Source organism: Gorilla gorilla, chromosome 13 (genome assembly GCF_029281585.2).
Source record: "Gorilla gorilla gorilla isolate KB3781 chromosome 13, NHGRI_mGorGor1-v2.1_pri, whole genome shotgun sequence".
Taxonomy (NCBI): Eukaryota; Metazoa; Chordata; class Mammalia; order Primates; family Hominidae; genus Gorilla; species Gorilla gorilla.
Genome location: NC_073237.2, coordinates 61,898,043 through 61,959,234, shown reverse-complemented (window position 1 = coordinate 61,959,234; position 61,192 = coordinate 61,898,043). Strand labels below are relative to the sequence as shown.

Below are 61,192 nucleotides of genomic sequence, written 5' to 3'. Positions count from 1 at the left end.
TTGAGATTGGCCATTGCAATCTGATAAATCGAATTTCAATATTGTTTAATAAAAATAATAAACAGTGTGGAATGAAATATGTTGGATATCATGCCCAGAACAGGAGACCATGTTTATTCAAAAGGACAAATCTCTGGTATTGAAGGAAGGTGGCAATATTACAGAGTTGTATTATGAATGGGTCCTTCAGATTTGTTTTGGTTTTTTTTGAGACGGAGTCTCACTCTGTTGCCCAGGCTGGAGTCAGTGGCACGATCTCAGCTCACTGCAACCTCCGTCTCCTGGGTTCAAGCAATTCTCCTGCCTCAGCCTCCTGAGTAGCTGGGACTACAGGTGCATGCCACCACATCTGGCTAATTTTTTTGTATTTTTATTAGAGATGGGGTTTCACCATACTGATCAGGCTGGTCTTGAACTCCTGGCCTAGTGATCCACCTGCCTCAGCCTCCCAAAGTGCTGGGATTACAGGCGTGAGCCACCACGCCCAGCCCCAGTTTTCTTCCATGACTCTTTAAACCTAGAAAGAAAAGAAAATCTAAAATTGTCTTTAAAAAATTCTAGTCACTTAAAAATGCTGCAGTCTAACTCTGTCTTGGCACTTCATAAAGTAAGTGTCAAGCCAGGTTGGATTTATTTAGCTGAATTAGAAACCTGAGGGAGCAGAATTAATTTTTCAATGACAATGGTTGCAGCCCACTCATTGCCTCCCCATATAGAAAAATCTTTCAGACTATTCACAGTTTTCATCAAATGGGGTCACTTTCCCTTCTATGTAGGAAATTCCTTCCAGCCTGTGAAAGATTAAACAAAAGCTTTTTCTGCAGGAACTTTGGAAATTAGAATATAATGTTTTCCTGGGTGTTTATATTGCCCTCGCTGCCAACATATTTCCTGCCTATGGCTGCCAGATTCATCTCTCCAAAACCCACTTTGCAAACATCTTCTTTTTACCATAGAAGCTATCTCAGGTTTCTGAGCAAAGTCGAAGCTCTTGAGCCTGGCATTCAAGGCCTTCCAAATGGCTTTGCTGGTAAATTCGACCAAATATTTAAGAAAGAAATAATACCACTATGACCTAATCTCTCCAGAAAATTGAAGAGAATAGAATCTTTCCCAACTCATTTTAAGAGATCAACGTTATACTGATACCAAAACCAGATCAAGACATTACAAGAAAATAGATCAATATTCCTCATGAGCACAGACGAAAAAATTCTTAACAAAATATTATATTAGCAAATGAAATCCAGCAAGACAGAAAATGGATAATACAACATGACCATATGGGGTTTATCTTAAGGATGCAGGGCTAGTTTAACAATTGAAACCCAATTAATGTAATTTGTGATATTAATAGATTACAAAAGAAACCAAGTGATCATCTCGGTAGGTACAGAAATAGCATTTGACAAAATACAGCATCTATTCCTAATAAAAAAATCTCATATCCGCAAACTAGAAATCGAAGGGTACCCTCCTCAACCTCGCAAAAAGCATTTACAAAATGTTTATAGCTAACATCACACTTAATAGCAAAAGACTGACTGACTGCTCTCACCCTAAGATCAGGAATAAGGCAAGGGTCTTTTCTTTCACCACTTCAATTCACTATTGTATTAGGGATTCTAGTCAATACAATAATACAATAAAAAAGAAATAAAATGCATCCGGATTGAAAGGAAGAAGTAAACTTCCTTTATTCACAAATGACATTATCAACTGTCCAGATAATGTTACAAAATCTATAAAAAAGGTCCTAAACTTAACATGTGTTTAGCAGTTGCAGGATATAAATGCAGGGCACAAATATCAATTGTCTTTCTATAAACTAACAACAATTAGAACATGAAACTTAGCAATACATTTTACGTCATCAAAAATATAAAAACTTGGCCGGGCGCGGTGGCTCACGCCTGTAATCCCAGCACTTTGGGAGGCCGAGGTGGGCAGATCACGAGGTCAGGAGATCGAGACCACGGTGAAACCCCATCTCTACTAAAAATACAAAAAAAAAATTAGCCGGGTGCAGTGGCGGGTGCCTGTAGTCCCAGCTACTCGGGAGGCTGAGGCAGGAGAATGGCGTGAACCCGGGAGGCGGAGCTTGCAGTGAGCCGAGATTGCACCACTGCACTCCAGCCTGGGCGACAGAGCGAGACTCTGTCTCAAAAAAAAAAAAAAAAAAAAAAAACTTTAGGTATAAAGCTGACAAAAGACATGAAGACCTGAACGTAAGAATGTAGCCTATTTTGATAAATGCTACATATGCATTTTAAGAGAATATGAACTCTGCTGTTGTTGGGTGGAGTGTTCTGCAAATGTCAATTAGGTCAAATTAGTTGATAGTGCTGTTCAAATTGTATATATTCTCACAGATTTTCTGTTTTATCAGTTATTGAGAAAGGTATTGAAATCTCTAACTATAAATATGCATTGTCTATTGATTCTTGCAGTTCCATCAGTTTTTGTCCACATATTTAACACTCTACTCAGAAAAGTCCTGTTCTGTTTGGAGACTTCTCAAAGAATTTAAAATAGAATTACCATTGGACCCAGCAATTCCATTTACCCAAAGAAATACAAGTCGTTCTACCATGAAGACACATGCACACCTATGTTCACTGCAGCACTATTCACAATAGCAAAGACGTGGAATCAACCCAGATGGCCACCAAAAGTGGACTGGATAAAGAAAATGCAGTATGTATACACTAAAGAATACTACGCAACTATAAAAAAAATTGAGATCATAGTCTTTGCAGCAACGTGGATGGAGCCGGAGGCCACAATCCTAAGCAAATTAACGCAGGAACAGAAAACCAAATGCCGCATATTCTCACTTATATGTGGGAGTTAAACATTGAGTACACATGAACACAAAGAAGGGAACAATAGACATCGGGGCCTAATTGAGGGTGAAGGATGGGAGAAGGGTGAGGACTGAAAAACAACCTATCAGATATTATTCTGCTTACCTGAGTGACAAAATTATCTGTATACCAAACCCCTACAACACACAATTTCCCCGTGTAACAAACCTGCACAGGTACCCCTTGAACGTAAAATAAAAGTTGGAAAGAAAAAAAAAAAAGAAAAATCCTGGTCAGTACCTGACAATAATAGCTTGTGTGAAAGCGCATGCGCACACTCACACACACGCATGTGAGGGCACCTATCAATCGTTGTCACTTATAAATGCAAATGAAAATATTCCAAATAAAATGCTAGCAAATTAAATTCAAAGATACCATAAAGGGCATAATCCACCATGACCAAGTCATAATTATTGTGCTATGCTAGAAAAATTTAATATTAAGAAATCTAATACGGCACATCAATGGATCAAATAAGACAAACCTTATAATATAAAAAGTCCAAAAGGCATTCTGTAAAATTGAATAAGCAATTTTAAATAAAAGCCCTCTGAAAACCAGGATTACAAAGGCACTTCTTTAAAATGATAAAAATATACAGCACTTTTAAATCAATAGCCACTTTCATACTTAATGATAAAATACACCAGAAGCATTTCTTCTGAGAGCCTCAATAAAACAAAAACGCTGGGTTTGGCTGGGCATGGTGGCTCATGTCTGTAATCCCAGCACTTTGGGAGGCTGAGGCCAGTAGATCACAAGGTCAGGAGATCGAGACCATCCTGGCAAACACAGTGAAACCCCGTCTCTACTAAAAATACAAAAAATTAGCTGGGTGTGGTGGTGGGCACCTGTAGTCCCAGCTACTCGGGAGGCTGAGGCAGGAGAATTGCTTGAACCTGGGAGGCAGAGGTTGCAGTGAGCTGAGATCACACCACTGCACTCCAGCCTGGGTAACAGAGCAAGACTCTGTCTCAAAAAGAAAAAAAAAAATGGGTTTTTTCCCAAAGATATTTGCAACTTGCTCACTTCCATTCTTCATGTTACATGTCCCTACTGGCCTCAGGGCTCCTGAATTTCCTCAGTTCATGCCAGAGGCAGTTGTTGTAGGTTACTCAATAGGGCTTGGTGTCTTAGGGTTTATACCTCAGGGTCATAGGGCTTATACTTCACATCTAATTTGGCCAAATAATTATGGCAAAAGCTTCTGTGAGCCACATAGATTAAATGATGTAGAAAATAAAAAGTCAAAATTATTTGGAAAATAATTTCCTTATAGCTGCATCAAATGGGACAAACTTTTCTTATAACTGTTTGGTCTTATTTTCAGAGTTCTATTTCCTGGCCTGTCTTATTAACACATCCTTTGTGGTACAACTGAAATATCTATAGCAATAGGAATTATACAGTGAGAATATTTTTTGTTTTAATAAAATACTATTATATTATGTATATTTTATAGCCTGCATTTTTTCACTTAGCCATACATTGTGATCATTTTTCTACATAATGTATGTTTGGCTAAATTATTATTGTATAGGTTACATAATATGTCATGATATAGCTCTACCACCATCTACTTAACCTTGTCCCTATTTATAAGCATTTGATTTTGCCTCAGATTTTTCTAAAATTGGGTTTTTAAAGAATATTCCCACCTCCTCCACCCACACAGCAAATAGAAAACTCATTAGATTTTCCTCATAACCCAGATCACTCTCTCTCTTATCTTAATAACCAAGTTTACACTCTGGAAGAAATAAACCAGAACTTTGGATGAAAATAGGGTGGAGCATGCTGGGAGTAAACATTGTCTATTTTCAGAGCCCCAATCTTCTTAATTCCCAGAATATTTCAGCCAGATTTATACGTGCTTCTATGCACACACACGACAGGGGACTAAAGGTTTTGATATGACCAAGAAAAAGGATCTGTAGTTGCCGACGGTCAGAATTCCCTCTAAAAATGGCAAGGTACTGAACAAAACCATGTATAGAGAAAATCACCAGTCAGCAAGCCCTACTCGTGCACACGGTTTTAATCAACATTTTAGTTCCTCACTCTTAAGTGCAAACAGCCAAAAGATCACCCAAATTTTTAAAAAGCCTTCCAACATGAAAGACAGACTAAATTGAACAAGAAAAAACAGCTTCAGAAGAATTCATGTCAATGAAGAAAACAGAAGAAAATGTTTAAAAAATCTCTATAATTCGTAGCTTTGAAACATAAAATACTGCATATATAACAATCGGATTTTATAAAAAAGTAATATTCCAAAAATAAGAAAAATTTTTGAAAGTTAAAAATACTATAACCAAAGATAAACCAGTCAGTAAAATAATTCTAAAATAAAATGGAAAAAAAAATTCCAAAAAGTAGAACAAAAGTCAAAGAAAGAGAAAATAAGAGACAAAATACGTGATAACTAGAGGATCAGTCTAGGAGGCCCAATACTCGAAGACAAAGTTCCAGGAAGAGTTTGGAGAAAATGAGATAAAGAATATCATTGAAGTAATAACATGAGAATTTACTGGAAGAGAAAAAAATGAGTTTTCAGACTGAAAGGACCTCTCCCGCCACCTGACTGTCCAGCACAATAAAACACATATACCCCAAGATACATCACCACAACATTTCAGACAACTGAGAACAAAGTGGAGATCATAAATATTTCCAGAAAGAAAAAACAGGCCACAAATAGATCAGACAACCATATGTCACTAGACTTCTCAACAACACCAGACACTAGAAGAAAATGGAATGGCTTTAATATGCTGAAGAAAGATGAGTTTAACCTAGAATTCTATATCCAATCAAACTATTAATCAAATGAGAGAGGGGTGAAATAAACACATTTTCAGCCATGCATGCTCTCAGAAAGATTTACCAAACCAAGTTAGGTGATTATTTTCAAGAAAATAAAAAGTAAATGTACAAGAAAAATAAAAATACACAAGATTCGTATTTATATTGTTATGAAAAACAAGAATAAGATTTACATTGTTATAAAAATATAAATACAACTATTAATAGTAATCTACGACTCGATTACTATAATAAAAAATTGTGTAATAGAAGGAAAGAGAAGAAGAATATGGAGGCAGAGTTGTGAGGAGTTTTAAGTGAGTAAAATTCTCACGTTTGATAGTAACAGGTCAATTGATAATCTTTAACTCAATAAAAAATAAGATTTACCAGTAAAATTTTATCATTTAGGAAATGAAGTGAAATACTAGCATCAAGGGTAGTAAAAGTTAACAGTACTTGTCTCTGGGTAGCTGGGATCAAGGGTGGGAAACAGGTGAGAGAAGGGACCACAGGTTTTCATTATAATCATTGTAGAACTTTTTAATTTTTAAAACAGTGCCTACATTTTGTTTCTTAAATAACTTCAAAAAGAGCATGAAGCAAGGGCTTTGATGGCATGAACACATAGGGTTGAGGAAGTTCCTTTATGCTTTGGTGTAAGGAAGATAAAATGATATTCCAAGAAACAGGGTGACCTCTGAATTCCACGATGCACTGAGGAACGTGTAGGCTGTGCCAGCAATGCCAGAGGCACATAGAAAGGAATATGCACTCTAGTTTAAATAACTACACAGAAAGTTTTTAAAACATTCACCTGGATCAGAAACTGCTTTCTCTGCCAGAACTCTTGCCTGAGTCCAGCCAGGGAATACCATCTGTCAGATATCTAGGCCTGTGGTATGGTTTCGCTCTGTCCCCACCCAAGACTCATCTTGAACTGTAGCTCCCATAATTCCCACATGTTGTGGGAGGGACCCGGTGGGAGGTAATTGAATCATAGGGGCAGGTCTTTCCTGTGTTGTTCTTCTGATAGTGAATAAGTCTCACGACATCTGATGGTTTTATAAAGGGGAGTTCCCCTGCACACTCTCTCTTTGCCTGCCAGCATGTGAGATGTAACTTTACTCCTCATTCATCTTCCACCATGATTCTGAGGCCTTCCCAGCAATGTGGAATTGTGAGTCCATTAAACCTCTTTTCTTTATAAATTACTCAGGCTCCAGTATGTCTTTATTAGTACCATGAGAACAGACGAATACAGCCTGGATCAGAGAACCAAATTTTGCAAAATGGAAGAAAAAATAATTGAAGAGATGGAAGAGGATGCAGGGAAGACATAGGCATAGGGAAAAGAGTGGGAGAGATCATGAATTAATCATTTATTGCTTGCCTGCCATGTTTCAGGTCACTGTGCTTAAGCATGATACCTCCACAATAACATATATTCTCACATCACAATAATTAGGCATTTCTATTATCTCCATTTTACCAATAAGAAAGCTGGAACTCTGAGGAGTGAACTTGCCTGACCAAAGCCACACCATTAACGAATGGTGGGGCTTGGATTTGAGCCAAGTCTGACGGATGCCAAAGTCTCCTGTGCCATGACAGAGAAAAAGAAACCCAAAGAAACAAGTTTCCCGTGCTTCCTGGGCATATTAAAATGTCAGGTTTGTTGTGTGTTTGCCTTTTAAAATTGTAGGAAAATATGCTTAACATAAAATTGACCATTTTAACCATTTTAGTGTATACAATTCAGCAGCACTAAGTACATTCACAATATTTGCAATTGTCATCACTATTTCCAGAACTTATTCCTCATCCCAAACAGAAACTCTGTACATTAAACAATAACAACTCCCTATTCCGCACTTCCCCAGCTTCTGCTAAATTCTATTTTACTTTCTGACTCTTTGAATTTGTCTAGTCTACTTACCTAATATAAGTGGAATTGTATAATATTTATCCTTTTGTGCCCTGCTTTTGTGTTTGGCTTAATTTGCATGTGGCTTGTTAAGTATAATGTTTTCAAGATTCATCCTTGTAACATGGATCAGAATGTCATTCCTTTCAAAGGCTAAATAATATTCCATTGTATGTATGTAATACAGTTTCTTTATCCATGCATCTGCTGATGGACATTTGGGTTATTTTTACTTTTTGGCTATTGTGAATAATGCTGCTATGAACATTGGTGTACAAATAACCATTCAAATACTTGCTTTCAATTCTATAGTATTTATTTTTAAGCCTCTTGTTCTCCTTTGACATTATCCTCTAAAAGTTACACTTTTTCTCAAACTTTTTCCCAAACCCATTCTTCCACCCCCACTCCATGCTTCAAACATCTTCAGCCCATGAGGAAAAAACAGTGGAAAAGTCTACTTTTCCAGTAGCTCCTTGTACTCTCTGGACCTACTTAATTAATGATCAACACACTTACTCCTTTATTTATTCATCTGACAAATATTTTGAGCACTGCTTTTATGCCAGACACTGTTCCTAGAGCATGGATACTTCAATTAACAAAACAAAGATTTATGCAAAGATCATTAAGTTTACAAATGAAGATCGTTAAGTTTACATTCCACCTGTTGATTTTTCTGACTCAAGTTTATCAGAACATTTCCAAATCACAGGGATATTTTCATAGGACAGAAGAAAAGGAGTCTTAGTCATTCAAGAATGCAAGTTTCAAGTTTGAGTGCACTGATGGAAGAGAAAACATGAACCTTCTGAAAAGATTTGGATCCCTTCAGAAGGATGTGAGTGATTGTTTGACCCTCACTTCCCTGTCCTAGAGAAGAGATGAAAGCAGGAAAGCAAGAGGAGGAGAAAGAAGCAAGAAGATGAAGCAAGAGTCTTGGTTCCAGCATTAGCATAACTTGCTTTGATAAGTCCCATTTCCAGGAGCAAGATATAAGGTGCCTGTATCCTTTCATCATGATGTTTGAAAGTTGAGATTCCCCAGTGGTTTCACTAGATGACTTAGTAGAATGCAGGCACTACATTTTTGCTGAACTCAAAGTCCACTGAGGATTCTAAAGGAAGTTTTGAGTCTCTAACAAGTTGGAAAAGACTTTTGCAACTTTGCTCCATATAAAGGCACAGCCTCCTACATTTTTTTAAGATTAAAAAAGAAAAGAAGTCCTGCCACTATATATAGCACACTGCTGAATCTGCAAACGATTTTATAAAGAGCCATGTCTTTCTTGGCTCTGAAGCCACTTAAAAAGCAACAATGCCATTGCAAACTGGAGCATTAGATTTTCCCCAAAAGGCATCGATTTGGGGCCAGTAACTGACATCAACTCAAAAGCGAATCTTGGATGACTACAGACCCAGCTGGCCTGCTGGTAACACGGTGCAGGGGTTGCTTGACATATTTAGGGCACCAGTTAGAATCTGGCGAGAACCAAACCAGTATACTTTCATTTTTTCCAGGTCAAAATCAAGATTACAAACTGACACTGAAAAGTGATCTTGAAGAAGTGTGCTTCCCTAGTTTGGACAGGAAGAGTCAGAATACAAAGAACTGGTTACATTCAGTGACACATACCAACATTAATCCCGCTACCAAAGCAAACCAGGGCTGCCAGAGTCAGCACATTATGTTCTAATACCCAAACAACTTGACTGGAAATCAACCTCCAGCAAAACAAACCGAAACAGGTTTACCAACATGACACTACCTGAATACATGTATTAGATTTGCTCTTGAGCCCAGGAAGCAGCTGGAACAGAGTTTCCTTGGGTCCCTTTTTTTTCTCTTCTGCCATCTAACATCTCTAAATGTAAATTCTATCTAACCTGATATTTCTGGGACAGTGGTGTTCTTCAGGTTTCCAAGTTAGCATAATGTCCTCAGGCAAGGAAGTTTCAATAAATGATAATTGAAATTAATTTTAAAGCCTGGGTTATCCCCAAGAAAATTTTATAATGAAAATGTTCAACTGACACCTTCCCTTTGGAGGGCCTTAGGACATAAGAAGGAAAAACACAAGCTAAGATATGAAGGAAGGAAGTAGAAAGCTTCCTCAATGAGGTACAAACATGGTATACTGCAAGGTGATCTCAGTTACACTGGAGGAGCCAAGTATGACTTGCTCTTTGGGCCAACCTGTGCATTTAACTAGGGTGACTAACCCACGCACATCCTCTACAACCAGCACCTAATAAACAAGAGGCTCCCAGCCTCTGAGCCCTGGTTATGTAGAGGATCCTGAACCCTCTTTCCCTCCTTGCAATCCTTATTCCTAACTTCCTCCTCTGTTCTTGTGTTTACTTGCTGCCTGACCCATGGGTATCATCCTCTATTCCACCCTCACTCACTTTTGGAGGGGCTTTACTCCTTCTATTGGTCCTTTTGGTACCTAAGCTCAGACTCTCCCTGCTTTAGAACCTATAGCCTATTTTTCCCAGGCAAGCCACTGACTTATAGGTGGGTGCCTCTCAGCTCCATGGGGAAACTTAGGATACACATTCAACGTTCTCCACTCCAGATTATACTATTATAGGTGACCTCCACAGGCACTGACATTAGGATCACTGCGCTAACGTACCACATTAAAGGAAGTAGAGAGCTACATGGGAGAATACATTCTGACCTTGGATTTAGATAACTTGAGTTCCACCCTTAGCTACCTATCTTTTACAGGCTATGTGACCATATTACTTGGTAAATTCAAACTTCACTTCTTAGCACACAAGGTCCTTTACTGTGGGATTCCTGACTTTTTGTTTTTTTTTTAAACTGAGTCTCACTCTGTCGCCAGGCTGGAGTGCAGTATTGCAATCTTGGCTCACTGCAACCTCCACCTCCCGGTTTCAAGTGATTCTCCTGCCTCAGCCTCCCAAGTAGCTGGGACTACAGACGCACGCCACCACACCCAGCTAATTTTTGTATTTTTAGTAGAGACGGGGTTTCACCATGTTGGCCAGGATGGTCTCAATCTTTTGACCTCATGATCCACCCACCTCAGCCTCCCAAAATGCTGGGATTACAGGCATAAGCCACCGTGCCCAGCCCTGACAATTTTTTTTATTTCACCACCACCTATCACTGCCTCCATCACTTCATTCAATTCAGCCATACAGCCCCAGTGATAATTGCTCATGCTCTGGTAAACCCTAGTAGCTTTTGTGGATGTTTTTTCTTCAGCCTTAACTGCACTTCCCCTCACTTCTCCTTGTCCTACTTGTCCTTTGAAACACATCTCAGATGCCATCAGTAGAAAACCTTCTCCATCACTATGCCATCATCATCATCACTATCTCTCACTTCCTCCTCTGGGTTTCTTTTCTGGAATCATTGATGTACACATCTGCTTTCCCCAATGGACTGTAAACTCTTCAGAGTCAGGCACTGTGCTGTATTTTTTTTTTTTTTTTTAGACAGAGTCCCATTCTGTCACCCAGGCTGGAGTACAGTGGAGCAATCTCAGCTCACTGCAAACTCCACCTCCTGGGTTCAAGCAGTTCTCATATCTCAGCCTCCTGAGTAGATGTGATTACAAGCATGAGCCAAAACACATGGCTAATTTTTGTATTTTTTAATAGAGACGAGGTTTCACCATGCTGCCCAGGCTGGTCTCAAATTCCTGGCCTCAAGTGATCCTCCTGCCTCAGCCTCCCAAAGTGCTGGGATTACAGGCTTGAGCCACTGTGTCCAGCCCATATTTGATTTTAACGTCCTGTCCTGAAATATGCCTGGAACAGAGCAGTACTCAATAAATGTCTGTAGAATGAGTAAGTGCTCACCTGCATCCCATGCCTGCTCTTAATCCTCACAAGGTCTGTATTAGTATCTCAGTTGGCAAATGAAGAAACTAAGGCTTATCTTGTACTGGCTAATTATGTGATTTCAGTCACAAAATTAATGAATGACAGAGATGATTTGTGAACTCAGGCTGGCTTGACCCTAAACCCCGTTCTCTTTTCACTACATCAGCCTTCTTCTACTGCATGGAACCAAGCTCAGTAATGAATCTGAAGTATGCAATTAACCTCATGTGGACTTATCCTTCCTATGAAGACTTCTAGACCTTAACAGAATAGAGTACGCCATGTATCACTACCTCCAACCAGTAGCTTTACCATTGATATAGGTCTTCTATTTGTGAAAAGCTATGAGCCCACTTTTGTACTCTGGTAATATAAAATTTCCATCCCGTCAAACCTATAAGAAAGAGAGAAGAAGGGCAAATGAGTGGGGAAGAAAACACAACAGGGAGAAAAGAAAGGATTTATTTATTTAAGATCAAGAAAGCTAAGTCAGTCCATGACTAAGAATGTCACGAGCACATAACTCAGTGGAAAGCCTCCTTTGCTGCAACTGGTAGAACTTGTCAATCAAGGTTCCAAAGACCTTTCCTTTCAATGCAATCACCCAGTTGCTCTGTTTTTCTTTTCTTTTTTTTTTTTTGAGACAGAGTTTCTCTCTGTCACCCAGGCTAGAGTGCAGTGGCTCCATCTCGGCTCACTGCAAGCTCCGCCTCCCGGGTTCACGCCATTCTCCTGCCTCAGCCTCCCCAGTAGCTGGGACTACAGGTGCCCGCCACCGCGCCTGGCTAATTTTTTGTATTTTTAGTAGAAACGGGGTTTCACTATGTTAGCCAGGATGGTCTCGATCTCCTGACCTCGTGATCCACCCACCTCGGCCTCCCAAAGTGCTGGGATTACAGGCTTGAGCCACTGTGCCCAGCCTCTGTTTTTCTATAACAACTTCCTTTGTGTGGCTTTGGACGTCTATTCTTAGAGTTCTGTGGTGCCTTCGATAAGCAAAGATTGCTTTAAAATAAAAGCATCTGAGCAGAGTTTTGGACACCTGTCACCAGAATCTTGGGAAAATTCCATGTAACTAAGAATTAAGTTTGCAGTGTCTTTTAGATGAGTGCTTACCATGATCCACTGCCAAAGTCCAAAATGTGTGTGTGTTTATGTGTGTTTGGGATTGAAATAGAGAGAGATACTGTTTCATACATCTCATCTCTGTCTCACCACAGTATTATCCAGCAATTAACAAATATTGACAAGTCTAATAATAGTTTATCCTTGGCTAATCCTATAATTTGCTCCCATAATACTATAGGCTAATCATGTACAGGCCTGAACTTCTAGCAAGCTTGCCTCAGCACCCAGCTTCCTGCTGTGGGTCGGACACTGAGTAAATACTGAATTGACATTTCTCTATTTTGAAGATACTGACACAGATGTGAGTGCTTTGCCTGTATTTTATTGATTTGGTTATTGATGTCAGTATCTTGCTCTTGCCGTGGATTTCACAAAAAAAAATTGGAATAGATTCCTTTTGTCTGCAACCATAAGAAAAATAAAAGTAAAGAAACTTCTTAACCAAATACAGTGTTACTTTGTTTCAAAGTGGAAATATTCTACTACATCTATCCTCATAAATCATTTTTAAAACAGCCTGGATCTGTAATATTTCTTCACAGTTTATAAAATTTGCAATGGGAATGCCTTTTCTTAAAAAAAAAATACTAGACTCTTCCCTATTTTAGTAAAGTTTTTGCTTCTTAAAATTTTCCATAGCAGGAGAAAGGACAAGAAAAATGCCTCCTTATTTTCTACCCATGAAGCTCCATGTTACAGCCAATGAAGGCTCTTTAATTTTCAACAGCCATCTGCATAAATACTATAAAGGTAATATATTATTAGGATTATTTTGGCTACAAGTAACAAAACAATAAACTTAACCATAAAGAATTTACCATTTCACTTAATAAAAAAATTTAGAAGACAAGCTGCTTCGGTTTTGTTATCTCAGAACTTCTACATGTCACCATGTCACCATGGACTCAGATCCTTTCCATATTTCTGCCCCATCACTCTGGTCTTAGCTTTCCTCAAACTGACTCTCTAATGATTGCAAGATGGCTGAATAGCTTCAGGAGTGAAGTAGACGTGCTTTCTTTCAAGCAATGGGAAGGCTGCTTTCTTCAAGGGGTCCTATCTTATCAGTGAGGAAACTTTTCTAGAGCCCCAGTAGCACTTTTTCCCTAATTGGCCAGAGTTTCTCATTGGCCAGAATTAAATCATGTGACCATGCTCACAACAATCATAAGCAAGAGAAATCAAGCCACTGTAATTGGCTAGTGCCACCTTTTAGCACTAGGTCTGAAGACCATGTCCTCTGCAACTTATGGCAAGGTGGAGGAGGGTAGACATAATTTAGACAGTAACAGAGTTCTGATACAAAGGAGGAAAGAGGAATGACTTTTGAATCAGACAAGAGTCTACGGCAAATGCAAAAAGGAAAGTTTCTGCAATCTGGTCATTTTTTCATCTATTTAACCAATGTTTCCTGTGCTCTCTATGTGCCATACACTATTTGTTTTTGAGATGGGGTCTCACTCTGTTGCTCAGGCTGGAGTGCAGTGGTGAGATCATGGCTCACTGCAGCCCCAAACTCCTGGGCTCAAGCTATCCAGCCAACTCAGCTTCCTGGGTAGCTGGGACTATAGGTGCATGCCATAATGCCTGGCTTTTTTTAAAAAACCTTTTTTTAGAGATGGGAGTCTCACTGTATTGCCCAGGCTGGTCTTGAGCTCCTAGGCTAATGTGATCCTCCCATCTCAACCTCCCAAAGTGCTGGGATTATAGGCATGAGCTACCATGCCCAACCTACCATACTCTATCCTAAGTAGCAGGTCACACCATAACAAGAAAAAGTAGATACTGCCTCTGCTGTCATGGACTTCAGTCTACTGAGCATTTCTTGACTGTTCACATTGTGCATAGTCCCAAAGCTGCAAGGGGGCTTAGAGAGCAAATATCCTAACCCTCTCATTTTTGAGGTAAAGAAACAAGCCTGGAGTGACTAAGTCATTTGCTGGACCTGGATACACCTGATTTTGGATTATCTTCAGTTTGTACTTTTTGGGGCACCTGTTATCCTGGGTACAAAAGCTTTTTATACATGCAAACAGAAATTGTCACATGCCAACTCAAAATATGACTTACTGTAAAACATTTAATGTTTCAAGAGAACTATTTGCTCTATGAAATGATTCATAAGATTCATTTAGACAGTACCTCTATGCCATTAAAATACATTTTCATTTATAAAAATAGTTCATAATCTTTTTGGACATAATCTTGGTGAATCATAAAAATTCAAACTGTATACTTGTATCCTACCTCAAACCCCATCACTCTGTCCTCTCCAGATCTGTGCAGTGCAATCAACCCCTGTGGGTGGTAAGAGAAACTCTGTACCCCTGATGGGTCATTTGGAGCCTTCAGAGTCCTACAAGGGATGGGTCCTACAAGGGATGGGTCCATTGTATACTCTTTTCCTCTCCTTTCTGCACACTGGTAGTAAAGACATGCTTGTACCTACGAATTTTGTCCGCATCCTCTGGGATCCCTATTAATAGGTGATTGCTTAAAAGATTCAAAATCACCCAGAGTTCTGCTGTGATCTGGACATTAAAACTGTAACAGAAGTAGCCAAGTCTCTGGTTAGAAACTTTACTTATATTTGTGCTGAACTGTTAGTTCTGATTACACTTTTTTGAATTTATTCTACAAACAGAATCACAGAGGTGCACAAATGCACATGTACAAGGATGTATGTTGCAACATTACTTACAGAAGGCAGACATCAGAAACAATCTTAGGCCAGGCGCATGGTGGCTCACACCTGTAATCCCAGCACTTTGAGAGGCTGATGCAGGCAGGTCACTTGAGGCCAGGAGATGGAGACCAGCCCGGCCAACATGGCAAAACCTTGTCTCTACTAAAATACGAAAAAATTACCCAGGTGTGGTGACATGTGCCTGTAGTCCCAGCTACTCGGGAGGCTGAGGCAGGGGAATCACTTGAACCTGGGAGCCATAGGTCGCAGTGAGCCGAGATCGTGCTACTGCACTCCAGCTTGGTGACAGAGCAAGGCTCAGTCTAAAACAAAACAAAACAAACAAACAAACAAACAAAAATTAGCTGGGTGTGGTGGCATGCACCTGTGGTTCCAGCTACTTGAGAGGCTAAGGTGTAAGGATCGCTTGAGCCCTGGATGTGTAGGCTGCAGTGAACCGAGACTGCACCACTGCACTCCAACCTGGGCAACAGTGGAAGACTCTGTCTCAAAAAAGAAAGAGATTTTTTTTAAAAAGAGAAAACAACAACAAAAAAGAAACAGCCTTAATGCTCCTCAATATATCATGACACATGCCTGAACATCACATGACCAATAAAACAAAAGAAGTAATTCTATGAACCAACATGGAATGATCACCAAGAAACCTTAATAGAAAAAGCTCAGTGCAGGACAATACATATGACATGGAGCCTGTTTGCAGACAAATTAACAAAGAAACAGAAGAAAAATATAGTATATCTACATGTGCTTGGATATGCAGGGAATGCCTGTAGAACAGCAGTCAGCAAACTGGCCCAAAGGCCAATACCAGCCCACTACCTGTTTTTGTATTTTTAAAATATTTTTAATGGTTGAAAAAAATAAATAGAAGAATAAATTCAAAAGACGAATATAATGGCATGAAATATATGAAATTCAAATGTCAATGTCCATGAAACTTTCCTGGAACACAGACACACTCTTTTTTTTTTTTTTCCAGTGGCAAGTGCCACTCTGCCCTGCTAATTTTTATATTCTTAGTAGAGACAGGGTTTCACCATGTTGGTACAGGCGCCAGCCACCATGTCCGGCCGACACACTCTTCATACTATCCACAAAATAATGGTAGAATTGAATAGTTGTGATGAAAACTTCATGGCCCACTAAGGGTAAAACATTTATTACCTGGGGCTTTACAGAAAAAGTTTATCCACCCCTGGTCGAAAAGAATTTATAGCAACTAACAGCTATAGTTTCCTCTGGGGAAGGGCACTGGCATTTAAAAACAAGAGCAGGAAGAAGACTTAGGTTTTACTTTCTACCATTTTGTGTGTGTGTGTGTGTACATATATGTGCATATATATACATATATACACACATATACATATATATATATATATATATATATTTTTTTTTTTTTTTTGAGACAGAGTCTCCCTTTGTCTCCCAGGAGTGCAGTGGCATGATCTTGGCTCACTGCAACCTCTGCCTCCTGGGTTCAAGTGATTCTCCCTTCAGCCTTCCAAGTAGCTGGGATTACAGGTGCGCACCGCCTGGCATGGCTAATTTTTGTATTTTTAGTGGAGATGGGTTTTCACCATGTTGTTCACGCTGGTCTCTAACTGCTGACCCCAAGTGATCTGCCCACCTCGGCCTCCCAAAGTGCTAGGATTACAGGTGTGAGCCACCACACCCGGCCTGCATCTTGAAAATTAATATGAACATAATTAAAAAGAAAATATAATGAGAAAAATAAAAGAAATACGATTCATACCAAGTATCTGAAAAAACCTTAATGAGAAAAGTGTGTGACTTTATACATAGAAAATAATGAAACATAATAAAGAAGGCTTGAATTAATATAGAGCCATATCTTCCATGAGTAAATATTTGAAAGATGCTAATTTACCTCCTTCCCCCGCCCCAAGAAAAATTCACAGAATGATTTATTCTTAAGTTATAGGAAAGAATAACTGAGCTGAAATATTTAAAATAATTCTAGAAAGCATGGCAGCAGGAGAATCTAGAAAGATAGTGCACTGGTGTCTCCTGCCTTTACTAGACACACAGCTCCTCCTCAGCTTTCTCTCACTCCCCTCAGCCTAGCATCCACTCAGGCAGTGAATTGGCAAAACTGCACACACACGTTACACACATTGCACACCAGTGTGGTGTGTCCACCCTCTGGGCCAAGTGGGAGCCTGGGAGGCAGAGGCAGCAGAAGGTAGTTCCAATGTAAGGATCTGAAGCAGCCAGCTCCTGGAAATAGCTTGATCTCCTGAGATCCCTGAACCTCTGTAGGGAAAGTTGACAAAGTTGACATTGGCCAGTCTCGCCAGGCCCAGAGAAGCTGATGAGGAGCTGTGAGGGTGGACGGAGGGCTGCCCCTGAGGCTGGGAAAGCCACGGAGAAGCTCCCTCTTCCTCCACCCTTCCTCATGCCATGATAGGGAGTTGATGACTTGTCACTGCAGCCCAGCCAGTTCTCAGGGTCAGATCACCACACCTTCTGTTTCTCAGACAATCTCACCCCACCCTCAATCCCAGTTAAGGTATCCTAGCCACTGAACTCCAATGATCAGCAAAGAAAAATAACCAGTTGCTAAGGGGGCTCAACAATCAGAGAGTGGAAAAATAAACAAGGATTAGCTGGTCCCTCATGAAATAAAACTGACTGGAACAGGCAGAGGGCAATGTACTAAAAAAAAAAAAAAAATGAAAAAGTAAACGATAAAAAGAGTATTTAAAGGGATTCAAATTCAGCACATAACAAAAGACTTCTTAGAAAACACGCATTCATTTTTTTTTAAGTCACTAGATGAATTTAAGGAAATGATGATCACTGATGATATTCAAATTCAATGGCCTGGAAGATCAAAAGGATAAAATAAGTAAATCCTCAAGAAAAAAAATACAAAGATCTAGTAATCTTGAGGAAAAACATAAGTACACCCAGGAAACCAGCACTAGAAGAAAAAGAAAAGAAAAAAGTGAAGGATGGAGAAGAAGCAAAAGTTAAAAAAAAACCTTCCCTTAAAAAAAAAAAACTGAGTTTTTAGATTGAAAATGCCTAATAAACTTCAGGCAATATTATTGAAAGAAGGGAGACATTTATCCATATTTTGGCAAAACTCCCAAACTTCAGGCATGAAGAGAAAATCTTGAAAAGTTCTGGGTTGAAAGGACCCAGAAATTATCTTTTTTAAAGAAAAAGATAATTCTATAAACTTGGAAAATCTTCATCCTAATGCTAGTAAAACAGAAATAAAAGAAAATAATTACACATTTCTATCAGAAATATAAGTAAGAAAATGGTAAATGTATGTGAAATTTTATGCAGCCAATATAAACAGTCATTAAAATGATTCTATAGTTACACGGAAAAGCACAGATGTAAGGAAAAACAACACATTATAAAGTAAAATAGCAAATTATAGAATGTTATGCAGTATAATTAAAACTATTTTTAAATGTTCACGAAAAAGATAGAATAAACAAAGATTACAGTAGTTGGGTTAGAGTCGTTAGAGGAATAAGCAAGATAACTATAGTTGGGTTAGTGTTGCTAATGGAATTACAGGTTTTATTCCCTATTTCATACTTTCTATAATGTAATATTTTAGTAACAATTTTTTGAGTTAATAGTTTATATAAAGTTCAGCTTTTGTAAACAAAAAAGGAGTTACATTTTTAATAAGTAACACGAAGAAGTCACAGCTATAACCTGTAAACGATAAAGGGAAGTTCACACATAGCACATACTTTGCAGCTAAGCCAGATGATCCAAGGCTCCAGGATCTATATGCCAAGAGCAAAATCAAAGTTGAAGCTTCATACTGCTTGGGGGAGGGGTTTGCCCTAAGACTTAGATGGTTAAATTATTTATTAGAAGAAATAAGAGAGGTCTCAATTTCCTTATTTGCCTGTATGTTTACACCGATTCAAACCAAAGTTTTAGGGTAAAATCTTGTCTCTCTGAAGGCATTTCCTCCGTTTCATCCATACTTACTCATTAGGCTCCTCAATCTATACAGTGGGAGAAAGAAACACAGCTCCTGATAGTTGGGAGCTGGCTGGCACTAGCAGTTAGGTCTTGGTATTGCTACTATAGAAAACAATGCTAGACAAGGCCATTCTATCACTGAGATAAAGTGAGACAGAAATACATTCACCCCATAGTCATGTCTGAGCACAGACAAAAATAAGGCCACTGTGAAAACTACCAAAATAACCGAATATTTCTCTCAGCTTATGAGAAAGACTATAGCTTCTTAATAATCACAGCTTTAATCGCACTTTATTCTTCCTGCCTTCTCGATAAAAATTCAGATACCCAGTCAGAATTGGCCCAATTCCTGACAGCACCATATCCAGAGCAAACTCATGCTTCCTTGAACTCTCTCCAAAATCATCTAACACTACCTCAGATCCCATAATGTAAACCTCTCACACCTTCTCTCTGTGCCTTCCACCTATGTGTCCCCTTGACATGCAGTCTCCCTCAGTGCAACAGGCCAAGAAAAACCCAACTCAGTTTGACTTCAGGTGCATCCCTGGTGGTCTTTGGCTTTAGAGCACTGTCAAATGGAATCGTATCTTTATTCCTGGCTCTTTTTTTTTTTTTTTTTCTTTTGAGACAGAGTTTCACTCTTTCGCCCAGGCTGGAGTGCAATGGTATGATCTCAGCTCACCACAACCTCCACCCCCCAGGTTCAAGTGGTTCTCCTGCTTCAGCCTCCCAAGTAGCTGGGATTACAGGCATGAACCACCATGCCTAGCTAATTTTTGTATTATTAGTAGAGACAGGGTTTTGCCATGTTGGTCAGGCTGGTCTTGAACTCCTGACCTCAGGGGATCCACCCGCCTCGGCCTCCCAAAGTGCTGGGATTACATGCATGAGCCACCATGGCTAGCCTATTCCTGGCTTTTGTCGCCTTTAACACAAGCAATCAAAACTTACTTGGCAAGCCAGAATTCTATTTGTAGGCTTTTGCCATTGCTAAATTCATTGCTCATTGTTATCCAGTACTGATCGATACTCATTTAAAAGAAGCAATATGATGAACTGCCTGCAGCATACGTAATCCCTTTCTTCCTCTAAGACCTTGAAAATCTAAGGCCTTGGATTAACTGAGGACTTACTGTAGCCTAACTGAATTAAACTTTGGTATAATGCTATGACAGCATTCAAAAAACCTCATCACTTGGCCACTGTGAAGATGCTGAAAATGCCATTCATTACATAAAGCAGTTTTAGAACTCTCAGGAGAAATGTATTTCTTTCGATAATATCAGGAACAGTTTTACTTCTGAGCAATCAGTTTGTTTCCATTTTATATACAGTGTGAATTGTGTAACTGTAAAGTTTCCATTTTTAAGTTGGTTTCTTGAAAAGTGAGCCGAATCTGTAGCAAGATGAGCATGCTCTCCGATGTTTGTTTCATTCCTGGCTCCCTTTAATTTATCTCTGTCCTTGTTTTCCTTTTTCACCATTGCCAAATGTATGTTATCTTGCTTCATTTTATGTACCTGTGTAAGCCTAAATATACCTTTTAAAAAAAATTGGAAAGGCTGTGAAGAAAGAAAACTTAAGCCTGCAGTGGTGTGATACCAATTACAAAGCAGGGTACCTGTCTAGCAGAAGGTGAGAACAATGGAGGAGCAATTAAAATCTGGGCTTTGGGGGCTGGGTGGATAAGGGACCACATCAGGACACTGGAGGAGTGGAACTTAGCAATGTATACAGGAGGTGCAGTGAGCAAGACAGGAAGGAACCTTGTCTGATGGTCCTGTAAAGTTCATACCAGAGAGATAAGCCTTGGAATGCAGAAGAGGAGAGGAAGATTGGAGAAAACCTAGAAAACAAGGAGCAGGAGTCTAGGCTTGATGTAGATCACATCTGTCCTTTCTGTGTGTCTAACAAACACAACTGCCTATGTCCCCACATTCAGGAGTCAGCAATGCAGGTGGCAGAAAGGATACCGTATTAATATAATATGGGGCTGTTATTACAAAGTACCACAGACTGAGTGGCTTACACAGCAGAAATTTATTTCTTCACAGTTCTGCAGGCTAGCAATCCAGAATCAAGGTATCAGCAGAGTTTATTTCTTTTCAGGTCTCTCTCCTTTGTTTGTAGATTGCCGTCTTCTCCCTATGTTTTCATATGTTCTTCCTTCTCTGTGTGTCTGTATCCTAATCTCTTCTTATAAGGATACCAGTCATAGATTGGATTTGGGTTCACCCAAATGACCTCATTTACCTTAATGACTTCTTTAAAGACTATCTCTGCAAATATAGCCACATTCTGAGGGATTAGGGATTAGGACTTCAGCACACGAATTTTGAAGGTACACAGTTCATCCCATGACAGGGACCTGTAGTAGTTTCTGGACAGGGCACAAAGCAGATGGCAGCTAATATCCAATGAGAGTCCACATGGAAAATGCAGTTTGTTTCTGTGAGATGCAGCACCTCCTGATGGAAGGAAGTTGGGAGAAATGAGCATTTTGAAGACACACTTTCCACTTACCTTGGCACCTGAAAATCAACTAGGGCTCATCTTTTCCAAATACCTCTAATCAACGGCAGCAAGGGAGAAGGGTGAACTTTGGGCATAATGAAGATGACAAAAGAATTTTACTGACAATGACTATGATGAAAACTGTGAACAATTTATGATTTTATCCTCAGTACAATGAGTGATAAAGGACAGGCACACAGTGACTCACAATAGCCATGTAATTCCATCATCACTAAGGCACAGGTAAGAACACACACAGTGGGACTGGGAATAGTCTTCTGACCTGACCTTCACTCTCTTCCATAGGAGCCACATTGTCTGGCTGACATGTCCAAATCTCTCCTCTCTGTTCTAGTTACTTAACAGAAGAAGTTCATAGACTTTGCTAACATACCATCTCAATATCTTTAACTGGGAATGCATCAGTTGAATTCTGTAAAAGCAGGCTTTGCTTATTCTCAATATTCCCTGTTTAAAAAAAAAAAGTTGCTGGCTGCTTCTAACATGTTCCCAGTTAAACTCATGCTATCCTGTATGCCGCTGAGCCTCTCTTCCTCTCTAACCTGTTTCAGATTGGTTTCAGCAGCTGTATGTGCTTCATAGAAACAGAATTCTCTCCAAGGAAAAAAAAATCATTTCCAGCAAAATCACCAAACTCCAGCCTGCTATGTGAATGGAAGGAAATGTTACATTCTTTATAACAGGATGAATTACCTCCTGTTGTAAGTCCAGTGAAAAATGAATCATTGGTTAGGAAGAAACATAGGGCCCATGACATTTTCAGTGCTACCTATTATCTTCTTTCCAATAATAACTCCTGATGTTATAGTCACTTCAACATTGAGTTTGCTATAATAGCAAGTAAATTCCCCTCTTGCCTTTACTGCAATCCTTTCAAGTTGACTTTTGCTTTTCTGTGCTACCCCATCCATGCAATGTTTCATGATTGGCTGCTATCCCTGAAGGTTATACCCATTCCAAGTTCAGTTGACTGAGGTTGCCCCAATTATTATTCTAAATGGATCTCTTTTTTTCATAAGATAAAAACATTATTTGAATAAAAGTGGATGTCAGATCCAATTTGAGAAGGCTTAAGCTTGAGAAGGAGAAAATAATTGGAAACTATTGAGTAAAAGGTTGAAAGTAAGAAAATTCTGGTTGTTGCATTCAAGGCAGATGAGTTTAGGAAAGGACTGAGGAGAGGAGGATGGGTTGGGAGGCATTCAGGGCAACCCAATCCTGAGGTGACACTTCAAGGGCTTGAATTCCCCAAAGCTATGAGAAATGAAGGACCCTAGAAACAAGGAATCTTAGAGAGTGGCCACAGTAAAAGGAGAAAAGAAAATAGGTCCGCCAAAAGGACAAGACAAGGGTCACTGGGAAAGATGGCATCACAAAAATTTTGAGGCAGAAAACTTTTAAGACCTTATAGTCCAAACTGCTTTAATGTTATTTAATTTCGTTTATTTATTTTTGAGATGGAGTCTCACTGTGTCACTCAGGCTGCAGTGCAATGGTGCAATCTCAGCTCACTGCAACCTCTGCCTCCCAGGTACAAGCGATTCTCCTGCCTCAGCCTCCCAAGTAGCTGGGATTACAAGTGTGACTCATCACTCCCAGCTAGTTTTTGTATTTTTAGTAGAGATGGGGTTTCACCATGTTGGCCAGGCTGGCCTCAAACCCCTGACCTCAAGTGATCTGCCCTCCTCAGCCTCCTAAAGTGCTGGGATTACAGGCATGAGCCACCACACCTAGCCCCAAACTGCTTTTATTTTAAATGCGAATTCATGCTTCAGAGTTGAATTAAATGTTACAAAATCTTTGGTCCCAAACTCTACAACCCTCTGCTAGGAGGGACATCGGAATACACCAGCAAGGTCATGGAGGATAAGATAGTCTCCACAGAAACTATTTGCCTCCAAATATCTTTCTTTGAACAACCCTGTAACCCGATTAGCTTTCTAGCCTATCCCCATTTTGATACTGATGGGGTGAACAGCTGTGATTTATGTTGCCATTGAAACTGCTCAGCATCACCACCTGTCTCCCTCCACTGAGTTGGTGGCACTGATGTAGTGACACTGCCCTCGTTGGTGGGAACAAACAACTGCCAAAAGTCTGAAGAAATAAAAGTCCATAACTTTGCCCATCCAGAGGAGAATAGGTAAAGCCAGGACACATACTAAAGTATTTTCCCCCGACATTCTCCCTTCATCCCTTACTAAGAAATAAATATCTAGCTTCTGGGTTGACTTTATTTTTTAGAGCCCACTATGTAAGGTCAGATTGGGCAGTGAGTGTTGAAAGATGAAAGCAGGCTGGTGAGCAGGCCGACTAAGGAAGCCCACACCTTAAATTCTAGTCCCACCACTTTCCAGCTGCGCCTCGGGCCATTATTTAACTTCTCTGAGATTGAGTTTCCTCATCTGTACACACACACACACACACACACACACACACACACACACACACACACACACAAAACAAAAAGCCAAGATGATAATGCTTCCTTTGCAAGATGTAAAGAAAAGAATATATAATTTTGACAACATAGGAAATGCTTTAGAAACAGCAGCTTCTACTGCCATTAAGAGAAATCGTATTTCTTGACCATTTTCTTTGTGCCAGGCAATGGCCAAGCACTGTTGACATAAATTTCCTCATTTAATCCCCAGATCTGCTTTATGCAATAGATACTATTAACCTGGTTCAGACAGGTATAGCTATTAGCTCAAAATTAATTGGCTCATATAGGCTGGCCTCAGCTGTCACCCCTAGACCTGTTTTTCTCCAAGGTTTCTTCTAGCAGATGACAAGTTTGTCCATCTTTCAAAGACCCAGGCCGGGACACTTCTCAAAGAACACTGTGATTTCCCTAGACTTGTATGACTTTGCTGTGAACTTGCTGGGTCATGTAAAGTTGTTACTTTGGAGATAGTTTGGTTGCTACACTTATTCAGCTGCACCTCAAAGGGAACTGGATGTGTGTTTACATCAGGTACAGTTATCCTCGCTCTCTGACAAGTGAAATGCTACTTTCAAGTTGTTTTGTTGACAACTCTGAGAGCTCTTTACCCTCGGATCCAGGCAGAATGGGTACCAATATTTTAAGCTACACATTGGTCCATAGATAGATAGGTAGATAGATAATTAGTCAGGCTTGTCCAGATAAAAAGGATCAATTGTGTGTGTGTGTGTGTGTGTGTGTGTGTGTGTGTGTGTGTGTGTGTGTGTACGCGCGCGCGCATACACATATACATATGAATATTTATTACGAGGAATTGGCTCATGTGGTTTTGGCAACCAAGTCCCATGATCTGCTGTCTGCAAGCTAGAGACTCAGGAAAGCCGGTGGTGTAATTCTAGTTGAGTCCAAAGGCCTGAGAAGCCCAGAAGCTGATAGCGTAAATCCCAATCCAAGTTCAAGAGAAGATCGACGTGACAGCTCAAGCAGGCAGGCGGGAAGAAAGACACATTCCTCCTTCCTCTACTATTCAGGCCCTCAATGGATTGGATGATACCCACCCACACTGGGGAGGGCAATTTACTTTACTCAGTCCACTGACTCAAATGCTCACCTCACCTGGAAACGCCCTCACAGATACACCCAGGAGCAATGTTTATTCTAGGCTGCCCTGGTGCAGTCAAGTTGACAGATAATACTAACCATCACAATAGATGTAGAGATAGATGTATGTATAGATAAGGATGTGTGTGTACACACACACATATGTGTGTGCAATCACTGGAACCCTTTATGTTGCACATACACGTGTGTGTGTGTGTGCATGCATGTGTGTATCTGTGTGTCTGTGTCTTTGTTGCTAGTTGAGATTTTTCTTTTTGAAGGCTGGGCGCTGTGGCTTATGCCTATAATTCTAACACTTTGGGAGGCCGAGGCGGGCGGATCACTTGGGCTCAGGAGTTTGAGACCAGCCTGGGCAACATGGTGAAACCCCATCTGTACCAAAAACACAAAAATTATCTGGGCGTGGTGGTGTATGCCTGTGGTCCGAGCTACTTGGGAGACTGAGGTGAGGTGGAAGGATCACTTGAGCCTGGGAGGCAGAAGTTGCAGTGAGCCGAGACACTCCAGCCTGGGCGACAGAGTGAAACCCCATCTAAAAAAAAAAAAAAAAAAGATTTTCCTTTTTCAGCACTAGACTTATAACCTACACTTTGGGATCCTTCCACAAATCAGAAGGTTCCCTGGCCCCTCATAATTTCTTTGCACCACTATTTTTTTTTTTTTTTGAGACGGAGTCTTGCTCTATTGCCCAGGCTGGAGTGCAGTGGCGCCATCTCGGCTCACTGCAAGCTCCGTCTCCTGGGTTCACGCCATTCTCCTGCCTCAGCCTCCCAAGTAGCTGGGACTACAGATGCCGGCCATCACGCCTGGCTAACTTTTTGTATTTTTAGTAGAGACGGAGTTTCACCGTATTAGCCAGGATGGTCTCGATCTCCTGACCTCGTGATCTGCCCGCCTCGGCCTCCCAAAGTGCTGGGATTACAGGCGTGAGCCACCGCGCCCGGACTGCACCACTATTAATATATCCTTGTAATTTCCATCAGAAATGTCTTCCTGAGTTCTATATTCTGAAGCCAACTAGTCATTTCCTATGTATGAAGTTATCTAGCTTTTCTAACCAAAATACAGCTGAGACCTTGCCTCTTCTGCTTGAAATGGAAAAAGAAATTGCAATTAGTGTACTAGATTTACAAAAATAAATTTTAGGCCTAAAGAAGTCAAGTTTTGAACCTTGGCTTCTGGTGTTAGAGCCCTCATTCACATCACCACATTCTGCTGCTTCCCAGTAATGCCAGCTAAGTATCATTAGAAACAATAGTGACCAGAAAGTAGAATAGAGGCTACCAAGGCAGATGAGGTGGGAGTAGTGGGAAATTATCGTTTAATGGGTATAGAGTTTCTGTTTAGGATAATTTAAAATTTTGGAAATAGCAGTAATGATTATACTACATCATGGATATATTTAATGCCACTGCATTGTACAGTTAAAAATGGTTAAATGTTACATTTGTTGTTGTTGTTCAAAAGGTTCAAGCAATTCTCCTGCCTCAGTCTCCTGACTAGCTGGGATTACAAGCACGTACCATCACGCCGCCTAATTTTTGTATTTTTAGTAGAGACGGAGTTTCACCGTGTTGGCCAGGCTGGTCTCCGACTCCTAACCTCAAGAGGTCCACCTGCCTTGACCTCCCAAAGTGCTGGGATTACAGGCATGAGCCACCGCACCTGGCCAAATGTTATGTTATGTTATATATTATGCTTACATTATACGTATTTTACCACAATAAAAAAATACACCAAAAAATAAACAGTAATTACTACTTGTTTTGCAATTCATTTAACTTACTAAAGCCTCCGTTTCTCCATCAGTATAAAGGGTGACAATAACACCTAAGCTCAAAAATTGTTGTGATAATTAAACTCTAATACACCAAAAGCACCTAGCTTGGTATTTTGGGGGTGGTTATACAGCCTATCACCCCTTCATCTGATGGCTTCCATCGGCTCAACCCACTGGCCAGGGGTGGGCTTTCAGCAGCTGTGTTTTAATTTGCCTAATATGGTCTGTATGACTGTACTGTTTGGCACAGAGCCCATTGTGGTGCTCAGCCTACGTTCATTAACTTTCCTTTGCCCAATGCTAATACAACTTGACTACCCCAAATTCAAAAATCAAAACTCCAAAATGTTCCAAAATCTGAAACTGTTTGAGCACTGACATGATGCTCCAAGGAAATACTCATTTCACATTTGGGATTTGCAGATTTGGGATGCTCAACCTGTAAGTATAATGTAAATATTCCAAAATCTGAAAAAAATTCAAAACTCAAAATACTTCTGCTTCTAAGCATTTCAGATAAGGGATACTCAACCTGTATCTCCATTTATTTATACTTACCAGGCTCAGCTAGTGGAGTTGGGCAATGTGTGCGCTAATGGGAAGCTTCTCTGTTATTTAAAAGTGGTAGCACACTATCTGAAAATCCCTAACACTTAATAGGTGCATAATGAATGTTTGTTCAACTAAATTGGATTGAATAGATGATAGACCACAAGGGAACCAGAGAAGAATGAGGATGTACTACTCAGAGACGGTTCTTGATGCACGTATCAGGGACTCTCAATCCATAGGGGATATAAACAGTATTTGTTGTTGATGAGGCAACTATGTTTGTGGTACACTTGATTACATTCCAGATTTAGGCTATTTTTTAAACGCTTTTTTATGTGCAGTTTTACTACCTTGAACAACTGGAGCCAATGGGAAATTGGTGTTTGGGGGATCATCTGTAATGAAGAAAACTGCAGTAATAGGTACAAAAAGCAGATTCAAAGGCCACAAGTTACTTAATCCCCAGCTTAGGTGATGTAAATTAAAATCTGAAAAATGGAAATAGGCATTGATTGGGCTCACCTTTTATTTTTAAGGTTGCATAGATTCTATTATAGGAATGATCATTACAATTATGTAATTTAAGTTACACTGCTTTTAAATTCAGAGCAAGGAACATAAAGCTCTATTCCATAAATATACAACTTCTAGAGGTATACAATAATTTCATTTTATATTTTCATAGGCTAAATGAAGAAGACAGGGTTGAGTGAAAGCAGAAAAGGGAATAATAAGGCAAGAGAGAGAGACAAGAGAAAAACCAGGCAAGGGTAGGTCAGATAGAGGTTCAAGGAAAAGAAGAAACCCACGTAAGGAAGACATAAATAGAAAAAGAAAGAAGTAGACATAGTAGGCATAGAAGGACAACCCAACTGGTTCTGAGGTAAGTGAATGAAACAAATTGGACTTCCTGCAAACCAGGGAATGTGGGAGCAATCATCTGATTGGCCTAGCTTGGGTTAGGTGTCTTCACATGGCCCAATCAGCTACAGTCGTACAGGCCATATTAGGCAAATTAAAACATAGCAGCTGAAAGCCCAACCCTGGCTGGTGGGTTGAGGAGATGGAAGCCATCAGATGAAGGGGTGATAGGCTGTATAACCACCCTGAAAATACCACATATGCCCCATCGTTCCCTGAAACCTTTTAGTTCCCTTCTGGTGAACCAGTCCAGTGGTTCTCATACTGTAGCCAATGCAAAAGTCACCTCAAGGGAATTAACGCACAGTTTCCCAGGCCCCAGGTTCGTTTTTTGTTTTTGTTTTTGAGACAGGCTGGGGTGCAGTGGTGCAATCACAGCTCACTGCAGCCTTGACCTGCTTGGCTCAAGCGATCCTCCTGCCTCAGAAGTGAACAAGAAAGACAGAGACACACAGAAACATGAAGAGCCACTGAGAGACTGATAATGAAGGAGTCAGGCCTACTCTTCCCAATGGTTATGCTACCACTTCTGACACTTGGGTGGAAGAGAGGTGAGAATGAGACAGAACAAGCAGGCCAGAGGTCCTTGAGCAGTGAAGTGGGTCCTAGCCCATCAGTGCAGAATAAACAAGAGAGAGATGACACTTTCAATCATTAATCTTTCCACATATATGGCAAATACGGCCCAAAAACTATTCCAGAGTCAGTTCAACTCACAGCAACTTTCTCTCCTTTGGGAGAAATTAGGAAGAAGTTTAAGAAAAACAGCAGATAGAGCCTTGAAACAAAATTTTTGTAGTACTCCCCGAACACCATGCTACATGTGCTACATGAAGTGAAAAGTGACCTGATGGCATGTAATGATGCTAAAGAGACAGTAAAAAATTAGGTATGGAAGTCTATTCGATGAGGTTAAAAAGCCTAGGCTATATCCTGTAGGTCAGTGCTGCTTGCTATTGTGGTCCATGAGGATGCAAATTTTCTAGCCCCATCCTGGACTGCTAACTCAGAATTTCAGATTTGAGGCTAGGTATGGTGGCTCATGGCTGTAATCCCAGCACTTTGGGAGGCCAAGGAGGGAAGAATGTTTGAGCCCAGGAGTTCAAGGCCAGATGGGCAACATAGCAAGATCCCAACTTCACAAAAATTAAAAAAAAAATTAGCCAGATATAGTGGCACATGCCTGTAGTCCTAGCAACTTGGGAGGCTGAGACAGGAGGATTGCTTGAGCCCAGGAATTCAAGGTTGCCATGAGCTATGATTACACACTGGACTCCAGCCTGGTTGATACTGTGAGACTCCATTTCTAAATTAAAAAAAAAAAAAAAAAGGAATGAAAGAAAGAGAAAAAAAAATCTTTTGTTTTTTAATTTTTAATTTTAATTATTTTTATTCTTGTTGTCCTATGTCACCAGGTAAATGTATCCACCTCATTGGGGAGGTAAGATTTCAGTATTTCTAGGCCCCCTGGGCTTTATACTATCATACTACCATCAAAACCTCACCTTATTTTTGACAGAGGCCATTTCATATGGGGAAAATCCTGGGCCCAAGAATCCATTCCCAACCCTGCCACTTCATGGCCCTGTGTCTTCCTTCCTCCCAAGCCAAGTGAGGATTTCAAACACTGACATCACAGGGCTGTTGTAAGGCTTAAATGAGAAAATAGCTTTGAAAACTGCTTTTGGCAACTATGAGACTTCAGCCCTCTTTGCTAAGCTTCTGTTCTTATCAAAGAGGGCTAAGCCTGGATCTCAGTGTTCAGCACAAAACTTGCTATCTGGGCGCTCTTTCTTGGTTGAGCGCCTATTCTTATCTTGATGACCCTCACCCAAGAAAATGATGTTGAATTTGGAACCCAGAAATTCTCAGCTCCTGTTCAGATTGCTTTCTTCCATGTAGCAATAGTCATTTGTTGTATCTTCATCCCCCAACATAAAATAGGAAAAACTGATCTGTTACTACTTAGCTCAAAATTTATTAACTAAACATCCCTGCCTTCTGGAATCTTATATGGCAAGTGGAATCCAACCATGATGACATCATGTTACCAACTATATAATGAGACCTTCCTACAGCTGACCCATTGATATTAAATAAATACTGGGGTGGACCAGTAGGGATACCACTAATACATCCTCCTGGATTCATAGCCATTTTGCAAAGCACATTTCAACAATCTCCTTTGTTGTCTTCTAGAGCTCCCAAGCCGCTACATTATGCATTGTCACGTAGTACTTTATGAAGTTATATGCACCAATATGTATCCCAGCATCTTTTTTACAGAGCAACATTGAGGCACATCAGCTCAACTAAATAGATTCTCCTATCAAGACTGATTGGTCTCGCAGTAGCTGCCACGCATTGTTAAATCCTTTCATCAGATGAGGAAACTACAAGCAGAGAGGTTAAGCCACTTGTACTTGGTCACACAGTTAATGTCAGAAACCAGAATCCAAATGCACAGGTTTTGTTGGTTAAGAAGTAATCTGTCAAAATAGCAACAAAGTGAGACCTCCATCTTTACAAAAAAATAGAAAAAATGAAAAAATTAGCCAGGTGTAGGGTATGCACCTGTGGTCTCAGCTACTCAGGACGCTGAGGAGAGAGCATCACTTGAGCCTGGGAGGTGGAGGCTGGGGTGAGCCATGATCGTGCCACTGCACTCCAATCTGAATGACAGAGCAAGACTCTGTCTAAAAAAAAATAAGCTGCCAAAACAGGTATATGAACACATCTTTTAATTTATGTTTAATCACAACATCACAGTCAACACACTTACTTGCATTCCTAAGTCACAAGTGTGGCTATGTTCCCCATCTCTCATCAGCTCTTAGGAAACAGTGTATTCCAAAGCCTTCACTAACAACTTGCCTTACATTTCATGACCTCCAAAGATCTTGAAGATAAAACACGTCAAAGGTTATTCCCTTTCTTTCTTGGCATTGTTCAGGCACAGCCTAACCCAGCAGTACTTGCCACCCATAGCACAAAAAAAGCAGATGAACAGAGAACTGAGCACTGAGATTTTATCATGGAAACAGTGTTCTCAAATATCAATCACAGAGCTGTACCTTGGGGGCGTGAATTTGAAAGGATAAGGCAAAAAACCTCCTAAAATCATTCACCTCCGCTCTCATGAAATGGTTGATAAAGAATGGCATTGATTAAAGTGATTTACAACTGGCATGCTGCGATTGTCCTATAAACTATTCTGAAAACTGGTTTTCATGAAAATAGAGAGAAGATAATGGAAAATGGAGGTGAACAGGACCTGGGACAGAAGCATTCCAAAAACCTGGTTAGTCCCCAAAACTCATTAGTCTGATTACCATATGCTTCAGTTCATCCCCATCTTCAAGCCATGAGTCCCATATTTCGTGGTGAATTAGCATCCTCCCAGGAGCTTTTAAAAATGCAGACGATCAGATCCAAAGAATAAGTCTCCTTGAGGAGTGGGCCTAGGAATTGGTATTTAACTTTCACTTATAATTAGTTTATTCCAATGCTGCCAGTCACTCCAGGAACCAACTCTCTCAACGGACAACGACACACAAGGCAATTTATGAGAAGGAAAAAAAAAAGTCCTCTGCAATTTAAATCGGAGTTCCTTGCAGCCTGAAATGCTTCCGGGCGGTCAGAAGGCTGGTCTTCCGCAGCACGGCAGCATGAGCTCCTTAGTACACTTCACCTCTTCTACCAAGTCCCACAAGCCCCTTGTTTATCTTTAACATCTTTTTTGTGTAAGGAAATGCTAATCATTTTGTAGTGTAACATTTCCATTTGTATTCCGGACCATGGAGGAGGCAACACCCTGCTGCCAGACAAACCTATCACTTTCCCATGAAGACACTTGCATACAAAGAAGAGGGTTCCCTTCTTTTTTCTTCTCTTTTTCTTCAGATGTGGGTGCCACAGCTGAGGCTCAAACTCAACAATAAAAGGAGAGAGAGCAATTTAATTCATATCTAATTCCCAAAGCTAAGTTGTTGCTTAAGTAAGCAGAGGCTTCTGGCTGGCTCCTCTTTGTGAAATAGTCATATCAAATAACATTTGCAGAGCACTTTATTTTCCAAATTGTTTTTCTTTTCATTACTATCTCACCTAAGCATCAGAATAACCCAGAGAAGTAGGTATTACTTCCTCCATTTAACCTGAAGAGACTGAGGCTCAGATAAGTTAAATGACCTACCCAAGGTCACACAGAAAGGAAATGAAAAAGACATGATTTGGAGCCAGGTCTTTTGACTTCATGTCTTCTTATGCAATTGTCCTGCCTTTTTAAGGACCTAATAAATATTGCTGAATGAATAAGGGAAGTGGTAGATGGATAGATGGATGATCTCTTATGAAACAGACACAGTGGTAAAAATTCAAATTAACTTTAATATGCACTGTTGGATATAATCAAGGAAGATGTCAAACTTAAATAAAAACTGGAAATGGACTGCCAAACAGAAACCCAAAGTGTGAATTTGCTAGCTGGTCTTACCACGTTAAGACTCTGAAACCACATAGCCTGAGTTTGAATCCCAGATCTACTACTTAATAGCTTTGCAACCCAGAGCAATTACTTAACTGCGTTCTGACTCAGTTTCTTTGTCCACAAAATGAAAGTAATAATAATAAATGTTCTAACATACAGAGTTGGTTGAGGATTTTGAAAATTAAACATATTTAATGGATTGAGAATTGTGCCTGGCACACAATAAGATATCATACATTTCTTTGACATTAATGAAAATAGTTCCTCGTATATAATCTACTCTCAATTGTCTATGTGTGGATTATTCACTAGGTTTTAGGTTTTAGTTGGGGCTGGTTTGGTACCCTTCACACACAGAGATCTATTATCTCAACAGTTAACTGCCCTTGGGAAAAGAGAAGGACATTTGCAGAGCAAGTGCCACGTGCCGGGCACCAGGCCAGATACTTTATACACACCATCTTACTTAATTCTCACACCACCACCACCAAGCAGCTATTATTATCCCCATTTTAGAGATGAAAAAAATCTAAGGCTCAGATTTAAATAAACCCTAGCTGGTAAGTGATGAAGGCAAGATTAAAGTAAGTGTTTCTCTCCCCTGATCTCTTGCTCTTTCAGACTGTCTCTTGTTCAATATGGATATGAATATGATCCTTACTAAATTCAAACTACATTAGCCGCATGCAGTGGTGTGCACCTGTAGTCCAAGCTACTGAGAGGCTGAGGTGGGAGGACTGCTTGAGCCCAGGAGTTCAAGACTGCAGTAAGCTATGATGATGTCACTATACTTAAGCCTGAGTGACAGAGAGAGAGAGAAATCCCAACTCTAAAAAAAAAAATACAAATAAATAAAATTCAAACTACAACTACGTGCCTTCCACACTAATCATGCAATATATCACACCTAGCTCCAGCCCCAGGGGCAAATCATGATGACGTGTAGGAACCACTTCTTGGGGGATCAAAGGGCATAGGAAGATCAACCACTCTGTCAAGCCACCATCAAACCAATGCTTTCCCTCAGCAGCAAAAGTGTGTCCTGTGCTGCAACATCCAAAGTACTGGAATAATAATAGTGTGTACCTTAGAAGGTAGTTGTACTGATTGTAATTAATTGCTCTCACCACACAGCAAGCACCCAATAGCTATTGGCTATAAAAGGCAGTTCAGGACAATGTTTAAGAGCATAAACTTGGGGCTGGTGGCTCACACAATGAACTTGTGGTGGCTCATGCCTGTAATCCCGACACTTTGGGAGGGTAAGACAGGAGAAGTCTAGGAGTTCAAAACCAGCCTGGGCAAAATGGCAGGACTCCATCTCTATGAAAAGAAAAAAAAATAGCCAAGCATGGTAGCATGCCTCTTTAATCCCAGCTACCCAGCAGGCTGAGACAGGAAGATAGTTTGAGCCAGAAAGTCAAAGCTGCAGTGAGCCATGTTCATGGCACTGTACTCCAGCCTGGGCAACAGAGACCCTGTCTAAAAATAAATAAATAAATAAGTGTGAACTTGGAAGCCAGATTGTCTGTATTCAAATCCTGACTATGTCACTTAGTAGTAGGGAGACCCTGGACAAGTTATTTAGTTTTTTTGTGCCACAGTTGCTCAACTATAAATTTAGGATAACAATAGTATACCTGAAAGGGTGTTGTAAGGATTAAATGAGCTAATATAAATGAAGCCATAGAACAGTGCCTGGGGAAAAGTAACTGCTGTATAACTGTTGGTTTTTATTATTAAGAAAATGTGGAGTTGCATTGAAGAAAAATGGGTTGGTGAAATGTGGAAAAGTAGGCATCCACATATATTACTGGTTGGATTTTATATCCATGCAGTGTTTTAGAGGGTGATTTGACAATATCCAGCAATATTTTATTAATAAATGTGTGTGCACCTTCTGATTTGTTAATTCCATACAGAAATATAAACTACAGCAGTATGAGTGTGTGTGTGTGTGTGTGTGTGTGTGTATGCATGTTGACAGAAGCAACCAGGAGTTAGAAAGAACTCCCTTAATCTAATAAGGATATCCATCAGAAACCTATAAGATGGTATTCTTAAATGGAAAAATATTAGAAAATCCCCTTAAAATCAAGAACAGAACAAGGATACTCACTATCATTTTTTCTAGTCGATACTATACCAAAGACTAAGCCATCTGCATGGAGAAGAAAAATAAATAAGGATTGGAGAGAAAGACTCGAAGCTGCCATTAAGTACATAGAAGATGACTGTCTACATAAAACTCAATAGAATCTATTGAAATGTATTATTACTGAAATTAAGAAGAGAGCTAAATAAGGTAACTGGCTAGGAGAATAATGTAAAAACTTTAATTTCTGTAAACCAGAAACAAATAGAAAACATAATTTTTAAAAAGATATATTATTTATATACTAGTCTGTAACAAATTATCCCAAAATTTAGTTTAAATTTTGTTGTTTAAATTAAAACAACATCTCACAGAGTTCAAGCAAGCCTCAGTTCTCTCCATGTGGACCTCTCTGTAGGGCTGCTAGATTATCCTCATGACAAAGCACTGCCTTCTTGCACAAAGGGTGCTCTGAGAAAGAGAAAGAAGAAAGCCAAAACCACAGTACATTTTATGGTGTCATTTTAAAATTACTTCTGCTTTATTTTATTCCTTAGCAGCAGCAAGTCACCAAGTTTATCCCACACCTAACAGGAGGAGAATTAAGCCCCACCTTTTTTTTTTTTTTTTTTTTTTGCCTGCCAGGGACTGAAAGAAGGAAGCACCACCACCTTTTAAAAGGAAGAATTTCAAAGAATGTGTGAACATATTTTAAAACCATCAGGAATGTCATATACAAAACCAGAAAAATTTTAAGTTACTTAGAAATAAATCTAATGAAAGATGTTTAAAACCTTAGAGAGAAAAATTTTAAAACTTTAGTGAAAGACATTAAAGAAGACCTAAATAAATGCAGAGATACATGATAAGTAGTCTTAATAGCAATTATTCCAAATTAATATAATAATTCAATTTAATTCTAATCTAAGGCCCCAACAGATTTTTAAAAAATGTTTGGAACTTGAAAAGTAGATTCTGGGCTGAGTGCAGTGGCTCACACCTGTAATCCCAGTACTTTGGGAGGCTGAGGTGGGCGGATTACTTGAGGCCAGGAATTTGAGACCAGCCTGGCACTATACTAGCCAGTGTGGTGGTATGCACCTGCAGTCCCAGCTACTGGGGAGGCTGAGGTGGAAGGATGACTTGAGCTCAGGAGGCGGAGATTGCAGTGAGCAGGGATTATGCCACTGCACTCCAGCCTTTGTGACAGAGCAAGACTCTGTCTCAAAAAGTAGAAAAGAATAGTAGATTCTAGAGCTTTTATGGAAATAATTCAAAGGTCCAAGAACAGAAAACAAACTCTTGAACAAGAAACAGTACAAGATTGAAGAAAATGACCCACAGATACCAAGACTTCTTATAAAGCTTGGTATCAATGGCTGTTCAAACAGTGTGGGATTGCTTCAGCAATAGACAAACCAAGTAATGGCAAAGAGAGGACCAGACACAGACCAACTATAGAAATTTGATATATGCTAGAAATAATATCGCAAATTACTTGGGGATGAGTATACTATTTAATAAATACTACTCAGATAAGTGGTTACCCATGGAAGTAAAAAGTAAAATTGTATCCATATCTCAGGCCATATTTTCAGATCAATGGATTCCAGATAAATTTTAAACTTAAATGTAATGGAAAATTATAAAAGTTGCCAAAGAAAATAAAAGGATATGTCTTTATGACCTTACGGGAGGGCTTCCTAAGCAGACACAAAAAGTGCTAGCCATAAAAATGATTGATAAATTTAACTGCATATTGGTCAGTATTGTCCTAAAGTTATGAGCAAATTCAAAAGACCAGAAAATGAAATAATCTATGTAAACATTTAAAAAGTAGAGATAAAACTCTAGATTGATGTGATTTTATTTCCAGAAGCCCTAAAAACTCTAGTTAAAAAAGAAAAATGTCTAGAATTAATAAGAAATTTGATAAGATGGCTAAATGCAAGATAAATATGCAATGATAAATAACTTTTCTTTATACTCTCAGTAAGGCCCAAGAAATGGAAACAGGCAGCTAGGCATGGTGGCTCACGCCTGTAATCCCAACGCTTTGGGAGACTGAGGCAGTTAGATCACTTGAGGTCAGGAGTTTGAGACCAGCCTGGCCAACAATGTGAAACCCCCACCTGTATTAAAAATATAAAAACTAGCCAGGCATGGTGGCAGGTGCCTGTAATCCCAGCTGCTTGGGAGGCTGAGGCAGGAGAATCGCTTGAACTCGGGAGGTGGAGGTTGCGGTGAGCTGAGATTGCGCCACTGCACTCCAGCGTGGGCAACAGAGTGAGATCCTGTCTCAAAAGAAAAAAATGGAAATGGGAGATGTTTCATTTACAAGACAAAGTGAGTAAAATATTTCAGGAGAAATTTAACAAGGCAGGCTTAGGACTTTTATAAATAATCTATCGAATCTTGCCAAAAGTCATAAAATAAGATCTGACCAAATGAAAAGACAAACAACTCTGGAAAGTTTCTCTACATTCATATTCAGGTAAAAATTTTAAACAGGGGAATGGTCTTGTTCTATTTGCAGAATAATTTAGAATGCATGTGAGCTGGCATTTGCATTCAGCCATTCAACAAATATTTACCACTTACTAAGTGCCAGCCTCTGGACTACACATAAATAATAATCTAGACTTGGTCTGTGTTCCCAAAAAACCTGATGATTGAGTAATAATGGAAGATAAGGTTTAAAAATCACAAAACATAAGGGCTGATGGAAGAGACCTTATATGTTACCTATACTCATGTCATTATTTCACAGATGTAGAAACTGAGCCCAGAAAGTACATGTGTCTTATTGAAGTTCACATAGCTAGTAGCCGAGCTGGGACTACAACTCAGATCTTGTGACTTCCACAACATATCATTCTGCCTCTCAATTACAATATGAAGCGTTTAAACTATTCTTCTCAGCATAGTCTAATCTAGTACTTAAAGAGATTTTACCGCACAGTTAGGACACACGAGCAGTGGAATCAGGCTGGAGAAAAAAACTAAGCATTGTCATGGTGCACATAGTCTATTAATATTTTGTTAGGCAACAAATAAGGTACATACAAACAAGAGACTACCAGACAGCTATTAAAAAGATAGAAAACTAGACATAGATCTACACGTGGAAAAATGACTGTTACATACCATTCAGTGAATAAAGGTTGTAGAATGTTACATTTATCCATATTTTATAGACGTAAAATTTATATATGTCTAAATACATGGCTGTGATCAGGGAATACTATGCAGCCATGAAAAATGAGTTCATGTCCTTTGCATGGACATGGATGAAGCTGGAAACCATCATCCTCAGCAAACTAACACAGGAACAGAAAACCATACACCGTATGTTCTTACTTATAAGTGGGAGTTGAACAGTGAGAACACATGGACACAGGGAGGGGAACATCATACACCATGGCCTGTCAGGGGGTGGGGGGCCAGGGGAGAGAGTGCATTAGGACAAATACCTAATGCATGTGAGGCTTAAAACCTAGATGAAGGGTTGATAGGTGCAGCAAACCACCATGGCACATGTATACCTATGTAACAAACCTGCACGTTCAGCACATGTATCCCAGAACTTAAAAAGAAAAAATGTGTTAGACATATTAAATATATATGTGTGTGTGTATACATACATGTGTATATGGATAGAGAGAGACAGCAAGACAGAGATCTCTGGATGAATGTTCATGATGATGTAAACAGTACATAGTTATTTTGAGTTACAAGATTTCAGGTGGATTTTATTTTTTCTTTGTACATTTCTCTACTATTAATTTTCTCTTACATTGATCAGGTATCTTTATTAAAGCAAAAAAAATTAAAATACAGGCTGATCTGAATAACTCCAGGTATCAGAAGCATGACCAACCAGTGGGTTGAAACAAATGTTCATATTAGGATGTAGATTGGATAGATTATAGCAGAGCTTAATCATCCAGAAAAGAAATAAGGGAAAGAATTTGTATTTAGGACCAAATGCACCTTTCTAAAATTTACAAATATTCTGGGATTTATCTGTATGTAAGTATGCACCACAATAATACAAGAGATTCAGAGTTTATATTTACACACAAGGTGGCAGTTAGTCTTAGTTGGCGTATCAACAACCAGTCCCAAACATCTACAGCCCCAACCATACTATAAAACAATACTATAAATACTGGGAAGTATAGTAATCACCTTCCTGAACTCCCTTGTAACTCAGATCTGGCCAATCAGAAATAAGTGAAGGTTGCTGGGTAGGGCTTCCTTAAACAATATACATTTAAAAGGGGCCTCTTATTCCTTTTTTTAAATTATTAGTTTGTTGTTCTTGTTTTGTTTTTTGTGGTTTTAGAGACAGGGTCTCACTGTGTCACCTAGGCCAGAGTGCAGTGGTACAGTCATAACCCACTGCAGCCTCAAACTACTGGGCAAAAGTGATCCTTTCATCTCAGTCTCCCAAAGCACTGGGATTATAGGCCTGGGCTACCATGCCTGCCCTATTTTTTATTTTTTTATTTATTTTTAGCAGCCTGAAATATAGACTTAATTCCTAGAGGTCCCAAAGTCATCTTGCAATCATGAGGATCAAAGCTATGTATTAAAGATGGCAAAGCAGAAATATGGAAGGATCCTGGATCCTTGATGACATCCTTAGCACCTCCCACCAGCCCCCGACTGCCAATCTTTGGGCATCTTGTCATAGGAGAGAAATAATGCCTACATGTTGAAGCCATATTTAGTATTCTTTCAGTTACAGGCAGCCTAACATAATCCTAAAAGGTGGATGCAATAAAACGTCCTTAAATTGACTTTGTCTAGTCATAGTTTGCGATGTTCTTATATAAGCAGGAGCTAAAACTGACTTTTGCCAAATTAATTTTAGAAGAAATCAAGAGTGAAATTATGGGGACAAGGAAAATCATTACCTTTCTCAAAAAAAAAAAGCTACTTATTAATCACAAGCCCTTTCGCAGCACCCAGCACAGAGTTACATACTAATAGTTGCTATGTCAATTAGGTAAATAATTTTTATTTATTCCATAAACTCTTTCAGGCAATTACTTGCTAATTTATTTCCAGTTTGATCTTCAGTCCAAAATACTGACTTTTCTCATCGCATTCTCTGAAATCAGCTGCACTGCTTGAAAATTTAATCCACATCAACATAAAAACAATATGACAACAAATTATTTAAATATATTATTTATGCTTTTCAGTGTGTGTAACTCACACACACATTCATCACTTAAGGTCTAACTCTTCTGTTCTGACTTTATGAGTAGCCCCTGTAATGCAGAGATATATTTTAGAAAGCTATGTGGAAAGTATTTATCTACACTATATAATTTTGCCATGACCAATAACTGTTGACCTGTCCAAAAAGAAAAAAAAAAAAAACCCCAGCTTTTGGAGTAAAACTGCATAGGAAATTTGTATAATATAATTGAGTCATCATTAATCATTTGCAATCCTTTTCCTTCATCACATTTATTAATCCTTAAAAGATTCAGAGAATGATTCTATTCCAATGTTCTACACATACCATCTGTTCAAGCACATTCCTTATATTCTTACTAGGTTTTCACAGATGCCACTTTTGAAATCGGCAAATCTCCTCAGGAGCATCATCTGGCTCCTGTCACCCCTACTCCAGGGAGCCCTCGTCACTGCAGTAATGCCAGTGTCAGAGCAGATGTTCCATAATCTCTGGCACATTTGCCTTCCTTGGTAGAGCTTTTGAATGCAAATTTTGAGGTGAAAAAAAATCATTTGAGTGAAAGCATTATCTGCAAATGGTTTCTCTCTGCATCAAATGCAGCACTCAGGCATCTTATTTCTGCTCTTCTGGAGGCTTGGTCAGAGAGAACCTCATTGCTCATAGCAGAGGGAGCGGAAACACAGCGAGACCCAGAGACCAAGAGAGAACACAAGGACACCAAAGGAGGTTAGATGTAACGCAATGCTAAATTATACGAGACTAAACTTTTGAAGGTCAATGGGGCTGTGCCCCAACAGAAAATAAGCAAAGTTCTGGTTTGGACAGAAGAGATGATGTTGTTTAAGAAAGGTATGTGACATTCAACTGTGACTATGTAGGCAACAGAAAATGGAGAGCAGAAATCTTCCACAAAATTAGATCTGTGAAGGCAATTAGTTTGGATAACTGAACTCAGCTCTTTTTTAAATGCCAGGATCTGATATTTAAATTACTCAAAAACATTCCCCCTAAATCTATAACTTGCTTGTTCCGCATAGATACAACTTCAAAGTGAAAAATACATTCAAAGAAGCAGAAACAATATCAAGTTAGAAGAATAGGGCACTAACCTGGAGTTAGAAAGGATTCTAGAGTAGAGTGAGTTAGGTGGTACTAACTCACCTGTGAGATTTGGGGCTAGTCGCCTGACCTATCTGACACCTCAGTTTCCTTATTTCTAAAGTGAGCAGTGGAACTAGGTAACCCTGGGTCACTGCCAGCTGGAAAATAGCACACCGCCGTGCGTGCAGTACAAGCAGGTACACCTACTTCATGTTGAATTAGCTTGCATCCACTTCCAAGATACCAAAACACATGGCAAGATCTGTTGCATCAGCTGGGGCAAAAAGAACAAAAAGAACCATGTTGAAAGATAGTCCACGTATGTTTAGGAGGAGCAATAAATAAAGACCAGTAATAAAAGTCAAGATTTTCTAAGTGAGGGGCATATCAATAGGGGCTTCATGTTCAGTTACCACAGTCCCAAGAACAGAAAGATGCCCAGAGATGCAGATACATGTGTCCCAGATCCAGATCCAGCTCTGTCGACCAACAGCAGGCTGAAAACCCACATCGCTAAGTCTCAGGTTCTTTATCTTTCGAAAAGAGAATTAAAGTGGATGGATGTGCTTTGGGAAAATGGATTCACCCTCCAGATTTAAGCTTTATTACAAGACACTGATAAAAAGAATGCTTAGTTACAGCCTCCTCTTCTCCCCATCATTTACTCTTCCTTTTTCTAAACTCACAGACAACTTTAATTTAGTCAGCAAGAATTTCAACCAAATAGGACACTTTGTAATCAATTGCTGCTCCCATTCATTCCACATCTCACCTACGGTGAGACAGGCAAATGTAAAGAGGAAGTGAACAAATAATTCAATTACTAGAAGAAATTTACCAGACTTAACACAAGCTTTGGGGGGATGGGGGGAGAGAAAGACCTACTCTTTATTCCTTTATTGAGAGTGGGGAGATTGTTGTGTTTTTTAGAATAACTTATTTTTGTTTGACTATCAAATTATCCAGCTATTTATTTCAACTTCCCATTTTACAATTACAATCTTAGTGATTTACTTTCAAATGCCCTAAAGGAAATGTAGTTTCCCAAGTAAATGCCAAAGTTCCCTTCTGTCTCCCTCTCTCCCTCTGCCTTTCAGAACTAGGTCTGAGTAAATTTGTAAAGTTGTTTATTTTCAGTACTCTTGCTATTCCTACGATTTGCCTTAGTTCGACTGTTTAAATATTATTCTCCCCAAGCCATCCTGAATCCATTCTGAAATGCCCCCATCCCAAGCCTGCTCTCTACTTGCTCATGCTTCTCAATCCTGTCCCATCATCCTATTCATTTTATCAAAATTCCTTTCTCCCTGTCACATTCCTTTTTAGTCTCAGAAGTAGCAGGCCAGTTTATGCTGGCAAACTCATTTGATTAAGAGGTTTAAGAACCTTGTGTATTTAAAAGAGATGGATCTGGATGCAGCTGATAGCTTACCACTGCCCTGTCCAACATGGTAGCCACTAGCCACATGTGACTGTTCAAATTTAAACATAAATTAATTAAGGCCAGGTGCGGGCACTCACGCCTGTAGTCCCAGCATTCTGGGAGGCCAAAGCGGGTAGATCGCTACAGCTCAAGAGTTTGAGATCAGCCTGGACAACATGGTGAAATCTAATCTCTACAAAAAAAAAAAAAAAAAAATTAGCCCGGCATGGTGGCCACACCTATAGTCCTGGCTCCTTGGGAGGCTGAGGTGGGAAGATGGCTTGAGTTCAGAAGGTGGAGGTTGCAGTGAGCTAAGGTCATGCCCTGCACTCCAGCATGGGTGACAGAGCCAGATCCTGTCTCAAAAAATACATATATTAATTAATTATATTAATATACACATTGATTTAATATGTATTAATTAAAATTAAATAAAATTTAAAATTTCCATTCCTCTGTGGCACTTGCCATGTTTTAAGCCATAAGAACATTACCATCCACACAGAAAATGTTATCAGTCAGTGCTGCCTTCACATAAAGGAATTAATGTTAATGGTGGACTAAGAATGTAACCATTATTTCGGTGCTAAGAAACTCTACAGGTAATAAAAATGAACTCACTTGTGTGTTATAGGTGGAGAGTCAGGAATTGGGGTAGGAGGCGGCTAGATGAGGGAAAGATGACTATCTTTTGAGGAGTACTTATTATGTGCCAAGGTTTAGGCATAGACCAGGGAAAAATAGAGAAGTATTCTCTTTTTATATTAGCAGATGTTCCAGTAACCCATTTTATGGATGCGAAAACAGAACCTAAAAGAGGCTAAGTAATTTGCCCAAACTTTGTAACTAGAATACAAAACCAAGTTTGTATGCATTCCAGTGTTCTTTTTACTGTACTATGCTGCCTGTAAATCTCTGTCAACAAGGAAAATCTCTATAAATCCCAGCCACTGTTCCTCAAAGGTTATTCATTATCTTTCCTTCAAAGTGGGGACTGGGGCTATGTCAATGCAGAGTAATATTCTTTAACTTTTTATGTTAAGATAATGGTAGATCCACATGCAGTTGTAAGAAGTCATATGGTAAGATTTTGCATATCCTTTCAATAATTTTTTTAAATCTGCTATCATACTAGACCCCCTTCTTAGTGCTGGGGCCACAGAGACAAGATCATCCTTTCACTTAAAGACTTCAGAGGAGATGAGGAACATGTAAATAAATCATTAATATAGAGTTGGTTAAAGCAAAAACGTAACGCAATTTTCACCTATGCATTAACAAATAATCACAATAATAATAATAATAATGACATTCTGGCCAAGCTACTGTAAAACAGACACTTAACTTGTATCTGTTTTCTCACCTGTAAAATAGGATTAATAATAGCACCTATACTATAGGATTGGTGTAAATGTTAACATAACAGTATCTGGACATTCTATTTATTATTTAATATTGTATCAATTGTTGGTATTCTGGTTTCTATTTTTAAATTTTTCTACAATGCACTTATGTAACTTTTAGAGAAAAAAATTTAATCACTCTTAGTTAAAACAAGAGTCTCATGTTGTAAGCTAGTAGTATATACTATCTTAATTGAAGACACTGAGATGGGACAGCTGATTCACCTTGGAGAAACACAGCGATGTCAGAGAAGAATCACTGAAAGAGAAAGACAATGTCTGAGGTGACTTTTGGAAGCCAAAGATTTAAGAAGAAGGTTGGAAGAGAATTCAAGATAAATGGATTATCAAGCAAAGACTTAGAATCTTAGTAATTTAAAGCCAAGAAGGGGACATGAAGGTCATCCAGTCCTACTTTCCACCCTCTGCAGGTCTCCCTTGCAGCCTGCTCGACTGATTCTTAAATGCATTCAGAAAGAGGGTGCTTTCCCATGGAATACTATGCAGCCATAAAAAGGAATAAGATTATGCCCTTTGCAGGGACATGGATGAAGCTGGAAGCCATCATCCTTAGCAACCTAAGACAGGAATAGAAAACCAAACACCGCATGTTCTCACTCATAATTGGGAGCTGAACAATGAGAACACATGGACACAGGGAGGGGAACGACACACACCGTGGCCAGTCAGAATGAGGGGTGAGGGGAGGGAGAGCATTAGGACAAATAGCTAATGCATGCAGGGCTTAAAACTTAGATGATGGGTTGATGGGTGCAGCAAACCACCATGGCACATGTATACCTATGTAACAATCCTACACGTTCCGCACTTGTCTCCTGGAACTTAACGTAAAATTAAATTAAAAAAAAAAGAAAGAGGGTGTTTTCCACATTATGAGTCAACCACTGTTGGACAGTTTTATTAGAAACAGTGTCTATATATGTGTATACTCATCTAATGTTGCACTTACATGCATATACATCAGGGCAAAATCCAAGCAACTACTCATACTGGGGGTGTAATAGTCACTTAAGTGTGGTCTACCCAGGTAATATTCCTCAATCTACTGTATGGATGTGGTGTTTGTGCTTAGCTTCTAGATGCCGTATAAACATTACTAACTCCATAGTTTTTAAGTGTTGAAAGTTTGGATAAGTGGTAGTATATGGGTTGGGCATGGTGGCTCACACCTGTAATCCCAGCATTTTGGGAGACCAACGTAGGTGGATCACCTGAGATCAGGAGTTCGGGACCAGCCTGGCCAACATGACAAAAGCCCATCTCTACTAAAATTACAAAAATTAGCCGGGCATGCTGGTGGGCGCCTGTAATCCCAGCTACTCAGGAGGCTGAAGCAGAAGAATTGCTTGAACCCAGGAGGCGGAGGTGGCAGTGAGCCGAGATCACGCCACTGCACTCCAGCCTGGGCAACACAGTGAGACTCTGTCTCAAAAAAAAAAAAAAAAAAAAGTAGTATATTATTTCAATTGAAAAAGAAGAAGATAAAAATATGAAAATGGTGATATTTTACTTTTTTTTTTTGTCGAGACCAAGTCTCACTCTGTCACCCAGGCTGGAGTATAGCAGCATGATCTCAGCTCACTGCAACTTCTGTCTCCCGGGTTCAAACAATTCTTGTGTGTCAGCCTCCTGAGTAACTGGGATTACAGGCACCCACCAACATGCCCAGCCCGGCTAATTTTTGTATTTTTAGTAGAGATGGGGTTTCACCATGTTGGCCAGGCTGGTCTCAAACTCCTTACCTCAAGTGATCCACCTACCTCGGCCTCCCAAAGTGCTAGGATTACAGGCGTGAGCCACCACACCCAGTCTTTACTTTTTATAATAGTATAATTGGTTCTGAAGAGAAAAGGTGAATTTATGCAACATGCAAAATCTATTATGGCAGTACTCAGCACAATATAAAGAAAAGATAGAGTTGGAAAGCAATTAAGTGTGTGGCTAGCAAAACAACATCAATATTGTATACCAAAAAGGGAACGCTAGAAATACATTTAGGAACTTAAAGGCTAAGCCTGGTAAGAAGCTTTACCATAAGCTTGTAGGTCTGAGGCCTATTGCAAGCTAAACAACATCGGTGAATGCCACACTAGCAGATGCAGACCTCATAATGTTACTAGTCTCAACAACTTTGAAGCATAGTTAAAACTCAACTAAGTGACAAAGATAGTACCACAAATCAGTGAGGAAATGATGGATTATGCAATTAATGTGTTGAAACATCTGGATAAAAGCTTGGAAAATAAAGTTAGGCCCCTACTTCACTCTTTACATCAAAATTAATTTCTGATGTTAAAACTATAAAAAGAAAAGTTTTAATTACAGAGAGGTGAAGCCTTTTCTAATACTACACAACACCCAGAAATCATAAAATATTTTTACATGGAAAAAATATTAAAGGAAAAACAGAAAAAATTTGCAATCCATATCACAAGGGTCTTTTTTCATAATGTATTAAGCTCTCCTAAAAATCAATAAGAAAAATGTAAACAATTCAATGGAAAATATAGGCAAAGTAGATGAACAGACAGTTCCCAGAAAAAGAAATAGCTTTTAATCACATGAAAAAGTGTTCAATCACATTTATAAAAATACAAATTAACCCACACATCATTTTCACTTACAAAATTGGTAGAGTTAAAAAAGTATGATAAGACATTTTCAACCATTGATGGTGAATTGTAAATTGGTAAAACTTTTATGGAAGGAAATTTAGCACTACTAATCAAAATTACAAATGTGCAATCTTTGACCTACTAATCTCACCTCTAAGAATTTATCCTTTATATATCTTGAACATGTGTAAAGTGATGTACATATAAGGTATTTGTTGCATAACTGTCCATAAAAGCAAAGGTAGAAACATCCTGAATGTCTGTCATTAGGAAAGTGCTCAGTGGCTATTTTTTAAATAAGGCAGATATTTGTGTTCAAATATGAAAACATCTTTTATATGGCCAACTGGAAAAGGCAAAGTATATAGCATTCTATGATTTCTATTAATAATGAAGAGGTACTGAGATGATGGATAAAAGTAGGTACATTTTTGCTTGTATATGTTTAGAATATTTCTGGAAGGATAGCCAAAAGGTAGTAATAGTGGTTGCTTCCTTGAGGTACACCTGATGTCTTGAAATTATGGTTGGGAAAGACATAAACTTTCTACTGTAATATGTCTTTTTACCTCTAAAATTTTTTTTATCATGAATGTGTATTAGCTATACAAAATAAATTGAATCAAAAAACCAATTCCCTGCTCAAAGCAAATCCCTCCCGCTTCTCTCCTCCCCAGTATTTATTGCATCTTTTGTTATCCTTGCATGTTTATATCCCTAACAAAACCAGGAGTTCTTTGACTGCTACAACTGTGTCTCCATCGTGTTTGCATATCCAGCATTTGCACAATGCCTTAATCATGAAAAGGGGGTTTTTGTTTTTTTTTTAAAGTGATGTTTTGAAGGATGAAGAAGACCCTTTTTTTTTGGGTGGAAGTCAGGCTCCCTTTAAATATGACCTAATATTGCTGAGCAGGGTTGTGAGGCCCTAAAAACATCTTCCTACCATTCCTGGAATTCTACCTTGAAACATGTCTCTATCCTTTAAGAGAAAGAGAGGAGAGAAAAAGGAGAGAGAGAGAAGCTGAAGCTGACTCAAAGATCTGACTGGACCTGAGCAGTGCCCCAGGGAGAATCCATCTGAAAAAAAACAAAATGTGATCATGTGAATGGACAAGAAGGAGATGGCTTTAGATCTTATATGCTCTAAACAAAGAGTTATGCTGAGAGAGAAACTGACTTGTCATGAAGTCAGCTTTGTTCCGTTGCTATGTGTCATCCCTGCTAATGGTGAGTTTACCTAGGGCAGAGGCTACCATCTCAACCATAAAGCTGAAGACACACGCATCCGTATTCTATAGCTAATTCAGTTGATTTCATCTCAGCACACATACACTGAGCACTGCCTAAGAGCAAGGTTGACCGACATTTTTATTAGCAATAATCTCTGCCTTCTTCTGATTACCTAGAGATTTAAGACCACATAATCATCCTCTACCTCACAGGGTCAAGGGAGTGGGGGAGGAAATGGGCTAAGAGGTTCTAAATCCCTCCTAACACTTGCTTCTTCCAAATCAGCAAGATTAGAGCAGTCAACAGCTGACTGCGTTCAGACCCTGCAGGCTGGGCTGGCCTGCCCAGGACCTGAGGAGGGGCAGCTCCGGTGGCAATGTCTGAGCCCCTAGGTGTGCTGGTCCGGGCTGGCCTCTCTAGGACAGTGCAGGCCACGTGATCCATCCTCCTAGAGGCAGTGAGCAGGTTAGGGACCCCTACGACAGCCAGGAGGGAAAAAGCAAGGAGTCCACTTCCGCAGCCATGCTGAAACAGAGCGAGAGGAGACGGTCCTGGAGCTACAAGCCCTGGAACACGACGGAGAATGAGGGCAGCCAACACCGCAGGAGCATTTGCTCCCTGGGTGCCCGTTCCGGCTCCCAGGCCAGCATCCAAGGCTGGACAGAGGGCAACTATAACTACTACATCGAGGAAGACGAAGATGGGGAGGAGGAGGACCAGTGGAAGGACGACCTGGCAGAGGAGGACCAGCAGGCAGAGGAGGTCACCACCGCCAAGCCTGAAGGTCCCAGCGACCCTCCGGCCCTGTTGTCCACGCTGAATGTGAACGTGGGTGGCCACAGCTACCAGCTGGACTACTGCGAGCTGGCCAGCTTCCCCAAGACGCGCCTAGGTCGCCTGGCCACCTCCACCAGCCGCAGCCGCCAGCTAAGCCTGTGCGACGACTACGAGGAGCAGACAGATGAATACTTCTTCGACCGCGACCCGGCCGTCTTCCAGCTGGTCTACAATTTCTACTTGTCCGGGGTGCTGCTGGTGCTCGATGAGCTGTGTCCGCGCTGCTTCCTGGAGGAGCTGGGCTACTGGGGCGTGCGGCTCAAGTACACGCCACGCTGCTGCCGCATCTGCTTCGAGGAGCGGCGCGACGAGCTGAGCGAACAGCTCAAGATCCAGCACGAGTTGCGCGCCCAGGCGCAGGTCGAGGAGGCGGAGGAACTCTTCCGCGACATGCGCTTCTATGGCCCGCAGCGGCGCCGCCTCTGGAACCTCATGGAGAAGCCATTCTCCTCGGTGGCCGCCAAGGCCATCGGGGTGGCCTCCAGCATCTTCGTGCTCGTCTCCGTGGTGGCGCTGGCGCTCAACACCGTGGAGGAGATGCAGCAGCACTCGGAGCAGGACGAGGGCGGCCCAGACCTGCGGCCCATCCTGGAGCACGTGGAGATGCTGTGCATCGGCTTCTTCACACTCGAGTACCTGCTGCGCCTAGCCTCCACGCCCGACCTGAGGCGCTTCGCGCGCAGCGCCCTCAACCTGGTGGACCTGGTGGCCATCCTGCCGCTCTACCTTCAGCTGCTGCTTGAATGCTTCACGGGCGAGGACCACCAACGCGGCCAGACGGTGGGCAGCGTGGGTAAGGTGGGTCAGGTGTTGCGCGTCATGCGCCTCATGCGCATCTTCCGCATCCTCAAGCTGGCGCGCCACTCCACCGGACTGCGTGCCTTCGGCTTCACGCTGCGCCAGTGCTACCAGCAGGTGGGCTGCCTGCTGCTCTTCATCGCCATGGGCATCTTCACTTTCTCTGCGGCTGTCTACTCTGTGGAGCACGATGTGCCCAGCACCAACTTCACTACCATCCCCCACTCCTGGTGGTGGGCCGCGGTGAGTACCTTTGCCCTGGGCTTTCCCATCCTCTTCCCCAGCCCAGTGAGCTGCTCCTCCCTTCCCTGGTTATCAGCCACCAGGCTTCGGCTTCTGATCCTCGTCTTCCTCCCCACCCCCAATCGCTGCATACAGCTAACAAAACGGCGGTGGATGTCAAAGTGTTGGAAAGAGAATCTCAGCAGATCAGTAAGTAACTGAATTTGACTTAGTCGTAGAAATCTCCAAATCTAGATTTAGTATTCAAACCTTTGAAAAACAGGTTTTAAAGAAGATTCGTCATCATTACTGTTATTTACCAGTTATTGAGCATCCAGTGTCCTGACAAAGCTTATCTCATTTTGGCATCACAGCCTTTGAGATGGTTATGACCACCATTTTTTTTTAAGGGGACAAGCAGAAATGGCTTCAGTTTTTGAAAGAAACTGTAGATTTATGCAGAGAAGGAGGTGAGACTTGGCTGAACCATGTTGACTCTAACTGAAATCCCACCACCTCTGGTTCCAGTTAAATCTGAGTGTGGAAAGAAGCATCTCAAACTGAAACTTGCTCTGACTTCACTAAAGTTCTTTCAGGACCCTGTATTATTGCCCCATTTTACAGACAGTGAAATTGAAGTACAGAGAGTTTGAATGTGGACACACAGCTAGAGGTGGCAAAGCCAGAACTGAAACTCAGGCCTGTCCAACTCCAAACTCCATGCCTTTCCCACACCCAAGCACTGTCTCTTTCAAGTTTTAGTTCTTTTGCATGCATTGCTGAATTTGTACAGTTAGTGTAACAGTTATTTTTTGTCATTGTTTTCTTTGGCCTTTGCCTTTTTATAACTTGTGCTGTTTACTCAAATATCTATTTTGAGCTGTGGTAGCTGAATCCCTGGAAATAAATGTTAATCAGGTCTTCTCAGATCAATGAATAAGTTGGCATATATGAAGGAAAGAATTGAATGTATGGTTTCCTTAGTTTTCTTTTGAAAAGTAGATTGTAATACCTTTAAAGACATGAAGCAAATATAACTAGTTTTCCCATGTCAGAAAGTAGATATTTTCAACATTGTGTATGTCATAACCCATAGTCTGGTGTGCACTTCTGAGACAAACCAACCCAAGGCCACTGACAGTGCAATGCAGCATAATATAAGATTTAGAAAACCTGATTCTAGTCCCAGACCTGTCAATAATTAACCATGACCCTGAATAATTAACTGTGAAACCTTAATCCCTCACTTCCAGTCCTGCTTTCTCACCTCTAAAAGTGGAGGTTGGACATGTAAAAGTCTGCAGTTCAGTGAGTCTTCCTTCCCTTGAAAGCAGGGAGCTCATATGTATAGAGGATATGTGAGCTTTCTTCAGTGGCAGGATGACACGATGTTCTTCTGAATGAGCTAGGCAAATTCTGCTTCTCTGATCATATTCCAAGTGATGAAAGGTCATCCCTATAGTAGATAAACCATGTGTACAGATGAGGCTCATGGTTGATGATTTGTTCCCAGCAAATGACATTTACTTTGGGGTGACTAAAGCAGGAAAGCAGAAGAGTAAATCCACATGCTGATGATATGATACAACACTTGAGAGTCAAATTTCTATTCATCTAAACATCTTTAAAGGCTAGTGCATGAAGGCACTGGATCTAGTACACTCTCTGATACTACAGTTTTAACCCACAAAAGTTTTTTCAACCTTTTGTATATTAACAAATACTTTGATAAAAGTTATGTTACTTTCAAACGGATATGGCTAGAGAAAAAATTTTAATTAAAATACATAAATAATGTTACTCAGGTTGTATTTTTACCAGTAAATTTTTTTGAACTGAATACCCATTGATCTCACTTAAATTTCTGATCTTTTCTATGTACAATGAAGTCTAAACCTTTCAAATTATCTCTTTTTATGTTAACTGGCACTATTTAACTCAAAATCAATGTTTTTCATAAATTTTACAAAAATTGAATCACCAGTTTTTACCAATCATAAATGTTACCAATTATTGCTCTTATCTGTATGAATTTCCTTTTGAAGCCATTATCTCTATCAGCCACTATTTTCATAGGCCAAATTTTGCACATTCCAACCATCCCATTTACAAACCTTACCCTTTATCAATGGTCTTTGTCCATTTTATTCTGAAAATTATTTATACCAGTAAAATTCGTTATAAATTAGATAAAAGACTGATCATTTGTATTTATTCTAAACTAATCTATGAAAACAATGGGAGCAATTGCCCTTGAATATTCTAAGACCACTCTGTTCCCCAGGACTGCTATGTTATTAATCCAGTTCTTCTCTGTACTTCTAACTACACTCCATAATACAGACTAAAGGTTCATATTCTCAATAGAGCGAAGAGAAAAGAACACTTTGAATTGATGTGGACACAATGTCTTGTTTCCAGTATGTAGATGCAAAGTGAAAAGAAACAAAACATTAGGACCAATTTGTCATGTAACCCACAAAAATTCACCTTATTCATTCATTGAACAGTAAGTTTTTGAGCACCTCCAATGTGCCCAGTAGTATTCTAAACACTAGGGATACAGGGTAGGAGAAGAAAAAACAATCAAGTTTTTTCTCTTGTGGAGCTTACATTCTAATGGAGAAAGACAGATAATAAATAATTTCAGGTATTGGCATAGCTTGTGTGGGATAACAAGATTGAGAGTGATTCAGGCAGTAGAGTCTGTCTTTAGTGGGACAGTCAGAGAAGCCCTTTTGGAGAAGATGACATTGAGATAAAGTTTGAAAGATGAAGAGACTCATCTAAATGCACCTGACTAAACAGATATGACAATCTGAGAAGAGGATTCCTAAAAGTAACTGATCTAGTGGTTTCTAAGCATTTTATTGATCATGCATCTTATTTTTAAAAATTTGGGGCACATACCCATGATAAATGTGTATTCATTTATAAATAAATTAGAAGTTATTTATTTATAAATAAATTAGAAGTTATTTATTTATAAATAAATTAGAAGTTATTTATTGCCATAATAACGATACATCACCAACCACCCTGAAATTCAATGGCTTAAAACATCAAGCGTTTATTTAGCTCATGAATTTAAAAGTCAGCGTATACTCTGATTTCAACTAGAAGGTTCTTCTCTTTCATGAGGCTGTTGTTACTCATTCACATGCCTGATGGTCAGCTGGCATGAAGGGAGAGACTAGGCCACATGTCTGCATTCCTCTGGCAGACTCCAGCAGCCACATGTCCATGGCTGTGGCAAAGAACAAGAGAGACAATGCAAGCCCCATCATGCAAACACTTCATAAGTTTCTTTTCATGGCATTTGCTCAGCCCATTGGCCAGAGTAAGTCACATGGCCAAGCTGCAAGTCAAAGGGCAGGGCAGGTTAGCCCACCCACCATAGGAGGGCACTGCAAAGTTATATGGCAAACAGCTTAGATACAGAAAGATGTAAAGAATTAGTTCCAATAATGCAATCTTTCTCCTGCAGTAATATATTACTGCTCAAATATATTATACATATCAGAAAGTATACACTCACAAATTGAAACTTTAAAGATGAGATAAAGAAAAATATAATTGGCATTTTATTTCACCATTCTGGGGCTGTATCCTTTGTGAAATATTCATCCCACATTACAGAGAGTTTCTCTTATCCATTCTTTTATGTATTTTTAATACTTTCAGACAACACCAAATCTGACTTGCTTTTAATAATCTTTCTTCTCTCTATGCCAAGGATCCTGCAAACTTTCTCTGTAATTGAACGCAGGGATTTAAGAAAAATACAGTAATTTTCATTATTGTGAATTCTCCTGCAGCTGCAAAACAAATCCCTCCTGGATACTTATGTCTACAAATGCTCATGTATTAGGATGTAGGATAGACCTGTCTTTTTCATCTGTCAAATGGAGGTTATTTGTGAGCACTAATGTAATAGGAAACATATGTAAACTGCTAGCCTATAGTAAGTCTGCAATAAATAGAAGCTACCATAACTGACTAGTTGATAGTCTTTATCACATGGAAGCAATAACCTTTGCTTCTACATTCATTTGGGAAGAAAATAAAACAGAAATGATTCTTTTTCTACTGAGGAAAAGAAAGAACCTATAAAACATACGAGAAGGTCAGCTGTTCCCTCATGGGAGAACTTCTGAGAGTCCAGATAAACAGGCCCAGGCCTAAAGCAGCTCCAGCCATCTTGGGGCTCTTTGGATTGCCTGGGGGTAGGAAATGCACGGCACAGCTAAACAAGAACAATGGGCTCTATGATGAAGCTGTAATCATTGGCCTCCTGTGTAGGTATGGTTTTTTTTCTTTTACTTTTTTTTTTTTTTTTAGCCTCAACATATTACATTTTTTTTTTCTTATTTTTTTTTTTGCCGGGGGTCGGGGGGTGGGGGGCATGGGTATGTTTTTAAGTAGAAAAGAGTAAGTAGACTTTGAATGAACCATTTCCTTCTGAGTTTTCCAGGGCAAGTTAAAGCTGTAGAAACCAAACAGGAAACTATGGCATGAACTCATTCCTTCAAAAACTAACTTCTCAAAAAGAAAATTTATCTCTAGTTGAGGCACCAGATCATTTTGTCCCAGAGACCTTGCTCCCATCTTTGTTTCCCTAAGGTATGTTTTCATTACCTTGCCAATAGGTGGCACTTACAAGATCACTGAAATTATTTTATTTTTGTTCATTGATTGCTTTGAGGAAACCCATTTGAAAAATAAATTAGGTTGCAGGCAAGAAAATAGATACCAAGGTGAATATTTCAAACAGGGAATTTAATACGAGGAAATAGATAGTTGTTAGAAGACTAGAAGAAGAAAAAAAAGAAGACTGGAAAAGCAGAAAGAGAAAACTGAGATAATCCAGAGATTGGTAATTGTAGGGAGTAGCTATTGGCCCTAGAAGTGGGAGAATAAATGGGAAAAGGTGTTGCTACCAGAAGCTAAGAGTCCAGAGGAGGGGCCTCTGTGTAGCTGTCGCAGGGACTCCTAAATTGGCACCATGAGGTTGATGCCAGGAATGCCAAAAAATGCCTGAACCATAGCTATTGGCTGCAATTGGAGGAATGACGGCAGAAACCAGAGGCAGGATTAGAGACCCTTATGTCCTCATACCATCTTCCAGTCTCTCATAGGCAGAACATAACTAGAAGACAGTGGGCAAGAGAATCTGGGAAATGTAGTTTGCAGACTCCCAGTTCTGGAATTATAGAATAAAATACAGAAGGGTGTCAGGCTTGGGACTAAGAGACAACATATAAATATCTGGCACAGAAAGTAGTAGAGTTCTACCTCCTTCAGAAATAGCACAGGAGCTATAGACAGGGTAAAGGCTCTTAGGCATTGTTACTACTTTTGATCTTATGGATTCCCAATTTTGGAGTGGTCTCCTTTTATGTCTTTAAAGTATGTTCCTCATGTTAGCCAATATGATGTGAGTGGAACATGACAGCATCGTTGAGGGCAGGGAGAAATGCAGGGAAGCTGAGGATGTGGAGAGCATCATTATTGCGCACCTTTCTGTGGATAGATTAATAGATCTCAAAGTTACATTTGTGGCTTTGCTTTAGCTGTGCACACCTACCGCTTATTGTACCACTTACAAACATGTCAGAACTGTAATACACAGATGAGGGTTGTTGTTCTCCTGAAGGTAGTCACCCATGACCTCATTCTAACAGTGATTCCACTAATCAAGACATTCTTTGAATTCCACTGAGGAATTACCTTCAGAGTTTGTGACACATCCACTTGTTTCTATGTTGTTAAATCTTTGTCTTTTTAAGGCTAGATTCAATATTTTAAAATAGTTAAGACACTTTAGTTTAAGATTGACACTTAGAGTAAACCATCAAGGTGGATATGACCGCTTGCTGCTACTGAATCTACTGTGCAGACTATAATTCAAAAGAGGAATTCCAAATATACTTGTTGCAATAATAGCATGAGTAAGTACAGCCTTTGAAGCTGAATCCTTTGAAGGACAACACGTATTGAGGCTTATAATAATTTTATCCAAAAAAGATCCATCTTCACCACCTCTAATTCCTTTGGAAAACAGAAAGAGTGTTATTTTGAAAAATAAGTTTAATTCCCTAGGATCATAAATTCCTGAATGCATGGACTACTGGGTGCCAAGATTGATTCTATTCCTTGTTCATTATGAGGGAAACAAACTTGTCTTGTTAAATGAGAAATCCAAGTATTCTGAAGTTTTGCAGAAAAATTTGATGCTTATCCTCATAATATATGGCAGGCCAGGATTTGTTGTTTAGTGAGTAAACTGCCAGGGGAAGGTCACATTCTGGCTTTGGGACCCAAGGCTAAGGAAAGTATGTACGTTTACAGCAGAATGGTTAAGTTTCCAGTTTGCAGAGTTGCTGAGCTAGCCAGTTTTCTTCAGTATATTAAGATGGATTGCGGAAATTTTGGTCACATTTCCAAACCCAACTCCTGCTAATGTGACAACTCATTCTGTGAGGTCACTTGGGTCAGTCTGGGGCCTTCAGCTTTTAATTCCTATCTAGGGAGAAATGGCTTGGCCTATGGAATGTGGAAAAAAAGTTCCCCAAAGCCAAGGAATCCTGAGTTCCTCCTGGAGCCAAGGAACAAGAAACAGATCACTTGTTGAGTCAAATTATTCACGAAGTAGACAACACATAAATTAACTGTACATTTTGAACAAATTATTGGGGACCAGTCACACATAGCCTCCTAGCAGAAGAGATCTGTTCTCTAAAAATAGAGATTGAAGATATACAAAAATATTTGTATCATATTATACACATCAGATATTTATTCTTCTTTAAGCCAATTCTCTTTGCTTTTGACTTTTCACTCAAAGTTCAGCCCAAAAAAAAAAAAAAAAAAAGAAGTTTGGCTTAAGGGTGAAGCAAAGCCAGTGTACAGAATGATCAAAAGTTGAAAATAAGCAGTTTATCTTAATCATTTTCTTCCTCAGTGTCTTCCTGCTCTCTCCCATCCCCGCCATCCTGAACCCTTAAGTGACTTGTTTCCTCCAAGGCCTCTGCATTGGACTTCCGTGGATGTCTCATGCTCTAAACCAGGGGTCCCCAGTCCCGGGGCTGTGGACTGGTACTTGTCTGTGGCCTGTTAGGAACCCGGCCACACAGCAGGAGATGAGTGGAGGGCCATCAATCATTACCACCTAAGTTCTGCCTCCTGTCAGATCAACCACAGCGTTAGATTCTCGTAGGAGTGGGAACCCTATTGTTAACTGTGCATGCGAGGGATCTAGGTTGCTTGCTCCTTACGAGAATCTGACTAATACCTGACAACCTGAGATGGAGCAGTTTCATCCCGAAACCATCCCCTCCCCCAGCCCCATCCATGGGAAAAATTGTCTTCCACAAAACCGGTCCCTGGTGCCAAAAAGGTTGGGGACCGCTGTTCTAAACTACCCCTTCCTGCCACCCACTCCTAAATCCAAACTCCCTTTAGGCCTCATCCAGGGAAAGTTGACTAAACTTTCATCCAGAGGTGTGAGTAATGGTGTTAGTGACAAATGAAAGCTATTGTTCAGCTCACACAACTGGAGAGAGATCAGCCTGGGGTTCTTTGACTTTTGGTGTGGTCAATGACAAGAAACACACACCCGGACACAGGAAGGGGAACATCACACACCGGGGCCTGTTGTGGGGTGGGGGAGGGGGGAGGGATAGCATTTGGAGATATACCTAACGTTAAATGACAAGTTACTGGGTGCAGCACACCAACATGGCTGTATGTATACATATGTATACATATGTAACTAACCTGCACGTTGTGCACATGTACCCTAAAACTTAAATTAAAAAAAAAAAAGACACACCCACTCATGCAACCAAGAGGACTTTGAGATTAACCCACAATCTCACTTTATCACTGCCTCACATCACCCCTTGGTCCAGAAGTTGGGAGAAGGAGATTCTCTACTGGAGCCAGAGGGCAGAGTTAGGGAGGAGCTTGTTTCCACAGCCTGAGGGTCTGATAAGCATAAGGTATATAGAGTTGCTGGTGTAGAATGCACTCAATAAATGTTGGTCTTTGCCTCTCCTCAGTGGAGGCCAGCTTCAGGATGGGGGACCCTGGGATTACATACATGATATATATATATAATAATATTATTGCTTACACACCCTGTGCCAGGCACTCCTTCAATTCCTATAACAACTCTGAGGTAGATACCACACATTTCAAAAGTAGAAACTGAGACCAAGAGAATTTAGGTGATCTGCCCAACTTATTCAGCTGGGAAGTGGATTCAGACCCATAAGTCTACTGTAGTCCCTGTTTCCTTCAGCTTATCTACACCACGTTACCTCTCTTGGATGCTTGCTTGTATTCTGACCCTGCAGAAAAAGGCTGCATGACCTCTCACAAGAGACAGGGCAGTGAGTGAGAGGAGGTGCATCATCAGCCCCACAAAGGAGGTATACCCTTCCTTTTTTCGTGGGCTGGATGCAGCTGTGGTTCTTATCAGTGCCCTCAGTTTTGTCCAGCTGGCTCACTTCTCCATTTCATTCTAATCAATCAACTGCACTATTCCAGGTTCAAACTAACCCTTACATCATCAAAACAAAAATATTTACACTGCTAAGCTAACAGCCACCTCAGCATGGATCAACAAGATGACCATATGCTTTACTGCCGTCTGCTGGAAAATTATGGCAACAACTACCCAAATACACAAAGCAAAGAGTGCCCCCCTGGAGTAGTGCAACGCAAAAATGTTTACAACTGTGAGCAACAGCTCTGCTTAAAAGGCTTCTAGTAATTTAGCCAATACTCTGGGGATCAGAGGGAGTACATGAGGCATAAAAAGCAGTCCCCAAGGAATTTTCACAGGGTTTTCTCTGGTAACTGATAACTAGTCCCATGGGTATCTGCATTTTAAAACAGAAGCTTGTTAACCTAAATAAGTCTCCAATTAGTGGGATTTAAATCAGTATGACAAGAGTAATGGGAAGTATTTCATGCAGGGGTGAACATATTTTTGGTGAGTGATGTCTTACAAAAGTCCCTTTGCAAAATAATGAGAGTGTTTCTCCAGACATCTGCAGTTAAAGCACCTTCATATAAAGTCTCTCATTTGAACTACATAACAACTTTGAAAAGTGTTATAACTGTCTTCATTTTAAAGATGAGAGGAAGACAGTGGAGGAGTTTCATGCCTTTTGTATGCCTGGTACTGTGTTCAGTGCTTTATATTCATTTTCTTATTTAGCCTTCACAAGAATCCTGAGAGTTAGATGGTTGTCTCCTGTTTTAAATAAAAAAAAAAAGAAAGAAAGAAAAAAAAAGAAAAAAACAGAGTCTGAAGGTTTTGCCCCAGGTCACTCAACTGGAAAGGTTCAGAGTCAGGACTTGAACCCAGGTCTGACTGTTCTAAGCCCAAGATTTTTCCAATACATACAGTGTACAGGCAAACCCAGGGACCTGCTATCCTGAATCTGGTGCCAGCTGAGTTAGGGAGGCAAAGATCATTTACTGAGCACGTTCTACACCAGGTACTTAACATACTATTTTAAACGCTCTTTACAACAACCCTTTCAAATAGGTATTACCTCCTCCTCCCATATCTTACATTCAAACATGCATGAGTCGTAGTCAGGATTTCAGCCAAAGTCTTTCAGCTCCATCCATAGCTTCTGTCCTTTTCATGACACAGGTCCTACAGGGAGTCTTCCTGGTACCTCCTAAAGCAGGCTCCATGGGAAGCCATTACACTTCCCATGTGTACCCACAGGGAGGACGCTTCCCTGCTTGCTCCTCTCCCTTTCTTCTCCTCCCCAATCTTAGTGCTAACAATTCCATCCTGCTTTCCTTCCTCTACAGGTGAGCATCTCCACCGTGGGCTACGGAGACATGTACCCAGAGACCCACCTGGGCAGGTTTTTTGCCTTCCTCTGCATTGCTTTTGGGATCATTCTCAACGGGATGCCCATTTCCATCCTCTACAACAAGTTTTCTGATTACTACAGCAAGCTGAAGGCTTATGAGTATACCGCCATACGTAGGGAGAGGGGAGAGGTGAACTTCATGCAGAGAGCCAGAAAGAAGATAGCTGAGTGTTTGGTTGGAAGCAACCCACAGCCCACCCCAAGACAAGAGAATTAGTATTTTATAGGACATGTGGCTGGTAGATTCCATGAACTTCAAGGCTTCATTGCTCTTTTTTTAATCATTATGATTGGCAGCAAAAGGAAATGTGAAGCAGACATACACAAAGGCCATTTTGTTCACAAAGTTCTGCCTCTAGAAATACTCATTTTGGCCCAAACTCAGAATGTCTCATAGTTGCTCTTTCACTGTGTTGTGCGAAACATCTGACATTCTCAATGACGTTGATATCGAAAACCTGAGGGGAGCAACAGCTTAGATTTTTCTTGTAGCTTCTCGTGGCATCTAGCTCAATAAATATTTTTGGACTTGAGTTGACTTGAGAAAATTTTTTTTACTTTAAAATTTTTTTAAATTCTTAACTTTCCAGAGGGAGGGAGGGTTACAGCAGAAATTATACAAGCTTTGGAGTTAGACCAACCTTAGTCAGAATCCCAGAGCTACCAGCTGTATGCTTTTAGGCAAGCGACTCTAACCCTTTAAGCCTCAGTTTCTTCAACTGTAAAATGTAGGCAATACTTACCCTGCCAGGCTGAGCAACATAGTGAGACCCTGCCTCTACAAAAACTTATTAAGAATTATCTGGGTGTGCTGGCCCACACCTGTAGTCCCAGCTACTTGGAAGACTGAGGTGAGATCACTTGAGCCCAGGAGTTTGAGGTTAGAGTAAGCTATAACCACATCACTGCACTCCAATCTAGATGGCAGAGTAAGACCCTGCCTCAAATAAATAAATAACTAAATAAAACCACCTGCCTTGTAAAATGAGTCTGGGGATAATAGATATGTGTAAATGCTCAATAAACGATAGGTATTAAAATTGTTTAAGTGGATGTTATCTAATGAAATCTCTAGACCAGTGGTTCTCAAAGGCAAATTCATTCCTCAGAGGCCAGCTAATGCCTAGAGATGGTTTTGATTGCCAATACTGTGAGGGGCAATAAGGGAGACTTCTGGCATCTAGGAGCTAGGGGC

The 61,192-nt window shown here is 40.1% G+C and overlaps 1 protein-coding gene across 1 annotated transcript; it reads left to right on the top strand.

Moving 5' to 3' along the window:
• The first annotated feature begins 46,926 nt into the window (after positions 1-46,926).
• Positions 46,927-60,908, top strand: KCNV2 (potassium voltage-gated channel modifier subfamily V member 2). Its single transcript, XM_004047754.5, has 2 exons — positions 46,927-50,113; positions 59,933-60,908. Exons 1-2 carry the CDS (start codon positions 48,758-48,760, stop codon positions 60,212-60,214), a joined length of 1,638 nt encoding a protein of 545 aa, XP_004047802.3. The 5' UTR covers positions 46,927-48,757; the 3' UTR covers positions 60,215-60,908.
• The last annotated feature ends 284 nt before the right edge of the window (positions 60,909-61,192 follow it).

Bases quoted from the DNA above. Each gene is read 5' to 3' on its own strand.
- KCNV2 (XM_004047754.5), top strand. From the start codon at position 48,758: ATGCTGAAACAGAGCGAGAGGAGACGGTCCTGGAGCTACAAGCCCTGG. The intron at 50,114-59,932 runs GTGAGTACCTTT...CTTCCTCTACAG, and splicing joins ACTCCTGGTGGTGGGCCGCG to GTGAGCATCTCCACCGTGGG.